Source organism: Eptesicus fuscus, chromosome 15 (assembly GCF_027574615.1).
Source record: "Eptesicus fuscus isolate TK198812 chromosome 15, DD_ASM_mEF_20220401, whole genome shotgun sequence".
Classification (NCBI taxonomy): Eukaryota; Metazoa; Chordata; class Mammalia; order Chiroptera; family Vespertilionidae; genus Eptesicus; species Eptesicus fuscus.
In genome coordinates this window covers 71,055,045-71,125,976 of record NC_072487.1, presented here as the reverse complement: position 1 = coordinate 71,125,976, position 70,932 = coordinate 71,055,045, and the positions used below count along the sequence as shown (strand labels likewise).

At 51.7% G+C, this 70,932-nt stretch overlaps 1 protein-coding gene across 1 annotated transcript; it reads right to left on the bottom strand.

The window, feature by feature from the left end:
- Positions 1-27,399: 27,399 nt before the first annotated feature.
- On the bottom strand, positions 27,400-46,326 carry LHX2 (LIM homeobox 2). Its single transcript, XM_008155272.3, has 5 exons — positions 45,678-46,326; positions 43,991-44,193; positions 42,714-43,117; positions 36,969-37,174; positions 27,400-27,721 (listed from the first exon to the last, which is right to left on the bottom strand). Exons 1-5 carry the CDS (start codon positions 45,795-45,797, stop codon positions 27,434-27,436), a joined length of 1,221 nt encoding a protein of 406 aa, XP_008153494.1. The 5' UTR covers positions 45,798-46,326; the 3' UTR covers positions 27,400-27,433.
- Between the last annotated feature and the right edge of the window lie 24,606 nt (positions 46,327-70,932).

The following is a 70,932-nucleotide window of genomic DNA, read 5'->3' as shown; positions in this document are numbered from 1 at the left end:
GCAAGGGGCCGGGGGTGCAGGGCAGCCGCCAGCGCTATGGCTCACTGGGGGTCCCCTTGTGCTGGGACAGAGGCCTAAATTGTTTCTGATCCTCCAATAGCCTTGTGACCTGAGTCCGGGAGAAGTTATCTTTGCTGACCTGCATTTAGCCGATGTACTGGGCTAATGGCTGCCCTCCAGTCCCTGATAAAAATATACAGATGCTGGCCACCAAGGCTGATGGCTCAAGCTTCTAGAACATTCTCCACCTTGCCCAACCTCTGCTCCCACTGGCTGAGCTGTGAGCTACCGGCATCAGGAGAGTTTGTTCCCAAAAAGGTTTGGCCAACTTGTAAGTATTTATTGTTGTAATTATAGAATTTAGCTAAATAAGACAAAAATAATAAAATCTGACTGCAAAAAAAAAAAAAAGGAAAGTAATGCTTTGAGAAAAACTCAGTCTAATGCTTTGGAAATATGCAATAAAAATGAATTGCTAAAAATAAATCTGTTGATTTGGTTTTGGGAGAGATCCGGGGTGGGAGGGGATAATAACAACGTAGAATTCCAAGTTCAAATGGCTTCACAAGTGTCCTTGCATTCCATTTAAAAAGAAAAAACAGAACTGGAAATCTTTAGCAATGTTCTGTGGGTGCCAGCAAAGCAGAGCCGAGCTCCAGCCAGAGCACAGGAACTCGCAGCAGCAGCTTTGGCCCACACCGACTGTTTCACATTAGAACAAAATGGCTAAGGTATTTATGAATCCCTCTTTTTTTTAAATCCAAATTTTCTGTGCATTTTACTTATTTACTTATTTATTTATTTATTTATTTATTTTTAGTTGTTGTTGTTAATCCTCACCAGAGGATATTTTTCCATTGACTCTTTCTTTTAGAGAGTGTAGACAGGAGGGGAGAGACTGAGAGAAACATTGACATGAGAAAGACACGATTGGTTGCCTCCTGCATGCGCCCCTGGCCAGGGCCGAGGGTGAAGCCTGCAACCAAGGCATGTGCCCTTGACTGGAATTGAACCTGGGACCCTTCAGTCCCCAGGCTGATGCTCCATCCACCGAGCCAAACAGGCTAGGGCTATGAATTCTTTTTAAATGGTTGCCTTTCTTGGCCAAACTTTTAATTACCAGATCAGCTACTTGGACCAAATGAGAGGTTTCTAACTGAATTGTTATGCCCGTGTTACAGATGAGGAGAGAAAGGCTGGGAGAGAAGTGCCTTGTTCAAGGTTACACAGTGAGAAGTCCTGGGGCTGGAAACCAGGCACGAGTGTCCCCTGAGCCAGGATCTTTCCACCCCCACGGTCTCTGGTGGGTGGGTGTATAGAGCGTGAGCTGGAGACTGAGTGTGCGAGTGTGGACGTGAGAATGAGTGTGTGGGGGAGGAGGAGAGTGTGTGGTGATGGAGAGTGTCTGTCCGTGTTGGCATGAGAGTGTGAGTCAGAGCTGTGTGTGTGTGTGTGTGTGTGTGTGTGTACGTGCGTGCGTGCACATGTTTCTGACATGGGCTCAGTGCCAGCCTGGCCAGCCTCCTAAAGTTTCCTCTAATAACTGTGCTCAGAAGCCAGTCCCAGTCTCATCAGCGTGGACTCCATGGGGACGTCTGCTCCACATAGAAACAGGTCTAAATAACCCTGTGGGAGGAGCCACGGATCTGGGCTCCGAGGAGGAGGCTTGTCCATAAACAATCAGGACACAGCCCAGAAATGGCCCCACTTCATCTGCCCTCCTGGCCCAAGAGGGCAGAAGGTGGTGAGCCCTGCAGATTCCTACACCCTCAGGAGGGGCCCAGCCACATCGGCAATCTCAAGACTTGCCCCCTGCTCAGCCCCGAAGAGGCCGCTCAATGGGCCCACCAGATCACCTCCACCCTTCCAGGTGGCGGCTTCATCCCTTCCCAGGGGACAGTGGGCTTGGGTTTTGTATGGGATGCCCGTGGGCTCAAACAAACCCCAACATGGTGCCCCTACACTCTGTTATTTTTCCTCAGAGCATGCGTATCCCGGGGAAATTGGGATGGAGCAAGGGAAAGCCAGGCAGTGGGGTGAAAAACACCTCTGCTTACTCAGAGGCCTGGGCAACTTGGGCACTTGTCCTCTGCCAGGCTCAGTCTCCTCACCTGTTCAATGGGAGTGGTGGCAGCTACCTTATGAAGGGCAGGAAGGACTGACACTGGGGACAACCTAAGTCCAAACTCTCCACAGCTGTCTGAGCTTGGGCAAGCGACTTACACCCCTGTGCTCTAGTTTTTCTGTCTGATGGGTAGTTGGGAGGGTGAAGTGAATTCATGCTTAAGAATAAGGACACATGATACATGGAGTTATATCTGTTTGCTGTCATCAGTATCATCATCATCACTACGTTTAACCTTGCAGCGTTTGGGTGAGCATGAGATGAATGTATCCTGTACAGTGTGCTCGGGAGCCCAAGGCATCTTGGCTGCCCCTCCCAGCCTGGGGAGAAGGAGGGCGAAGACACCAATGGTGGACTTGGAATCCAGTCCCCTCCCCCCACCACCAGTTACTGTGCCAACCTCTTCTGCACTTCCTGGGGCACAGACGTCCTCCCCAGGTGCTCAGTATTGGGCACTGTGAGCGCATTTCCCGCCTCCTACTCCTTTAGTCTAATAGCAGACCTCAGAGGGATCTTCTTCCCATTTTCCAGGTGAGGTAACAGGAAGAGTCCAGGATGTTTTACTGCCACCCAGGGGTTGGGATTCCAGAACATTCTAGTCAGAAAGACCTTGAGGGCTCATCCACATCCGGGTTGGTTTCCTCCTCCAGGTAGCGAGGGCTGACTGGTCCCTGAGGTCTGCTTTACAAGGAATTTGAGGCTCTATGGGACTCAGAAAATGTGCTGATTGATTAGTGATGTCTTGCCTGGACACAAGAGTGTGATGTGGCGCCGTGTGCCATTGGTCAACCTGCTCTCATTCATGCCCCTCACTTGGTGGATGGCTTAGAGATGGGAGTCTCTTGCCCATGGTCTCAAAGGAGACAGTGAGCAGTGGAGACAGACCCTGCCCAGCCCAAGCTTTGCCCCTGCCCGGCCCTGGGTCATGCTGCTTTCTTGGGGAGACATTTACTTCTGCCATCTGTGGCCCTGGCTTCTAGGAATCAAATCATTCAAAGTGGACTGAGTCTGTGGGAGACAGTCCCTGCCCCTGCCTCTGACAGGTCCGGAAGAGCCTCACACCCCCATGGCCTCCCACTCTGGAGGTGTTTGTTACCCAGAAAATGCAACAGCTACCCTAGGGGTGAGGCAGGAAGAATGCAGGTCTCTGATACTCCATCAAGCTGTACTTGTCCCCCAAGGCCACTGGGTATAGGCCCAACAAGGCTGCTCCCAGCATGCCAGAGGGCATCATGAGAGTTTGTACAGCAGAAGATGTTGGCAAGGTGGCCAGAGCAAGGAGGAGCATGGGAAACACACACCCATTAAGCAAGATTTGAAATTTACATATGTACACAGATACTTACATACGGTCACAGATACACATTCAATAACAACAGAGAACCCAGGGGCTAAAACAGCACAAATACCCACACATCCCTACCACCCCGAGTTGACAAATGTAGACGATTTGTCATTTTTGCTTTAGACATTTTTAATAAAAGAAACAGATGTTGAAGATTTTTAAACGGAAGTCCTTTTTACACCACTGCCAGTTCCATGTCCCTTCCTTACACAGAAGCAGCTACCATCAGGAATTTGGTATGTATTCTCCTGGTCCGTTTTTAAAATTCATAAGCAATACACAATATTGTTGAATGTGTTTTAAAATGTTGCATAAACGGTGTCATATTATACTTAATAATTTTCAACCTACTTTATATATTGGTTTCAGAGGTTTGCCACAAACTAAGTGGCTCAAAACAACTAGAATTTATTCTCTCACCATTTTGGAAGCTAGAAGTCTGATCTCAAGGTGTTGGTAGGGCCATTCTCCCTCTGAGATTCTGGGTAGAATTCCTTCTGGCCTCTCTGACATCCAGTGTGTAAACTAATATTATATTTAGACTATCATAAAGAATAACAAAAGCATTTATTTGAGCAAAAGGAGCTGCCGCCCAGGGGACACAGGTTCAGGTAGCAACCTAAATTGTGCTCCACTGAGACAAAAGGAGCAATTGTGCTCCTTTTAAAGAGAAAGTTCCAAATTTTATGTAAATGGGGTTTATAAATTGTGCTGTTCTGATTAGTCCAAATTGTGCAGCTGTGATGTTTAATATAGATGCAAATGAGGATACAATTTGTGTAGTCTGATTGGACGGGGCAGGTCTCAGTCCATTGGTTGAAAGATGAAACCAGGGCTTCCCTGCAGTGGTTGACCCAGGCAGCGTAAACAAGCAGGGCATAGCTGGGGAGGCACAGAGTTCAACTGCGGGTCTTCCTGGTACACAGAGTGTACGAAGAACCCCTGCCAGCAAATGGCCACTAGACTTCCATTACTCATAAAATTCAGGCCCTCGGTTGACCATGGGGCATTCATCTCAACAGATAAGTGCCTTCTCAGGGTTCATATCAAACAAATCTTCCTTGTTGGGGTCCACAAGTGGTGGCTGTCAATCCTTGGCTTGCAGTTGCATCATTCCACTGTCTGCTTTTTAAAAAATATATATTTTATTGATTTTTTACAGAGAGGAAGGGAGATGGATAGAGAATTAAAAACATCGATCAGCTGCTTCCTGCACACTCCCTACTGGGTATGTGCCCGTAACCAAGGTAGGTATATGCCCTTGACAGGAATTGAACCTGGGACCCTTCAGTCTGCAGGCCGATGTTCTATCCACTGAGCCAAACTGGTTAGGGCTCCACTGTCTGCTTTTGTCACCATGTGGCATGTTCCCTCTGTGCCTCAGTCTTCACGTTGTGTTCTCCTCTGTGTGTGTGTCTGTGTTCAATTTCTTCTTATAAGGACACCAGTCATATCGAATTAGGGCCCATCCTAATGACTTCACCTTAACTTGATTACATCTACAAAGACCTTATTGCCGAATTAAGCCACATTCGTACCAGGGATTAGGAGTGCAACATATCTCTTGAGGGGACACAATTCAACCTATAACACTTAAAATCAAAATTATACTTTTTTATATTTACCCAATGTGGATATGTGTAACTCAAGGCCATTTAGTTTACAGGATGTTATACTACTATATAATTAGGTATAACATTGATTTAGTTAATTACTCTACTGATAGATATGTAAGTGATTTCCAAGTTTAACATCCATGATGTTTCCTTGACTACTGTGCAAGGATTTCTCTAGGGTCCATTCTTAGGAACAGAACTACTGGTCACTTGCTATGCATATTTCCAACTTTTGTAGATATTGCCAAATTACAGTATCTGAGAGCTCACTTTTTCCAATGTCCTTGCCAACATTAATAGTGTCAAATCTTCTAACTTTTGCCAATCAGATGGGTGTGAAATGTTTAATTTGCATTTCTTTGATATGTAGTATGGCTAAGCATCTTTTCTTTTTTAAAAATATATTTTTATTGATATCAGAGAGGAAGGAAGAGAGAGAGATAGAAACTTCAATGATGAGAGAGAATCATTGATTGGCTGCTTCCTTCATGCCCCACACTGGGGATTGAGCTCCCAACCCGGGCAAGTGCCCTGACGGGGAATTGAACTGTGACCTCCTGGTTCATAGGTCAACGCCCAGCCACTGAGCAACACTGGCCAGGCAGCATCTTTTTTTATACTTATTCACCATTCCAGTTTCCTTTTTTTGTAAATTCTTCATATCTTCTCCTTATTTTTCCATTGGATAGTTTGTCTTTTTCTCATTGATTTATGGGAGTTCTTTATATGTGTCTGTTATGAATTCTGAAAATGTCTTCCCATTGACTCTTGCTCACATTTTAACTTTGCGAATGCTTTTTATTGCACAAAAGTATTTAATTTGGTTGAGCTTAACCTTAACATTTTTCTTTAGCTTTGTAGCTTGCTTAAGAACTCCTTCTCTGTCCCGAGCCATAAAGAAATTCTCCCACTTTTCTTCAACAAACTTTTAAGATAAGATTGTTTTTCACAATTAAGTCATTAATTCATCTCAAGTTTATTTTTGTGTTGGTGTGAGATAGGTCTAATTTTATGTTCTTCATACATAAAGCTTCTCCAAACTCCAATTCTGACTAGTCTATTCTTTCCCAGATTTGTAATGCCTTTTGCTCATACACCAAGATCCTATCTAACTTGAGTCTACTTCTGGGCTCTCTTTTCTGTCCCAATTGATTTATTTGTCCATCCCTGTGTTAATAACCAGGATGTATTCATTATCAAAGCTTTGTAATAAATCAGGATATTTGTTTGAGTAAGACTCCTTCCTCAGTGTATTTCAGAATTGTCTTAGCTATCCTGACACTTCTACCTTTCTGTGTGAATTTTAGAATCAGATGAACAGGTTTAATGAGAAATTCCATTGGAATTTTAATTGAGATTGCATTGATTTTATGAATTAACTGTGGATCTCCTATGTTGGTCTTGCATCCAGCAGCTTCCATTTCCTCACATTCTGGTTCCAGCCGGAAGGATGGGGAGCGTTGGACTTGGTGAGTTCCAGGGCCCCAAGGCAGGGCAAAGTGTAGGCTAGGTGTTTAGAGCGTGGACTTTGCTGTCTGACAGGCGAACCTGGGTTTAAATCCTGGATGTGCCACTTACTAGCTGAGTTAGTCTTATTCTCTCTGAACTAATAATCACACGCATATTTGGGGTTATTTCCAGGAGTTAGGGAGATAAAATGCATCAAAGTGCCTAGCATAGAGAAAGTGTTTAATTGATGCTGGTTCTTGTAATATTACTAACTGGCTTCTCCTGCATAACAAGGGAGACAATTACCACAGTAAAATAAAATCAATTTCTGCCTCATTTCATCCTGGAGCTACTCGGAGTTGCCAATGTTCAAGCAGCGTGATCCCAAATTAATAGCCGCATTCAGTGACTGCCCTAGCGACTGTTGACTTGGAGCTCACATCTAAAATCCATTTGTTTCCTCTGTGCCGTTTTTATACACATACACATGGCCTCCCAATCAGCAAGCAAGTGGCCTGTCACTGACCATTGATTTGAGACGCTTTGGAGGACACCAAAGCTCTCTGACCCTGCCCCACGTCCCCACACCTTGAACCATTCCAAGTAATGTGGTGGACATCGAGTGCTGTAGACTGAATGCGTCTCCCCAAAGTTCATATGTTGAAGCCTAGAACCCAGTGTGATGGTGTTTGGAGGTGGGGCCTTTGGGAGGTGATTAGGTCATGAGGTGGAGCCCTCATGAATTGGATTAGTGCCCTTATAAAGGAGACCCTGGAGAGTTCCCTCATCCCTTCTGCCATGTGAGGACACACCCTCAAGATAGTCATCTATGAATCAGAGCTGGGGCCCTCACCAGACCCTGGATCTGCCGCCAGCACCTCAGTCTTGAACTTCTAGCCTCTGTGAGAAATAACTTTTTGTTGTTTATTAGCTAATTTTATTATAGCAGCCTGAATGGACTAAGACACCATCCTAAATATACCTTCCAAACAATTCATGCGGTTACGTCCTTATTATGTGGAAACAGGCAAATGGGCAGACATACAATAGTTATCAGTTGAACTGATGTTAGTAGTAGTATCACTGCAACTTCTAATACAGTCTAATTGGCCGTTTACTCGGGGCGTGAGTCCAACATCTAGCAGATGAACTGGACAGTGAGTGTGGTTGCTAAAGGAAGAGAAGGATCTGGGTGTGAGTCAGGGCTTCCTAAACACTGTCAAAGGAGAGCCAGAAAGTGCACTCAGAAAGGACTCTGAAAGGTCACGTGATGTTTCAAGCTGTGGCTAACGCTCTCGTGTGTTTGGTTCATAGAAGCCATCCTTGGCCAAAGCCCCACCGCCTGGGACTTATACCCACCCCACCCCGCTCCACTCCATCCCACCGCCCGCCAGGGCTGTGAGAGTTGCCGTATAGGCCCTCAGTAAATATTGCTGATGGCCCACTGTGCGTCAGGCACTGAGAGAAGCACTTTGTAGACCTGATCTCAGTTAATTCTCCCAACAAACCACAAAGGGAGTGAATATCCCCCCAGAGGACCTGTAGCTCAGGAAGGGGCAGGGCCAGGATGGGAACCCGGAGCTGTTCTGAGGTCTTTAGTTTAGTCCCCCCACCCCAGCCCCCAAATGAGTGACGACGCCTGTGGACTGGTAAGTGTTACTCGGGGCTGAGCGGGCATCTTCAGCTGGCCCTGTGGCCCTGTGAGCAGTAACACCACACGGCTGAGTCAGTTACCTATTTCCACCAGACCGAGGAGTATTTGATTAGGCTGGTAGGTGCTTCTGCTTAGCTTCCGGGTACAGGGGCAAGTCCTGAGCTCTTCTGGGGGTGATCTGACTGCCCAGCATTTCCCTAGGTCAGTGGTCGGCAAACCGCGGCTCACGAGCCACATGCGGCTCTTTGGCCCCTTGAGTGTGGCTCTTGCACAAAATACCACGTGCGGGCGCGCACGTACAGTGCGATTGAAACTTCGTGGCCCATGCGCAGAAGTCGGTTTTCGGCCTGGGCGAGTCTATTTTGAAGAAGTGGCGTTAGAACACTCCAGGGGCCAAAGAGCCGCATGTGGCTCGCGAGCCGCGGTTTGCCGACCACTGCCCTAGGAGAACAACTCCCCAAACTCTAAGCAGCAGCTGCTCGGACTTCATGGCAATAGCTGAGGCTGGCGCACCTCACCCCTCCTCCCTGCCCCTTTCCTGTTCACAGGGAGCGTGAGGCACAGCTGGGGCCAGGCTGGGGCTGAGAGGAGGCTTCCGGGGCCTCTATGGCAGAGTTCACCTCGGCAGAAGCTTTAGGGCTCAGGGGCCTTCCCCACCCCTTAAAACCTACCAGAGTCAGCATTGCCAGACAGCAGCCTTGGGGATGTGAGGGGGTCCGAGGAAAGGAGCTTAAAGAAGAGGCTGCCAGGCAGATGCCCAAAGATCCCAAAGCCTCAGAAGCCGCTCAGTCCACCATTCCCCAGCCCATTGCACAGATGGGAAGAGTGAGGCCCAAATCAGCCTCTTTACAGAACGCCCCTTGGAGACAGCATCTTGGCAGACCCGGTCCCTGGAAGGCGGACTGAGTGGGCCCAGGCACCACTCATACCCTCCCTGTCCCACCCCAGCCTGTGCTTAACCTTCCCCTCTGGAATCCAAGCCACACACCCCGAAAGGTGGAAGTGGGGTCCTAGAGAGCTCTGGCTTCACCTCCCATACGACACTCTCTACATACTCCTTTTGAAGTGATAACAAAGCACTATTCATTTTTTCAAATTTCTTTTATAACAAAAGTAGTATTTGCTTTGCTAAATATACACCTACCCTATGATCCAGCAATTTCACTCTTGGGTGTTTACTCAAGACACACGTGCATGTGGCCACCAAAAGGCCTGACACACTTGTTCACAGCAGCCTTGCTCATAATGGCCCCAAACTGGGAACAATCCAAATGCCATCGGCAGGAGACTGGATAAGGGAGCCATGGTGTGTTTCTACAATGGGGTGCTGCACAGCAATAAGAAAGAAATGAACCACCGGTGTGCGCAACCACATGAATGATATTTTTATTATCTCACCTTTATTGTGTTGAGCCAAGGAGACCAGACACAAAGGAGTACTGAATGTATTATGCCAGAAGTTCAAGAACAGGCAAAACTATTCAAGACAGTAGAAGACAGGATAATGGTTACCTATGGGGGGAGATATAGACCGGGAAGGGGCAACATGGAACTTCCTGGGAAATGTCTACACATTGATCTGGGTGTGGTTACATGGGTATACATACACAGTTTTTTTTAAATGACCAAACCATACACCTATATACACACTTTACTGTATGTATGTTATGCCACATTCAAAAAAATTTTTAAAAGTGGATATATAAGCTAAAAAACAAACAAAAAAGTACATGGTCACTGTTAGGAGTTGACAAGTGCAAAGGTTTTTAAAGAAATTCCAGCTCTTCCTGCCCCCAACCTCAACCACTTCTCTCCCTTCATCCCTATGTGCCCATCCCCAGCTGCAACCTAGAGAACTAATGCAATTACTAAATGCCTGTAGGAATTTAGTACATGACAAAAGTGGCATCGCTAATCAATAGCAAAAAGATGGATTAGTCAGTAAATAGTGTTGGAATAGCTCAATAGCCATCCAGAGAAACAGCCGAACCCCTACCTCACACCCTACACCAAAGTAAATTCTAGAATAGATAAAACATGAGAGTAATTTCAAAAGCATTCTTAGAGTAAGGAAGGCCTTTTAAAATATAAAAACGTTTTAGTGAGTCCATAAATTAAAAGACTGACAAATTTGGCCACATAAAATTATTTTTAATTATTCATGAAAAGTACTATAAACAAAGTCAAAAGACACATGTATTATAAACATATCATATGTTATTGACAAAGGGCTGATATCCTTGCTATTTTAAGAGCTCCTACTATCAGAAAGAAAAAAAAAAAAAACCAACCTAATTAAAGACAGGCAAAGGATATAAACAAACAGTTCCCAGGAAAGGAAATGTAAATGATTCTTAGTCATATGAAAACACGGTCAACCTCCCTTGCAGCAGGAGAAATGAAATTACAGCTACGAGATATCATTTTATCTCTAACAGATTGACAAAGATCAAAAAGTTTGATAACATGCTGTGTTGGCAAGGGTGTGGGAAACAAGCGCTCCTATTCACTGCAAGTGGGAGGGCAAATTGGTACAACCTCCCTGAAGAGCAATTTGGCAATATCTAAGTAAATTAAAAATCCACATGCCCTTTAACCCAGCAATCCCATTCCAGGCATTTACCACACAAACATACTCGCATGTGTGCAAATTAATGTACGGATGCAGCTATTTATTGCAGTTCTGCTTATAATAATAATAAATTGGAAATAGCCTAATTTCCTGTCAGCAGAGGATTAGTGAAATACATCAGGGAATGCCATTCACTGTTTTATAAGAATAAAGCAGTTTTATAATGCAATGTGGAAAAATGTCTGTGATACATAGTTAAGGGGCGAGTGGGGGCAGCAAAGTGCAGAACAGCATGGACAATGCAGTCCCATTTGTGTAAAAAATATTTTGTGGACATGTTTTCATAGGCATAGGATATCTCTGCAAAGATATACAAGAGACAAACAGCAGAGACCTGCCTTTAAGTAAGGAATCCTATCTAATAAAAAGGTAATATGCAAATTGACTGCCACTCCAACACACAAGATGGCTACCCCCATGTGGTCAAAGATGGCCACTCCCATGTGGACACAAGATGGTCACCACAAGAGGGCCTGCAGAGGAGGGCAGTTGGGAGGGACCAGACCTGCAAGGGAGGGAAGTTGGGGTGGGGGGAGGGGGACCAAGCCAACAGTGGAGGGCAGTTAGGGGTGACCAGGCCTGCAGGGGAGGGAAGTTGGGGGGGACCAGGCCTGCAGGGGAGGGCAGTTAGGGGTGACCAGGCCTGCAGGGGAGGGAAGTTGGGGGGGACCAGGCCTGCAGGGGGGGGGCAGTTAGGGGGGACCAGGCCTGCAGGGGAGGGAAGTTGGGGGGGACCAGGCCAGCAGGGGAGGACAGTTGGGGGGGACCCAGGACTGCAGGGGAGGGCAGTTGGGGGCAACCAAGCCAGCAGGAGGGCAGTTAGGGGTGACCAGGCTGGCAGGGGAGGGCAGTTGGGGGGGGACTAGGCCGGCAGGGGAGTGCAGTTAGGGGGGACCAGGTCTGCAGGGGAGGACAGTTAGGGGTGACTGGGCCATCAGGTGAGGGCAGTTAGGGGCAATTGGGCCGGCAGGGGAGCATTTAGGCATCGATCAGGCTGGCAGGGAGTGGTTAGGGGGTGATCAGGCTGGCAGGCAGAAGCAGTTAGGAGCAATCATGCAGGAAGGCAGGTGAGATCCTGGTGGGATCGGGCCTAAACAGACAGTCAGACATCCCTCGAGGGGTCCCAGATTGGAGAAGGTGTAGGCTTGGCTGAGGGACACCCCCCCTCATACATGAATTTTGTACATCGGGTCTCTAGTCTATATATATAAAAGGCTAATATGCAGTGTCCCCTCAGGAGTTCAACTGGGAGACTGGGAATTCAATCGCTCACTATGATGTGCACTGACCACCAGGGGGCAGTGTGGAATGAAGGAAGGCCCCAATCGGCCCTGATCGCCAGCCAGGTCTAGGGACCCTACCCATGCACGAATTTCATGCACCGGGCCTCTAGTTACAATATACTAGGTGTACTAGTTAATAATGCAGATTTTTTTTTCAATAGATGGAGTTACACATATGTTGATATATATGCGATTTGATATGTATGCTATTTTGTTGCATTGACAGCAAGCTTCAAAACTTCATATGTCAAATTTGCTGAAGTTGTTAACATCATAGATATTTTTTATGCTTAAAAGTGTTAAATTTCATGCCAAAAAAAGAGCATTTGTGGGAAGTTTTAATTCATTACTTTATTTTGAAGAAAAGTGCTGAAAGTTATCGCATACTTCGGGAAGCTTATGGTGAACATGCTCCATCTCAAGATACTTGTGAATGCTGGTTTAAATGCTTTAAAGGTGATGATTTCAAATTGAAAGACAAAGAACGTCCAGGTCAACCAAAAAAGTTTGAAGACCACGGGAGAGGCCACGCACCCCTGGGTCCGGGTGAGGTCACGTGCCCCTGGGTCTGGGTGTGGCCACGTGCCCCTGGGTCCGGGTGAGGCTGGATCCCAGGACCGGGTGAGGCCGAGTGCACCTGGGTCCAGGTGAGGCCACGTGCCCCAGGGCCCGGGTGATGCTGGGTCCCAGGTCCGGGTGAGGGAGGCCGCGCGCCCCTGAGTCCGGGTGAAGCCGCGCCCCTGGGTCCGGGCGAGACCAAACCAGAGGGAGTCGGACCTGCATTACCACCATTTGTCCACCATCCAGAGCTGAAAAGTCAGTGCCGGCATGTACACATAAGGAACTGGTGGACATTGAAATTGGGTCTCAAAAGAACTGTTGGTCCAGAAAGAAACTTACTACAGACTGATTCATTTGCCTGTCAGCATAACTGTTATTGCTCGTCTCACATTCGGTTCTTATAAGTATATTTCTAGTAACACATGATCTCACTCATCTAGGGGAAAAGATGAACAACATAGACTGATGAACAAGAACAGACCCAGAAACAAGGAGGCATCGATCGGACTGTCGGGCCTCAGAGGGAGGGTGGGGGGGGGGGTGGGGGTAGGGGGGAGAGATCATCCAAAGGACTTGTGTGCATGCATACAAGCCTAACCAATGGTTAAGTTCAGCAGGGGGGTGGGGTGGGGGATGGGAATGGGGGGATGAGGACAAATATGTGACACCTTAATCAATCAATCAATCAATAAATAAATAAATAAGTTTGAAGACCAACAATTACAAGCATTATTGGATGAAGATACGTGTTAAACTCAAAAACAACTTGCAGAAAGATTAAATGTTGCTCAGCAAACAATTTCCAATCGTTTACAAGCAATGGGAAAGATCTTAAAGGAAGGAAAATGGGTGCCACATCAACTGAACGAAAGACAAATGGAAAACCGAAAAGTCATCAGTAAAATGTTGCTTCAACGGCACGAAAGAAAGTATTTTTTGCATCTAATTGTGACTGGCGATGAAAAGTGGATTTATTTTGAGAATCCCAAATGCACAAAATCATGGGTTGATCCAGGTCAACCATCAACATCAACTGCAAGGCCAAATCGCTTCAGAAAGAAGACAATGCTCTGCATTTGGTGGGATCAGAAAGGTGTGGTGTGTTATGAGCTTCTAAAACCAGGTGAAACCATTAGTACTGATCATTACCGACAATAAATAATCAATTTGAACCACTCTTTGATCGTGAAATGACCAGAATGTGCCAGAAGACATGGCAAAGTAATTTTGCTTCATGATGACGCACCATCACACACTTCAAAACCAGTTAAAGACACGTTAAAAGATCTTGCCTGGGAAGTATTAACCCACCTGCTGTATTCACCAGATCTTGCTCCTTCAGATTACCACTTGTTCCGATCGATGGCACATGCACTTTTTGAGCAGCACTTCAAAACGTACGAAGAAGTGGAAAATTGGGTCTCTGAATGGTTTGCCTCAAAACAAGAACAGTTCTATTGGGAGGGTATCCACAAATTACCTGAAAGATGGGGGAAATGTGTAGCTAGAGATGGACATTACTTTGAATAAAGCACTTTTTTTTTTTGAATAAAGCACTTTTGATGTTTCTCTTGAAATTATCGTGTTTTCTTTGATTACAAAATCCGCATTATTAACTGGTACACCTAGAAATTCATGTGCAAGTGTTAATCATTCCAAAAACTCCAAATACATTAAACCCCAAAATGTCATTTAAAAGGTAGAGGTTTTCAGCTCCACCGCTTTCTTGGACAAGTTATTTCAGCCATCTAAGCCTAGTTTCCTCATCTGTAGAATGGGAATAATAATATTGCCCATGTCAAAGATGCGTGTGTGTGGAGAGAGAAAGCAAAAGTTGCAAAAGTTTAACGACTGGTGAATCTAGGAGGAGTATATGGGAGTTCACTGTATCATTGCAACTTCCTGTCATTTTTAATTTTCTTCCAAATAAAAAGTTGTGTGGGGTTTTTTAAAATTGCTGATTCCCGGGAGGCGCCCCCGCCCTATTACATCAGAACCTCTGGAGGTGAGGCTGGGGGGCCACGCTTTCCTCCCAAGCACGCTGTACGTGTGCCTGACCACAAAGCTGGGGTTAGGAGCCAGGCGAGCCTGGTAGCTGGGCCACCCCAGCATCTCACCACAGGCGGCTTCCCGCCCTCCATGGGGCGCAGGTAAAGGCCTATGCAGGACGCAGGACAGGGAACTGGGAGTCTGGGATGCAGAAGGGGGGACACGGACAGAGACCAGCTCCCCCTGGGTATTTTTTTGGGGAAAGGAACCGTGCACTTTCCTGCCCTGGGACTGAGGAGAGGACAGGAGTCTGGGATGTCAAGCGCCGCCCCCCGCACCCACCACCAGGCCCCTCTTTGCAGGGCCTGTGCCGGGGCACGCAGGGAACCCTGGCTCTGGCAGAGCCCCCATCAGATAAGGCTGCCTCGTGGGCGCTGGGGGCCTTGGAGCCGGAGCGGGCGAGGAGTTTACGTAAGCCTGTTGTTGATGGAAAAACAAATGCACCAGCAGGCGTTTCCTGGCCTGCTGGAGCCTCAGGCCCCAGACACTGGCTCACCCCAGAGAGGCTTCGTTCTGACAGCTCCCCTGGGCTCCGGTGGAATTCTGGGGGTCCCATGTGTTGGGAAGACCAGCTCTCAGGGGGCCACCCAGAGCTCCATCCCCAAGTCCAGGCCACCCTGCACGTGAGCCCAGCATGCTGGAGGCATTTAATGAATGCTTGTTCCTAACCTCTCCCCTTCAGGCCCTAGCACCAGCCGGGGCCTCCAGGGGAACCGGCTCAGGCCCCATCCCCGCCCCGCCTAGAGTCCAGGAGGGGCCATCCAGGCATCCATCAGCACCAGTCCATCGAGTGCTTGCTGCATGCCTAGCCCTGCTCTGGAAGAGGAGGGAGAGGATGGGGGTCGGGATGGGGATGTCGGGATGGGAACCAGGAAAGTGGGCCTAGGCTAGTAGGAAATCAGGGGTAACGCTCATCTACATGGGAAGCCTCCTCTCTTGCTTCTGAAAGTGAAGAAGAGTGAAGGCAGACCTGCACAGAGCCGCCGGGAGGATGAAATAAGACAACTGAGCACAAATCTTACCCCCACCCCCACCTCATACCCATCTTTGCCTGGAGGGAGGCAGGTGCCTGACGCACAGCAAATACACCCCAAGACCATAATTACAGAAAATGATGCCATTTAATAGTGGGAAGACCTGGAATCAAACGCTGGCTCTGCCACTCCCTTGCTGTGTAACCTTGGGCAAGGCACTGTCTCTCTCTGGGCCTCCAATTTATCAAGGGAGATGCTAATATCAAACACCCATCTTGCCCTGGCTGGTGTGGCTCAGTTGGTTGTAGAGTCGTCCCGTACACCGAGAGGTGGCGGGTCCAATCCCTGGTGGTGGCACATTTGGGAAGCAACCAATCGATGTTTCTCTCTCTCTCTCTCTCTCTCTCTCTCTCTCTCTCTCTCTCTCAATAATAATAATAATAATAATAACAATAAAAATACCCATCTTGCCAAAACCGGTTTGGCTTGGTGGATAGAGCGTCGGTCTGTGGACTGAAGGGTCCCAGGTTCGATTCCGGTCAAGGGCATGTACCTTGGTTGCGGGCACATCCCCAGTAGGGGGTATGCAGGAGGCAGCTGGTCGATGTTTCTCTCTCATCGATGTTTCTAGCTCTCTATCCCTCTCCCTTCCTCTCTGTAAAAAATCAATAAAATATATATTTTTAAAAACCCATCTTAAGGCTCTGATGGGAGCAAACAAGTCTATCATGTGGAAGCACTTCCCGGACCGGAAGGGTTAACCCTGTCAGCGGCAAACTGTCCTGGCCGAGCCACTGGGGGAATGCAGCCTCGGGCACAGGCTTGGCGTCGGGCCTGGTCTCAGGACCCGACCTGGACACCCCCTGTTTTGTGACCGATGGCTAAAGGCTCAACCTCAGTTTCTTCACCTGTGGAGTTGGACTCACAATACCTACCTCCTAGGTCTCCATGAGGAGCCAAGATGATGCTGATAGGAGCTAATCCTTGCGGCATACTGATTGCATGTCAGGACAGGGGTTTTAGTGACTTTTCCATAGTAACTCGTATCCATTCATTTCACAGCTGGGGAAATTGAGGCAGAGAGATTCTAAGTAACTCGCCACAGTCACACAGCTGGGAAATAATCCTGGCAGCAGGCTGGCACCGGAGAACAAGGGCCTAACCACCTGGCATTGCTGCCTCCCCAGAACCGGTACAAAGAGCTTAGCGATGGCGCACAGTCGGGCCTCAGCCGACGGTAGCCGTTCTTACGATTTTATTAATATGTTGTGTTGATATCTCACGATCTTAATTACCCATCAATCCCTTCTCAGAGCAGGGCAAGCTGGAGCGCTTTGGGCCTGGGTGGGTGCCAGCTGAGAGCTGGCGCCAGGAGCCCCAAGTGTGGGCAAAGCTTTGTTTCCGCGTCACACCCAAGGAGAGTCAGCCGTGGGGTGGGGGGCAGGTGGGTCCAGCTCTGGGCCGGGCCCTCAGGTGAGCAGGTACCACGGGCAGCCCTTGCCCAGCCTGGCGCTGGACACCCACCTGGCTCCGGGAGCAGGGCAGGGCCGGGAGGGCGAGGCAGGGGCAGACACTGGGCCTTTGTGCCCTGCTCCCCACGCGGCCCGGCCCAGAAACCCGTCCCCACCCTGGCCCCAGGGTGCGCACTGCCCTCCTGGGAGAGGAAAGAATTCAGGCTGGAGTCGGGAGTCCGGCCAGTGCCCTGGCTCCGCGGCTTTCTGGCCAAGTTCCCCGGGGCCAGTCCCTCCTGGCTCTGCGCCTGGGTTCCTCATCCCCAAGCTGAGGTATGGAGAGCGGGACTCGGGTTCGGGTGGGGGGATTAGAGGAAAGAAAAACAGTGGTGCTGAGGGGGATACAGTCCCTGAGGGAGACGGGACAGGGGCTGGCCTCCCCTCTGTTAGCTGGAAACATGGTTTGGGGTTTTTATCCCCTCTTTGTACAGGCCCAGATCACTCTTTAAGCCCTAACACACACCCCAACCTGCAGCACACAAGCAGACACCACCTTGAACACCTGTGCACACCTGAACACTCACCCTGTGTGAACACACAGACGTACACACACCCCTGACCACAGACACACACACCTGATCACACACACACACACACACCTCAACAAATACATATAGGCGCCCCACATTAACACCCACACCAACATGACCGCACACACAGATACACGAAGACCAGAACACACCCCCTGACCTGCACCCACCACACCTCAGTGCACAGCCTCCCACCCCCATCACACACCACACAGACAGGCTCCAATTCTCGTGGAGGCCATGGGAGGGCAGCGTGAGCCCCTGGGGAGCCCAGGATGGGTGCCTGGACCTGCACCCACTCATCCCCTCCCATACCCAGGCAGCCCCTCAAGCTTGAGCCCTCATGAGCCCTGCCCAGTGGCCTGCAGAAGTGAGCCTGAAGGAAAGGAGGCATTTGGGGGGACCTACTGTGTGCCAATCCCTATGTTGCGTGTTTCCGTGCTGTCGCAGCCACTCACTCAGCCTAACGCAGTACCCGGCACACATTAGGAACTGGGAATTGTTACTCCCATTTTGAAGCTTGGAAAACGTCCAGAGCCCCGAATAGACTCCACTCTGAGGGCCCTCGCGGAATTTCATCAGCCCAGACTTCAGACGGGTGAGGAGGGCGGGCTGCGAAGTCCTGGCAGTGCCGAGGTGCACCGCCAGGGGGCGCGCTCCGCTCGGCCCCTGCGGGGGCTCCGTCGCCCCACACCCTCCAGTCCCCGCGGCCCCAGCCGGCTCCCCCGGAGAGCTTCGCTTTAGGTCCGGCAGGGCGCCCCCACAGGATGTCTGGGCTCCTCACCCCGCCGGATCCCACCTCGGCTCCAGCTCCGGTTTCCGCCCCCTCCCCAGTCCCCAGGGACCTCCTCTGACAGCTCCAGGCCCGCAGCCACCCCCTCTGCCCGGAACAGCCCGAAGGCCACCCCCACCGCAGGCTCCTCTGAGGCCATCCCACACTGGAGCCTTCCCCCCCGCCCGCCCCCCTCCCCCCGCGCCTCTTCTGGAGCAAAGACTCCTAAAGGTGCCTGGGTGAGAGACTGACTTGAATAAATCGCACCAGCTCCCAGGAGAGGGGCACTCCTGCGCGCCAGGCTCTCTGCTCACCGCTGCAGGAGTTACAGCTCTCAGTGTTCACAGAACCCTGCGAAGCGGCTGCTACCATTCCCCAGGGCTGCAGATTTAAAGGGCTGGAAGCTCAGAGAAGTTAAGTAATTTGCCCAGGATCCCTGCAGCAGTAAGTGGCAGGACAGGGTCTAGGGCCAGAGCTCTGAGGACTAGACCCTCCACCAGGGTGAATGCCCACCTATTCTCTCCAGGATTGAGGACATGTTGTTAAGTACCCGCCCCCAGGCACTGTGCTGGGTGTGATAAAACGATGAATCCAGACACTGAGTCGTGGAGTTTAAAGGAGCAGGGAAAGGAGTAAAATGGTCCCAAAACGTGCACCTACAGATTCATCATCAATCTGCTCACTTACTAAAGAGGTGTTACTAGGCACCCTGTGCCCAGCACTGTGCTGGCCACACTGACCCAGGTAGGAGCAGGCCAACACCGGTGGCCCTGTTGTGGGTGGAGGTGGGGTGGGGGGGAGTCCCCAGTCCTGTATGATGACAAGGGCAGAAGTTACAGCAGGGTCAGGCAGGGAGAAGGCTAAGCAGGGAAGGCTCCGGAGAGGAGGGGCAATTGAGCAAGAGTTTTTGAGGGGAAGAGGAGGGGTAGGACTCCAGGCAGAGGCCCACCCAGCGTGAAAGGCATTGATGAGTTTGGCGCACCTGGCTGGCTTTAAGCCCAGAGATGGGTGGGTCCCAGGTCCTGCACCAGAGAGGTGGGCAGGGACCAGCTTGTGAGTCAGATACCAGCTTAAGGACCCACTCGCCCAGGAGAGCTGGGGAGCTCTAAGAGGAGAAGCAATGGGTAAATGTTCCAGGTCCTTCTCATGTGTCCCGGAGCCCCCTGCTAGGAGGATGAGCCAGAACTTTCATTTTTTAAAAAAATACATCTTTATTGATTTCAGAGAGGAAGGGAGAAGGAGAGAGAGACAGACAGAAACATCAACGATGAGAGAAAATCACTGATTGGCTGTCTCCTGCATGTCCCCTACTGGGGATCAAGTCAGCAACCTGGGCATGTGCCCCTGACCGGAATCGAACCTGAGACCCTTCAGTCTGCAGGTTGACACTCAATCCACTGAGCCAAACCAGCTGGGGCAGAACTTTCATGTCTTAAAGGCATCAAAAACTCAACAGGCCCCGGTCACGTGGCTCTTGGTTGGAGTGTTGTTCTGTACACCAAAAAGGTTTCAGGTTCTATCCCTGGTCAGGCACATATGGGAGGCAACCAGTCAATGTTAGTCAATGTTTTCCCATCTCTCTCTCTCTCTCTCTCTCTCTCTCTCTCTCTCTCTCTCTCTCTCTCTCCCTCCCTCCCTCTCCCTTCCTCTGTCTCTAAAATCAATAAACATATCCTTGGGTGAAGATTTTAAAAAACAACCAACAACAACAACAAAAACACACACGCAAATCAGCAAGTCCAAACCCCAAATCCCTGATTATCTTCCTCCATCCTCTTCCTGATGACCTTTTCCCCAAGGCAGGGAAGGGCTCCACCACCCATTCAGCTGTGGCTCTCGCCCTTCTCTGCTCTCCTTCCCTACACTAGAGGCCCAGTGCATGAATTCGTGCACAGATGGGGTCCCTCAGCTTGGCAGGCGATTGGGGCCCATTGGGGCCATCTCGCCCAGTCCCGATTAGGGCCCCCCAGGGCCGGCCAGGGGAGGGAACATGGGAGGTTGGCCGGCACAGGAGGTTGGCTATGGGAGCGCCCTGACCACCAGGGGGCAGCTCCTGCATTGAGCGTCTGCCCCCTGGTGGTCAGTGCGCATCATCGTGACTGGTCGTAATGGTCGCTTAGGCTTTTATATATATAGATGGCCAGTCCATCTCCTCTGTCTCCATCCAATCAGATGTCCCATCATCTGGCTGACCTCAAGGGCCTCCTCACATCCACCTCTGTCCCCTCCTGTCCTCACTCCTCATTCCTAGCTTCCCAGTGCTCTTAGAATGAAGACCCAGGCTTGCTGCCTGGAAAGCCCCCGGCCATGTCTCTAGGCCCTCCTCCAACCACCCTGGTTCTTGCTCTGAGAGCTCCAGCCACGCTGGTCATCTTTCAGTGCCTTGGACTTGCTGGGCCTCAGGGCCTTTGCACATGCTGTTATGCCTCCCCCCTCCCCTTCTACTTGCTGAGTTAATTCCCACTCACCTATCTGATCTCTCAGTAAAACCTTTCTCCAGGAAGCCGTCATTTCCCTGGCCTGTGTATATGCTGTCATGGCCCCATTTATGCCTCATCACAGACATCTTAAGTCGTTACTTTGGAGGCTGTTTGATAGTTGTATCCCCACTAGATTCTGAGCCCATGAGGGCAGGGGCCATCTTATTCACTGGTAACTGGCACAGGACCTGGCACTCAATACGTGTCCGTTAGCAGGTGGCCCCAGCTCTGCTGCCTCCTGACTGGGTACCCTGAGGTAAGTCCCTTCCCCTCTCCGAGCTTACACCGCTCATCCCTAATGAAAATGCATGGGTAAGCCTCACCATCCGATTGGGAGTGGGTGGAGGTATAGATGTTATGGGAATGAGTGAATACTGATAACTGTGGGAGCTGGCCAGTGAGTACTTGGAGGTTCATTATACATCTCTGTTTACTTTGTATATGTTTGAAATTGTTCATAACAAGAAGCTTTTTGTAAGACACACCAGCGTGGGCTCCTCCCCAGAGCGTGGCGGGGGAGCCAGGCAGAGTATTTTGGAAAAGCTGCTGGAGTGGTTCTGAAGCACAGCTCTGGCGAGGGGCTCTCTGAGGCTGCTTCCAGCTCCAAGGGCTCGGCAGCGATTCTCTGCTGCCCACGTGGGTGCCGCTCGCTGGTGGAAAAATACCACCGCCTGAGCACCTGCTTCGGCTCTCTCCCTTAACCCCTGCAGCCTCAAACACTTCTGGGCCAGTTCCCTGATCTCCCAACTCAAAAAGCGCCCCCAAACATCATCTCTTGTTACTCGCCTCTTCTGGGCTCCCCCAGCCTCTTGAACCCCCAGTCCCAGCTGCACCCCTGCCTGGTTTGCTCCTTCCCGTAAGACCCCAGGATGGGCCTGAATTGCTGAGGTGCCCCGAGCCACAATGCCTGGCACAGTGGAGGGACTGAAACAGGGCAGCTGAATTGAATTGAATTGCAAATGAAACTATCGCCGTGGCCTCCAGGCTTTGTGATCCTGGGCAAATGACTTCTCCTTGGCTTCCTTCTCTGTGAAATGGAATGGCAAGCCATGCTCCCTAGAGCTGTGGGGAGGACGCAATGAGATCATGACTTTAAAGGCCTTGCAAGTGCGTAGGGCTTTTACCACCTGCAGAGCCAGACGCTCCCTCCCCTAACCCCAGGCTTCCCTCCTGCTGGACAGTGGCTGGCTGGTGACACATCTGTCTCCCAGAGAGCCCGGGAGCCAAAGGGAGGGGTTGTTGGCCAAATCATCTCCAGGCCCCAGGCCCCAGCACAGGGCCGAGGAGGGGGGGCGGGGACAGAGAGGGAAAGGTGGTAAGGAAGGTCTGAAGGGCCTGCTGGCCGTCCTCGTGTCCCCAGGGACCGGAGGGTCCAGGCTGGCTCTCTGTGGGGTCTCAGCTGGCAGATGAAGCCTGGAGGGGTCCGCTCCAGCAGGACAACAGGCCACAGAGGCAAACACGTCCTCTCCAGGAAGCTGGTTCTGCCACGTGGGACTCCAACCTGAGCGGAGAGTGGCCTGCAGCCGGGAAAGAACAGGGGTCAGCGGCAGCTCCCCAAAGCCCCCAGGACCAAGTTGCAGTTTTCAAGCTGTTTGTACGCTGAGCCTCACCCACCTGTCCAGGGGCAACCCCCGCTGTTAAACGGCTCTTCTCTCCCGAACACGCTCTGTGCCCTGCCTGTGCCCTGGACGTGTCCTCTGCCCCAATGCTCGCCCTGCTCCCTTCTCGTCCCAGTCACCTTTGGTTCATTGTAGATCCAACCGCAATTATCATCTCCTTGTGACTCCCAACTTCGCGAGACAATTCTTCACATCTCCATGCACCCCCCCCCCTCATATTTAGTCAAACCCCAAATGTACCAGGTACATATTCTCTCAGGGAATCCTAGCAATGCCCCTGCAAGGTGGATCCCATTGGCCCCATTTGACAGATTCAGAGACTGAGGTTCGGAGTGGCTAAGCGCCTTGTCAAAATTCAGAGATGGCTGAGGAAGGTCTCTTCCGTCTGCCCCAGATCTGGGGAACAGGAGACTTGGTCGGGTGGGACAGGACACGGGAAAGTCACATTCAAGACCCCAGTCCCTGCAGACTGCCTAAGGCGAAACCTGGGTGTGGGTCCCAAGAACCAGGAGGTTCCCCATCTCCATAGCATATTGGAGCCCAAAGGGTCTCAGAGATGGCCCTCCGTCCCCTCTGCAGCCAGTGTGCAGGGAGGTGGGGAGCCACGGGTGGCACCTCCTCCCTCACTCCCATCGCCAGTGGACAGAGTGCAGGCAGCCTCCGCCCTTTCCCCACCAAGCGCCTGCCTGCCTTCCGTTGCCCCATCTCTTCCTCAGTCTGGGTCTCTTATTTCTGTCTGTCATTTGGTTTCACCTTCTCCCTCTGAGAGACGCTCTTTACAGCCTCAAAGTGACCATCCCTGTCTCTCTGTCTTGGTCTCTCTCAGCCCTGAGTCTGTCCCAGGGTGTCCCTTTACCTCTGAGTCTTCTCTTCTTAATGTCAATCTGCCTTTCTCTCTGTCTCATCATCTCTCCTCCTGTGTCTTTGACACCATCCCTTAATCTTGGTCCCTAGCCCTGTCTCTGCCTCTTCACTTCGCTGTCGCCGTTCTTGTCTCTGTCTCTGTCTCTGTCTACTGTCTCTCTCTGTCCTCTGTGTCCCTGCCTCTGTGTGTAGCTTTGTCAATGACCCCTGTACGTCTGTCTCCCACTCTTTTTCTGTCTCCCAGCCTCTGCCACAATCTGCCTGCCTCTCTCCCTACCTCCCTGTCGCGGCCACTTTCTGAGTTCCTCCCTCTGTGTGTGTCTCTCAGTCTCTGGCTCTGCAGAGGGCAGTGCCTCCTCCACAGTACCCCCATCCCTGGCCCAACAGCAAGCCCTGCTTCTAAACTGGCTCCTGTGTGGGCGGCGGGAGACCCCCGGGCATCATTCCAGGGCTTGCTCCATCTGGGTGGCAGTGCTGACAGAGGAGATAGGGATCGGACCCGGCTCTGTCCGGGCCTGAGCAGGGGGCACAGCCGGGCTATGCGGGGGCGTCTGGGTGCCTGCAAATGTTTGCATGTGTGCACGTCTGGGTTTCTGTGCAGGTCTCCCTGGGTGGGGTGGTCTGGGTGTCTGTCTGGATGTATTTGTGAGCATCTGGGCCTGTTTACGTCTGTCTGCGAGCATTTGTGTGTGTCTGTGTGTGGGGCTGTCTGGGTGTGAGCACCTCAGCCTGGGGGTCTCCCCCATCACCCATGAATGCCTCCCAGTGTACGTGTGTGTGCGTGTCTGTGGGCTCAGAGATGGGTCCCTGGGAGTACCTGCAGTCGTGGTGTATCTGTGTGTCTGTCCCTCTGCTCACATTCCCTCACACGGTCATCAGTGAGGTACAGATTCCATTACCCTATTTGACAGGTGGAAAAGTTGAGGCTCTTAACCCCATGCTTAGCTGTGTGGCTATGGATGTTTCTGCTTGAGGCTGGAGTCTGGAGGCAAAAAGGCTTGATTCAAATCCTGCCTGACCCCAGGTGAGTTGTCTAATCTGGGACAATTGGATCAAAACCAGGTCCAATCACCCACAGTGCTAGAAGTTAGATTGGGTACTTGGGAGAGATTCTGTGGGAGGGGGGTCCAAGGGAGTCCTGTGGGTGCTATAACGTCTTACATCTTGGTTTGGGTGGGGGGTCACATGGGTGTGTTCATTTGGAAAACTTTATTCAAGCTGTTCACTTCAGATATGTGCCCTTTATGCACATTACACATCAATATCAACGTTTACAAAAAGGTTTATTGAATTCCTACTACTTGCCAGGCATTAAATAGCAATAACAATAGCATTGTGTGTGTGTGTGTGTGTGTGTGTGTGTGTGTGTGTGTGTGTGTAACGTTTTAGAAAGTGAGTCAGTCCAGGCTTTAAGCACTCAGTCCATTCCCATCCTCCTCCCTCCTCCCACCCTGTCCCAACCACGACGGCAGACGAAAGGCAGGAGAGACCCCCGTCCTGGGCTGGGCTGCTCCCTGCCAAACCCTCCTGCCTGTTTCCTCAAGGCAGCTGTGATGTTCCCTCTGGATTTTCACGGGGACATTTTGCTAGGTGGCTGCTGGCATTCAACCAAGCTGGTAACAGAGTACCCTGCAGCAGGGCTCAGGTGCGAAATGAGGAATAGAAGATGCCCAGTGGCCCTGGCCAGTGTTGCTCAGTGGTAGAGCACTGGCCTGCGCCCTGAAGTGTCATTGGTTCGATTTCTAGTCAAGGGCCCCTACCTGGGTTGCAGGTTCCATCCTCGGCCCTAGTCCGGGTGCATGCCAGAAGGTGACCAATCCATGTATCTCTCTCATCTCTCTGTCTCTGTCTCGGTCTCTCTCTCTGCCTTCCACTCTTTCGAAAAATCAATGGAAAAAAAATCCTCGGGTGAGGATTAACAAAAAAATGCTCAGTGGATGGGCACCACACCTGCTTGATGTGTTCAGCAATGATAGGCAGGACCTGGATACACACATTCCTGCTCTCCACCTCCACATTTATCACATCCCCCATCATCCAATAGACTATACTGAGCCCCTAATATATGCCAGATTTCCTGCTGGGCCTTCATCACCTTACTTGGCCCTCATTACAACTCAGGCAAGGGTCATTATCTTCATCTGCCAGCTGGGGAAACTGAGGCCCAGAGTGGTGAAATGACTCTCCTCAACTCATACTGCTCAACAGTAGAGACTACAACCTCATTCTGCCTGCCTCTACGCCTCCCTTCTCTCGGGATATGTATTTTCTCTGGGTTTCTGAGTTTGACTGAAACGTGAGTAAAGGAACCAAATACATTTGCTTTTGCCCTCCTGAGAGATTTTTAAATGTTCTGTCGATCATTAAGAAATCTGGGTTTGTCCAGCCAGTGTGGCTCAGTGGTTGAGCGTTGAACTATGAACCAGGAGGTCAGGGTTCAATTCCCAGTCAGGACACATGCCCAGGTTGCAGGATCAATCCCAAGGAAGAGCGATAGGGGGTGCGGGTGGGAGGGCAGCCAATCAAAGATTCTCTCTCACCATTGATGTTTCTCTCTCTCTCTCTCCCTCTCCTTTCCTCTCTGAAATCAATAAAAATATATTTTTTCAAAAAGAAATAAAACTGGGTTTAAGCTGCCCTGGGGTGACAGTGTTCACTCCTCGGAGGGAAAAGCTTCCCTCATTGCCTGTCACCAGCCCAGAGAAGAGCAGAAAAGGCAGGTGTGACAACCTCTGACCTCTATAGGGCAAGTAACCAGCAGAGGGTGTTTATTTAATGTTAAGGGAGGGAAGGAAGGAAGGAAGGATGAAAGGGAGGGAGGGAGAGAGGGAGGGAGGGAGGGAGGGAGGAATTTTTGTTTACATACCCTTCACTTAGCCCATATCACGCTGTGTTAAGATGATCTCATGTCTGCCTCTGCCTCCACTCTAAAGTCCTTGAGGGCAGGGACTGTACCAACTTCATCTCTGGGTCTCAACAGCCCCATGAATGTTACAAATGAGTGTCTATAAAGTATTATAAATAGCATAAATAGGGAGAAGCTGGAATTTATCTCTAGGCTTCAATAAGACTTTTTTTAAAAAAATATTTTATTGCTTTCAGAGAGGAAGGGAGAGATAGAAATGTCAAGGATGAGAGCGAATCATTGATTGGCTGCCTCCTGCATGCCCCCTATTGGGGATCTAGCCTGCAACCTGGGCATGTGCCCTTGACCGGAATCGAACCTGGGACCCTTCAGTCCGCAGGCTGACACTCTATCCACTGAGCCAAACCGTCTTACAGGGCTCAGTAAGACTCTTAAGTCATGTGAATTTCACACCCCACTAAATAGCAGCGGCACCAACTAGTTTCAATAAGTGGTTTTATTACTGGTTAGATTTTACAAATTCTGATATTCGAACAGACTTCCACCTTAAAATTCTAAAACAACAAAGCGACCGTTTGGAGGGGGTTTGATTTTTTCCTTTTTTTTTTTTTTTTTTTTTCCTTTTTTCTTTTTAGGACTATTCAAAGTAACAAACTTTTTTTTTTTTTTTTTTTTTTTTTTACATTTTTGCTCTGGTCATAAATATACAGAGAGAAAAAGAGGGAGAGAAAAATGAACAGGTCGTCCGAAGTATGGAGATAAAACAGTATTCCTAAGGCACGTGGCAGTCTTTGAAAATACAGAAGCTCTAGCCAACTTAAATTATTTGTTGTTCTTCCTCGCTCAGTCCACAAAACTGTACAATGACACAAATGTTGTGTTGCAGATAGATCTTCCAAGTAATTCCTCAGTCCACACCGCTGCGTTAGCCGGACGCGCAGTTATTGTCTTCCTCTGTTTCCGGGCGAGATCCTAAAATGTGGTTAGTTAGTTGCTCAAAGCCTCTATTTTTAAAATACACTTGGAATTCAACTAAAGATAATTTCTTTTTTAAAGAAATTGTGGGGCCAAGGTGGGGAGGGGGGGGGATGGGGCGCGAGTCATTAGAAAAGGTTGGTAAGAGTCGTTTGTGAGGGGCTGTGAGGCTCGTGGCCCTCCAGGTTGCCAGGCACAGAAGTTAAGACGGACGTCACAGTTGGCAGGGTGGGGCTCGTCAAGTCTGTGAGGGTGGTGGGCGTGCTGGAGGGGCTGAGCGAGGCGTTGGAGAGCTCCGAGGCTGGCCCTGACGGCGTCCCCGTCTGCAGCGCCGCCTCGGTGGACTTGTCCACGCCCGTGTTTTCCTGCCGTAAGAGGTTGCGCCTGAACTTGGCCCTGGCGTTCTGAAACCAGACCTGTGTGGGGCGAGAGGGAAGGGCTGGTTAGGGGCAGGCGGCCAGGCAGGAGAGAAGAGCAGGGCACTCCCCGGACGGCCTAACTCAGAGACCCTAATCACCCATCGGTGTTTTGTGGAGGGGAGAATAAAGAGTCGGGCTGGTCACAGTCTGTTCTTAATAAAATAAAAATGTCCTTTTCTCTCATTGGCTATTGCTGGGTTTTCCTTTCTGTGAGAAGGTTCCAGAGCTGAGCCACTCTCTCCACTATGGTAGCCACTAGCCACATATGGCTACTGAGCATGTGACATCAGACTAGCCCAAAGGTGGCTAGTCTGTAGGTGAAAATATACAAACTGTTAAAGATTTAATGTGAAAAAAGTAAACTATCTCGATGATAATTTTTATAATGGTTACACGTTGAAATGATAATATTTTGGATCTGCTGGGCTCAACAAAACATATCCTTAAAGTTAATTTTACCAGTTTTTTTTTAATGTGGCTACTAGAAATTTTTAAATGTGAAATTACATAGGTGGTCATGTTGTATTTCTTTTAGACAGTGCTGTTCTGGAAGATTCGTTCAAATCAAATCTTGACGGTTTCTCACAATGGTTGAGAGATTCGTGTGGTTTTTGTGTTTGTTTTTTCAGCAGTCACCTTTAAGCACACAATAGATCCCACGAGTTCCTGTTGGCACAATTTTTAACATGTTTCAGGATCACTAAGTCTGGGAAATACGAGAATGGTGTAAAGATCACAGGAATCAATCAACAAAGAATTACTAAGCGGAAGAAAAGGACACTCATCTACTCCCCACCACCACTGGCTGGAGAAGCCGCCGATTCCCTGGACCCCGGGTTTCAGGGCTCAGGGCAGGGCGGGCAGAGGGGAACAGCTGCCGAGAGCAGGGCAAGGCGAGGGAGGCTGTGACCCGCAGATTCCCATTCCCAACCCGCCTCATCCCAGGCCCATTCATGAGGGAGGCGGGGTGGGCTGCACAGTTGGAACCGAGCTTGGTATGAAAAGAGTACCAAAGGGACAGAATACGGGCTTACTTTCACTTTTTCCTGAGTGGCAGACACATGCCCCCATCCACACACACACCTTTGTACAGGAGCCTGTACACAGTCATGAAGACCAGCACAGAAATTCATCTACACAGCCCCCCCGCCCCCCGGCTTCGCCGCTCACCCCAAATATGCCCACCCGTCTAACTGCACAGAGATCTGGCTGTAACCAGGGTTCCTCAAAGGCCTAGGAAATCTAGGCCATTGTGGGGGTGGGGATAGGCTTGGGGGGCTGTGTCTCCAAAGAAAGAAGCCCAAAAGGCAGGGCCCCCTCGCTTCCCTTTGCGTGAGGAAATCGCCCGCCAGAAGCCTCCCCATAAAACACAGGGCCTTGGAAGGGGATTCTGTAGATTCTCGGGTGTCCAGTTGCGAATTTCCAGATGTGCCTGCATCTGCCTGTCTTCCCAGTGTCTCAGATGGGTGGGAAGGGCGGACGCCTGGCCCCACCCTCCCCTGGGGACCACCCCAGCTTCAGGAGCCTGTGGCTTCACACCCGCCTTTTTGGTGGCCTAATACAATTTGGGCTCAATTAAAAGCACAGCCGCCGGAATCCTGGAGTAAGGAGGGAGACGCGGGCCCTGTGAAGTCAGGAAACAAAGCTCTCCCCCCAGCACACTGGGTCTTCCCAGGAAGAAAGCACATTTTCCCTGGCCTTTCGCCCAGAACGAGCCCATCACCTCTTGGAGGCTTGCACACACGTCCAGTGCTTCTAAAACACCTCCACATGCTCTCCTAGAGGCGGGGAGGTCCCTCCCTGCCCGGCCTCCAGAAATCTGCAGGGTGAGACTCCGCTTCTGGCTGGTCTGGGGAATGGCTGATGGAGAAAGCCCCAGAGGCCCTCAGAGAGAGGAGGTGACTTCCCCAGTCTTGTAGCAGGCAGATGAGGAAGGCTGGAGTCTTGGTGCCAACTTTTGCCACTGTCCTGGCCAGTGTGTCTGTCTGTCCAAGCAGCAGCCAGAACGAGGAGCCCTGGGGTGGCAAGTGGCTCAGGGGTCCAGGGCTCCAAGCCCCCGGGAAGGGCTGGGGCTGTGTAGCTGTGGGCTGTTTCTCTGCTGTTGCCCCTAACAGTGGTTGTAAACAATGACACCCTCCTCCACAGTGCCTTCTCCGCCAGCCGAACTGGATCTGAGGCACTGGGAATCCACTGGGTGATAATCAACAACTCAGCTGAAAGGGAGCTGCTGTGGGGATTGTGTTGGGTTTGCTTTCCACCTTAAGCGGAGCTTCACCAGAATTCTTTCCCAAATATTTCAAAAAGTCCCCTCCTGGGTGACTGCTGGGACAGGGACCATGTCTGAGTCATCTTCACGTCATGGCACAGGGACTGGCAAAGCTTAAGAATCAGTAATATGCATTGGTTAATAGTAATAACAACACATTTATGGACCTCTTACTATGTGCCAGGCATCACGCCTCCAACATGCACAGTCACAGGTGATCTCCATGATAAGCCAGGTAGGGAACACTACTATCATTATTCTCCATTTTATAGATTGAAAGCCAGTGAGGCTCAAAGAGGTGAAGTCACTTGCCCAAGGTCACACAGAGGCCAACCTGAGATTGGAATCCAGGAATCCAGAACTCTCTGCCATAAAAAAATCCATGCTTTCCTTACCTCCTCTTCCTGAGTGAGCCAGCAAGCGAGCGAATGAATGAATGAATGAATGAATGAAGAAAGCAACTGTGGTGCAGTGGAAAGAGAGCTGGATGTAGCTTCTAGTTCTGGTTCTGCTACTGACCAGCTAAGTGACTGACCTTGGGTGAGTCCCTTACCTTTGGCCAACTCAGTTTCCCCACCTGAACAACAAGAGGGTTAGATCGCTACGGGCCCTTGGGTTCTAACAGGCTGGGGTTCCAGGGCAGCTGCAGCAAGGAAAGAGATGATCTGCTCTACCACCTATTTCCTGAAACCGACAGCCCTCTCTCCTCATTTGTGGGCAATGCCTAGCCTGGTGCACAGGGCATCCCCAGTAAGTCCTGAGCGGATGCGGAAGCCCACCCTGCTCTGTGCCCCTCCTCAGGCACCAACTGTCCCTGCAGGCTGTGTTTTGCCTCACAAATCCCTTTCCCCAGCACTCTTTCCTCAGTGAGACAGGAGGGCCAGTCAGAAACCTACTTTGCCCCCAAGAATTCCCTCCTGGGTCTCTGAGAAAACCAGAAAAAAGGTAAAAGCTTCACACCCAAACATGGCCACTGTGGCATTTTTTTTTTTAATAGCATCAAACTAATGGCTGCATCCCAAGTGTCCCACCAGCTGGGGCAAGTGGAAGTCATGACACAGCCACTCCACCCAGTCGAAGAGGAAATGTCTTATGACAAACGTTATGTGAGGGGAAAAAGAATTAAAAAATTATGTATCAAAACTTCATAACAAAAATAATATTGATGAACATTAGTCACTTACTAAGTGTCAGGCATTGTCTAAGCGAAGTTCTAAGCATTTTGCACATATTTACTCATAATAATAATGCCTTTTAAAGTAGGTACTAATATTGTTGCCAGATGAGGAAACTGAGGCAGAGCCCAACCAAAGAGGTGGAGCTGAGATGTGAATTGGGGCAGGCTGGGCTCATGCCTTTAGCCACTACTTCACCTGTAAACTGCAAACCTGATTACCGATTTTCCATGCTCTTATATGGGTAATTTTCTCCTATTTTTCTAATCTATCCATATGGTGGTTCTATTATTTTATAAAATTTTTTAAAGGCTTTAAGGAAAGAAAAATAATAAGCAGTAGGCTGGATATCATGAACCCTTGGTTCCAGCCAGGACTACAACGTCTTTGCCGTGGGGTCTTGGATGAGTCACTCTACCTCTCTGAGCTTTGCTCTCCTCTCTTCTAAAATGAGAGTTTCAAGCCAAGTTACTGATGAAACTCCATCCAGCTTGTTCAACCCTCTGTGACTAGAATGGACTCTCCCCACAGCCCTGTGCAAAAGACAGGCAAAACAATGCTTCCTCTCCTCATTGTACAGGTGGGGAAGCTGAGGCCGAAGAAATGAACTGACTGGCCCTAGTTTAAACCTCACCTCCTTTACCCAGTCAGTTCCCTGCATTACACGCTCTCATTGCAGCCCTGTGTTTTTCCTTCCAAGAACTTCTTCTATTTCATTTCAGTCAAGAGTTAAACAAGGGTTCTGTGGCCACATAAATCTGGAAAATGTTAGGTTAGACCAAGTTGAATCTCTCCAAGATTTCTCAGTGCCTGTACTAATGCTAATGTGCTCTGATCTCCAACACAGAGACACAGTTAACCTTTAGTATTTTCCAAACTTATTTGGTCCCCAAAATCATTTAAAAATATTTTTATTATTAGATATACCACATGTAGAGAAAAATATAGAGATTAATCTTACCGCCATTTTAATGATGTCTATACCTTGTTGCACCCGTCTGCCCTCTGCAGTGTGTGCTCACTCTCTGGGTCACCGCTGACTCCGGGTGCCTCCCGCCTACCCAGAACATGGCAGGAGGCCAGTGTATTTGTTGAATAAGCAAGTGAACAGAGGAGAGCTAGCGTTCTCACCTCGAGTTCTCACACAGATTAATGATGACTAACTCCTCATCCCAAGGATGTTTTTAAACGGTCGTGGTGAATATGTATTTTCTTTCAAAGGCACACCTAAGGAGACCTTCACCCATCCAAATCAACCAGCTCACCATCCCCAAGCTCAGGGCATCTTACCATTCAGCCTGTGTGGCCCTCCCTCAGAGAGGTATCAATGTGCTGAGGAATGGTCTCCAAGCATTTGCAAAGCTTAATTTCTTAATGGACCTCTGTCCAAGGGGCCATTCTGTCTCCCAATCACCTTGCCCACTGATGGAAAGTCAGAATTATTGTGGTCATGCTGCTAAAGATCACAAACTTGAGCACTTTTTAGGCACTTATGGCTTCCTTTTTATGCACAGGATTCCTGCTTTCTTACCAAGACGTGGTGTCTCCGACCCCCTCCTTCCCTCTCCCTCATCTAGCCTGCTGCTGCATTCTGCAGCTGGAGCCAGGTGTAGGGATCACAGTCCTTGCACTGTGCTACACTGGAAAGAGCTATGGAGTCAGACCCTGGCTTCATCACTTACTAGCTGTGAGGCCTAGCCTCTCTGAACTTCATTTCCTCATCTTCAAAATGAAGATAAATATTTTTTTTAAATGTACGCAGAAGAGGTTGGTAGACTGAAACCTGATATGCCAATGTATATGAAATTAGGTGCAGAGTCCCTAATATACATCCTATAAATTACACTTTATCTCATTTACTCCTTGTAACCACCTATTGAAGTACTATTATTACTCCATTTTATAGCTGAGGCCTCTGAGGCCAGAGAGGTTAAGTCACTTGCTCAGAATCACTCAGAGTAAATGGAGAGCTGAGTCTAGACCTCACACCAGGCAACTCCAAATTTCTGCAGAGATAGTGCATCCCAGGACTACCATGTTGGTGATGCTTATGCATTACAGATGCAATAACAGGCTGGAAACACACACACACACACACACACACACACACACACACACACACACACATCGCTCACCATTGGGAACACAGCTTCAACCTCAACCTGTCCCTGCCATGCACTCTCTGAAGGGTTGAGGTGAACCACAACCTGCAGGGGGCACCCAAGACCTAGTACCATCCAGCTGGTGTAGTCAAGTGATGAGGAACCATTTCACAGGCATCTACTTTGTACCAGCAGGCACCATGCTGGAGCCTTCCCACCCACTGCCTCAATCCTCAGGTGCCAACTATTATCACCTCCATTTCACAGATAAGGCTCAGGGAGGAGAAGTTCAAGCACCCACATAATACTGCTGGTAAGTCAGAAAGGATTTGAACCAAAGCCACACCACCAGCTGCCTCATCCGCAGTCAGGCCACCTGGGCGAGAGTTCCACCCTGCCAATACCTGGCTCCTGCAACCTCACTTCTTCTCGCTAGGCCTTAAGCTTCTCATCTATAAAATGGGCAGGAAAACATTAAGGTAAGATAGATGAGTGGCTGGAAAGATAATGCTTTGCAAACGACTGCATTAATCGTGAACAGTTGTGCTGTTAGAGGATTTGGGGCAAGTGGAAATCATTTGGGCCTCAATGTTCTCATCTGAACAGTGGGGGAGGAGGGATCATGATCCTGACAGTAAGGATTCAATAGGCAAGTGTATTTCACAGGCCTTTCAGCGTTCCTGACAGACAATAGAGCACATAAACATGTATTGATTAGTAGACACACAATACCTATTAGCGTTTTTTCCCCTCAGCTAGTTCTGAGTCCCCATGGTAGAGGTGGCATGCAGATGTGAGGGGGGCCCTGGCTCAGGATTTGAGGGGAAGGGGGTGGGGTTAGGGCAAGCATTCACCAGGTCCCTCAGGCGAACCATTCCTCTCACATAGGATAGGGGGTGCCTCCCCTGGTCTCCCACAGGACAACCCCCACAACTAACCACATTTTGATAAACTGACTGTGGGTCTGTCTCTACACCTCATGGGTGATTTTCTTCAGGAGCAGGACTGTGGTTCATTCGCCTCTGTATCCCCAGGGCCTGGTGCTAAGAGACATTCGGTCAGATGAAAGAATGAGAGAGAACCATGCTGAAAATCCAATTTGCTCCTAAACCACATAACCAAGCCTCCTGCCTCACCGAGGCCAGCACACACTGGTTCCTGCTGGTTGCAGACTCAGACTCAGCAATGGGCACTGACTCTGTTTCATATCATCCGGGTCACAGAGGCATGTGCTGTAAGGGTGCCCATTTTACAGATGAGAAAGCTACGGCTCAGAGAGGGTAACTGATTTGTCCAAGACACACAGCCAGTGAGTGGAGGAGCGGAACCAAAGCCAGGTCTTCCTGAACCCAGCTCTGCCTGATTCCAAGTCCCTGCTCCTTTCCCAGCCTGCTCCCAGGGGTTGACTCACAAAACAGCCATCTAAAGAGGGGGAGGAACAAAGTACCCTACTAACCAGAGAAAAGGCAGAGGAGCCTCAGTCCAAATTCGTCCAGGCCGAGAAAACGGGAAGAGGCGCCAAGGAAGGTCCCTTGATCTAACCCCAAGAAGGTCAAGCCCAAGGGAAACAGAAGGGAGGGGTCCGGGTCTCGGACGGGGGCAGCAACATCCTGCCCGTCTTAAGCCCTGGCCAGAGAGACCCTCAGGCAAAAAACGGACCCAAACGGAAAGGGCAAGGCCTGCCAGGAAAGCGCAGGGGTGGGGGTGGCAGCAGGCGGGCCCAGAGAGGCGCATCAGCACCCCATTGGCCAGCCGTCACCTCCCTCCCTACGTCGCCCAGCCGCAGAGACAAAGTTGCCCCAGACTCCCGGCTCGCCCGAGAACTGCAGATCCTCACCCACGACCCAGTCTCATCCCCAAATTGCCGCCATCACCCCCAAAAGGCTTTAGTTTTCCTTCTTCCCTCCTGACAAATTCGAAGGAAAACTTAGGGCGGCTGCGCAGCCCTCCTTGTCCATCACCACCACCCTCATTCCCTCGGTGTGTCGCCTCCCCCTGCCTCGCCCCTCAATCCCTGACGACCTGGGGTTAGAGGACGGATCAGATTGGCCTGGACTCTAATCCCAGCACCGCCCACCCCCTCCCCGCCGTGGGAGACAGGATCACTTCATCTGTCAATTTTCATATCCCAAAGTGTGCACTGCTCTCTTTACAACCACACGTTCTGAGGAATACATCGGTTAGACTTGCTATAAAGGGCCTTATGCTGCCGAAACCGGTTTGGCTCAGTGGATAGAGCGTCAGTCTGTGGACTGAAGGGTCCCAGGTTCGATTCCGGTCAAGGGCATGTACATTGGTTGCGGGCACATCCCCGGTGGGGGGGGGGGGGTGCGGGAGGCAGCTGGTCGATGTCTCTCTCTCATCGATGTTTCTAGCTCTCTATCCCTCTCCCTTCCTCTCTGTAAAAAATCAATAAAATATATTTTAAAAAATTTTTAATAAAGGGCCTTATGCTCCCACCTTATTGTGTGAGTGGGGACACTGAAGTCCAGTGACCAGAACAATCCTTCATACTGTTAATATCAGTCAGTTGATTAACCCAGTTAATGTTCTTCTCAGCCACTATCCACTGGGCAGTTAAGGGTCAGCCCCTGTGGTAGACATCATCTCAATAGCTCTTCCAATCAGCCTGCCGTGTAGATCATTTTTTGTGTGGGTTTCACATACGAGGAAACTGAGGTCCAGGGGAATTCAGTGACTTGCCCAGTAAGTAAAAGGAGGAGCTGAAGGGTTCAGAAGTGGTGTCACCACTCTGAGTCACACAGGAGCCTGAACTTCCAAACTGGAGTTTTTAACATCTTTGGGATGATGGACAGACAGACCCTTGGAAAGTCTGGTGAAGGCTCTGGATCCTCTCTATCAAGAAAGCACCCTCATATTATAGAATTGTACACCTGAAACCTATATAATTAGCCAATGTCACCCCAATAAACTCAATAAAAAAGAAAAGAAAGCACCCTCCTAGGCAAGTGCCATTCCGCGGAGTTTCAGAGTTTGCCCCTGGACTTCCTCCAGCTCCCCGTGGGCAGACCCAGGAGAGGCCCCCTGGCCTGCCCAGGGCATCTGCCCACATCCACCTTCCTCACCAAGCCTTGCTTCTGGGAGAGTCTTAGAAACAACAAAGAGACAGAAGAAAAATCTAGAGAGACACCGAAAGAGAGAAACTAGAGAGAGAGAGAGAGGAGCAAGAAGCAGAAGGAATTAACGGCTAATAGCAGTTGCCTTGGATGGGCCTCCTGGGATGGGGGTGGGGGAGAGTTCTAGATTTATCTGAAATGTTTGAACCCTCTACAATATAAACATATATGAGTGTCACTTGAGTAATAAATAGCAAATATGAATTGTTTACAAGAAAGAAAAGAGACTGAGTGTGGAGACAAAGAGGACCGAGGAGGGATACACACACACACACACACACACACACACACACAAAAAACACACACACAAAAAAAAAAACAGAAAAAATTGAGAGACAAACATTGAAGGAGAGAGATGTCAAGTTAGAAAAAAAAAAGAGTGAAATACGAATAGAGACCAACTGAAGAGATGGAGAAAGAGAACGGAGGAAGGTAAACAAAACACGAAAGGCAGACTTAGGGAGCAGGTTCTCCCAAGGCCCATGGCCCGCTGCGTGGTTCTGCCCCAGGTCTCGGCAGCGGCAGCGGCAGATGCCCCCACCCCCACCCCAGTCCCCAGCTGACCTGGAGGACCCGCTTGGTGAGGCCAGTCTTTTGGGCGAGCTGCTTCAAGTCCTTGGCGTCGGGGTTGTGGTTAATGGCAAAGTAAGACTTCATGGTCCGAAGCTGGTGGTGCTTGAAGGAGGTGCGCATGCGCTTTGTCTTCTGGCTGCTTGGGTAGGGCTGGTCCCGGTCCAGGTGCTCTGCGTCGTTCTCGTTGCAGCTTAGCGCTACGGAGGGCACGCAGAGGCGGCAGGTGAACCTCCTGACTCGCTCCTCCCACACCCGCCCCACCCGACACCAAATGTTTCCAGCCTCGGGACCACACTGAGACAGAGATCTTACCCCCATTTCATAGATTTATAGGGGAATGTGAGGCCGGGCAGAGTGGCCTGCCCACGGTCACTCAGCTAGGAAATGCTGATTCAAAACCAGCTCTAGGAGAATCCAGACCCCATTTGGAGCCACTGTGTTACAGTAGTAATAATAATAATAATAATATGAATAATAACCGCTACTATTATAACCTGTTGATGACGTATTCAACTCCAGAACTCCAGAGGATGTAAGGGCTTCCTAGGCACATTCCATTGAATCCTCAAAACCCTATGAGCCAGGCAGTCTTTTCGCCTTTTTTACTGACATTAAAACTGAGGTTCAGAAGGGAAAGTCACTTGACGAAGACCCAGCATCAAAGGGACTCTGGGGCCCAGGGTCTTCTTGTCCCCCCTGCACTTCCTAAGGGGGGATTATCCCCGGTCTCCCCAACAGTGTCTGGGGCAGGTGTCTGGAAGTTGCTAACTGACATCTCTCCACCTGCTTTCATTGGGCCCTTATCAAAAGTGCTGTGCGGACTCCTGGGCTGCGGGCACTGGGCTGGAGGTCAGCTATTGTATTTTATAGTTTAAGCCTCACCGCTGCCCCGTGAGGCAGTTGTTGCCAGTTTTACAAGTGGGGTAATGAGGCAGGGAAGGTACGTGATCTTCGGAAATCTCACGGAGTGGCAGAGTTCTCACGGGAAAGGGAAGGAAGCTGGGGGAAGAAATTAACATGTAGTGGACACCTAGGGGGTATGCCGTTGGCTTTATGAACATCACAGACCTTCACTACTGCTCCATGGGTGGCTGTTGCTATTCACCCCATTTTACAGATGAGAAAACGAATGCTAAGGGAAATGACGCCATGTGTACCACTGGTCACGGCTGAGCCCAGATCCACCACTGTAGTCCTCGCCTTTTCTTTCCACTACAGCACAAAGGCAGGCAAAGATGAAGCATGACTCTTTGGGGAGCCCTTCCCCATCCAGAAGGGGCCCAGCTGGGGCCTGGCTCCCAATGCCTGGAAGGCACTGGGGGTAAGGGACCGGGTGGAAACCTCAAGCCTCAGGAAGTTGCTTGGCAACCTGGCGGCCGATTGAGACACGCAGGATCCTCTCCAAGATCCCCTCATCACATCCGGAGTTATTACACACATAAGGTCTTACTTTGGGGGAAGCTTCACAGAATAATTCCGTCCCCTGAAAGTGGACAACTGGGAATGTATCTTGTGCCCCATCACATGCCCACAATTAGAGCTACCGGATTTAACAAACATTGTGCCCAGTTAAATTTGAATTTCAGATAAACAATGAACAATTTTTTTAGGATCAGTCTGTCTCCAATATTGCGTGGGACCTAGCTATACTAAAAATCCAAATACTGCGTGACATACACTTACACTAAAAAAGTATTTGTTGTTTACTTAAAATTCAAACATTACATGGGATACACTTAGACTAAAAATTTATTTGTTGTTTACCCCAAATTCAAATTTAACCGGGCGTCCTTGCATTTTATCTGACGACACTAGACACTACCTCAGAAGTACTCCGGGAGAGTAGCCTCTTGCAGAGAGAATTGGCAAAATTCAGGTCTTGTTCCTAACCTTAGGGGTCCCTTCCCAAGGCACCCAGGCACCCAGATCCCCCATCCGGACTGTACTCCCACTAACAGTGCCCAGAGTGAAGAACACGAGTCCCAGGATTTAAAGGGGATCAGAAAATGACTCCAAACGGGATCCATGGAAACTGCCCTGCCCCCTCTGGGGGACAGCGACCCTCTTCTTGCCCCCAGTCCCCAGCTCCTGGGGGTGGGGGGAGGGCAGGCCTTCCCACAGGGGATCTCTGGGCCTGTCCCTCCGCCCAGCTCCTGCCTGGGCCTCGCTGCTGTTAATGAGTTCCGTGGGGACCCTGGCGCCCCATGCACCCAAGGGACGTGGCCCGAGAGTGGCCTACATCAGGGTGTGGGGGGGGGGGGGGGGAGGGAAAAAGGGCAGAGAAAGGAGAGAAAGAGATAAGGGTAGAAAGACTGAGAGGATGAAGAGAGAGAAAGGAGAGGGGGTAGGAAGGGAAAGATGGACAAGGCCAGGAAAGAAAGAGGAGAGAGAGCGAGGAAAGCAGTGGCGACGTGGAGAACCAGAGAGAGACAGCTACAAAGACAGGAGGAAATTAGGAGAGACACAGAGAGAGCCTGAGGGGACAGTGAGGCCCAGAAATGGGGGGAGGGGGGCCGGAGAGGCGTGGTGGAGGGTCCGGGCGACTGAACTGAAGCCTGGGTCCAAGGAGACCAGGGAGGCCTGTTCTGAAGCTGGTACTGGCTGGGAGTGCGAAAGGGGAAAAGGAGGGAAGGGGAAAGGGAGCCGCCGAGGTAGGGAGGCCGAGGCCGGCCAGCAGCTGGGGCGCAGGTCTGTGCTGGGGAAGCAAGGCCGCGGGGGAAGCGGCAGCTAAGCCCAGATTTGGCGGGTGCCCCAGACCCCCTCGCGCCCGCCCCCCGTGCCCGGGGCAAGTCCAGATTCCCCAGGATCGGGTGGGGAGGAGCAAGGGGCCGCGGGGAGGGGAGGACCTGGCTTTCTCTCTTCTTTTTTATTTTTTTTTTTCCTCTCAATTAGGCCGATTCAATGGAGCTAAAGAGCTCGTAAAATCATGAATAATTTACTCGTGATCTGTTATTAACCCATCGGGTTTCGAGCTCTTGTCGCTGGGACTGAACCTGTAATCAAATCTGACTTCGCCTCATTTTACTAAAGACGAGATTGTAGGTTCAATTGTCTAAATAATGGATTGGAATCAAATCAGTAATTACGCCGCCAGGCGCGCGCGCGCGCGTACACACACACACACACACACACACACACACACACAGAGCCCGGCTGGGGCGGCCCGGCGTCCGGCAGGTCCACGCGGGACCCCGCGGCCGTGGAGCTCCGAGCCCGGCGCCCAGCGCGCGGCCCGGGCCCCTCGCCGGCGGCGGCCACCTTGCCCGTTCCACCCGCCCGCTCGCCGCCCCGCGCGCGGTTGGGGGAGGTTTCAGTTCCACCTCCGGGACCGGGGCTGCGCTCTCTGGACCGGAGGGACAGCCCGAGGAGGGCCGCCGTGGCCACCGCCCCGGAAGGACTTTCCGACCTGCGGCCCCGCGGCTGCAGCGGCCCTTCCCTCGGCGGCGGGACCCGCGCACCGACGGCGCCCCCTCCCACTCGGCCGCCGCTCACCGCGCTTTAACTCGGTGCTGCGGCTCCGCCACCTCGCTGTCCCCCCACCCCAGAGCCGCGGGCTTTGCAGGGGGGGGGCGGTCTGGCTGGGCGCCGGACACTCGCACCAACAAGCTCACGTCCTCACGGTCGGAAACACTCAGACACCGACACTTGCCCCGCACACACACCGCCCGCAGTTGCACCTCCGCTGTGCCCCTTTCCCGGTGCTCCCCCTCCCCCACTACTGCCATTTGCCGCCTGCCTGTGCCCGGGAGGGAGGGAGGAAGACCACAGCCAAACCTGGCCAGGCCTGGCGGGGCGGCGCGGCCCTGGAGGCGCCCTCTTTCCCAACCTGGTCCCGGGAGCCCCGAAGAAGCGGGCCGCACGGCCACTAGAGATGCGCCCGCGCGCGCGCGCCAGCCCGGGAAGCCCCGGCCGAGCTAGGCCAGGGACGTGCACATGGGGAGAGCGGAGAGGGAAACAGAGGAACGGGGAGACACACGCTGAGAGAGAGAGAGAAAGGAGGACCGAGAGAGACTGAAGGAAAAAGAGAGAGAGGAGCCAAGGAGAGAAAGAAATGGCAGGGGTGGGGGATGTCTTGTAGAGGTGCCAGCTCTCCTAAAACTCGTCTCCAGCCACCTCTCTCCTGCTCGCTGGGGCGGCCTCACCAGGGAAGGTGGCTGAACAGCAAAAAGCACACGCACAAAAAAACCTCTGAACTTCTCCCTTTCAAATCCAAAGCCCGTTCTGAACCTGCGTGCTGTGGGGAAAACGCAGTGCCTCTCCCTGCCCTCCGAGCGCCCTGTGGCCCGGCGTCTGCAGAGGCCGACCTCACTAGCTAAATAGGCGCGGCTTTGTTTGGGGGACCTGGTCCGGACTCGGGTTCGTCTGTTTTCAGGGTGGTTGGAGATGAGGGATGGGAGTTTTGGAGAGCGGTTATTTCTGGTGGGGCCTTCAACAAATCTATCATCCAGCGGCGGGCCATGGCGGTCCCTTCGCCATCTGCCAGGCGAGGGGCTGCACTTTCCTCCAGCTCGGCACGGAGGCACACACGCCCCGGGATCTTCCAGCAACCAATTTCGTTGGAGCGAACAGGGGAACCCCGCCCGCCCCTTCTTTTCCTCCCCAGCCAGCTCAAGACGTGTAAAGATCGAAATAACCCTGGCTCCTTCCCCCACCGATGCCCTCTACGCAGGGTCCTCGGCTTGTTTTGCTTTGTTTTGTTTCCACTGGTGCGACAGACTAAGGGGAAAAGGAGGAGGAAAACAAAATCTCCGAATCCGATTCTGTCGCAAACGAAAGAAAGAAAATAATTGCAAGTAAAACTCTATCTAGTTCGGAAGCCCGGGGAGTCGTAAACCCTCCCCGGCCCCGTGCAGACTTCGGGCAGATGTTGGCGGTTCCATTTGCTGGGCCCCAGAACCTCCCTCCGCGGCTGTCCTGACCGGGGAAGGGTGCGCGAGGGGGCTGAGCCTCTCCCGCTCGGCGCGGGGTTCAAAGACGCCGGAAATGCGAAACAAGCCCTCACCCTACCCCCGAAGCACCGCCAGGCCTACTCGGGTCTCCTCCCCAGGCGCCGGCTCCAGAGGGTCCAGGCTCTTAACCCAGCGCCCCGCTGGCGCCCGGAACTCAGAGGAAGGAGACCAGGGAAAACCGAGACCTGGCTGAGCAGAAGGCTCCGGCGGATTACAGTGACCCGCCCTGGCTCCCAGGGCTCCGGGGCCCAGGTTCCCGGGCCTGCCGCCCTCGGGACCTTTTTACAGGACAGGCTGCAGGGCAATCGGATCTCCGTTCCCCAGACCCCTGCCAGTCTTTTCTCTTGGGTCCCTGGCTGCGCTGCCTGGTTCATTCAACGCCCCAGCTCCCGCCCTCAGCCGCGCAAACCCAGAGCCGGTTTGGCGTGGGCTCCACCTTGCTTTCTCTACCACTGCACTTACTTTCTGCCCAGCAGGGTGAGGGTAAGGCCCAAACCAAAAAGTCGCCTCTAAAAAAATTTCTGTACCCTGGGCAGCAAGACCCTAAAGCGCTCTGTGGCCCTGCTCCAGCCAGGGGCATACGAGGCTAAGATCCCGCCAGCCAGATCGTAGGGTGCTATGGCCTGGGGAGTTAAGGGGCAGCGTGCCCCGAGTGCTGTGTATATATATATATATATATGCGTGTACACCGCACACCGAGATTCATTCGGGCGGAGGGGAGCGATGGACGCCACGCACTTTACCCCCAACCGGACGGGGACGCACGCTCCGCGCGCCTGGCACTCACCGGCGTTGTAGGCCGCCAGATCCGCCCCGGGGCCTGGGCTCTTGCGCTTTCTCGGCCGCCCCTTCTGCACGGTGCCCACGCCGTTGTAGTAGGGAAGACCCAGCGGGTTGGCCCCGGCGGCACCCAGCCCCGCGCTCTTGGCCGCAGCGGCCGCAGCTGCCGCAGCCGCCACGTCAGCGTGGTTGAAGTGCGCGGGGTACTCGCCCTGCAGCAGCGCCTCGAAGTGCAAGCGGCAGTAGACCAGGCTGTCCTTCATGCCGAAGTGGTCACCCGTGGTCAGCATCTTGTTGCACGTGGTGCACGTGAAGCAGTTGAGGTGATAAACCAAGTCCCGAGCCCGCATCACCATCTCCGAGGCCGAGATGCCCAGGTGGCAGCGGGCGCAGCGCTGCACTGAGAACCGCCTGTAGGGACCATCAGGGGAGGGGCTGTGGGGACACACGGTTGGGTACCCCCATATTCCTCCTCCAGGTGCCGCTGCTGCCAATGGGGAAAATCCCCTCCTCAAGATGGGCAAGCCTGGGTCTTACCTTGGAGGATGGGGGAAGAGGGAATACATTGTGGCCTGCGTCTGATGCTACCCTGGAACACAGTGCCCCTTAGTCACTTTCAAGCCTACAAAGGCTTCTACTTAACCCAGAGCCCGAGCAAGCACTACGAAACCCCTTGCTTGGGAGTCGGGGGAGAGATCCCCCACTTACCCTTCCTCCAACTCTAACCCTGCCCTCCACACCAGCGCCTGGGAGTCCTACAGACCTTTGTAATTTGCAAAATAACGCAGAGACGGGGAGAGAAAGAGGAGAGGAATATATATAAACAGACTCTAACCCTAAACCCAGAGAGGAAAGACAAGAAACCTGGTACCTGTTAGGGATGATTTTGGTTCTTTAATCCGGGACTCCCAATCTCCCAGAAAGATCCCGAAATGCCCCCATCCAATCCCCCAGCTCTCTCCCCAACTTTGTTCCATGCCAGCCCGGGCCGCCTGGGTTGGGATGGGGAGGGGGTGCTAGTTTCTGTTCCTTCTGGTTGACCCAAGAAAACTTCAAAGGGAGAGGGGTGCAAGGACCCCCGAACCCAAGCTTAATTATGGTCTAAACTCAGAAAGGGCAGCTTCTGCTTTTCTCTGGATCCCTACACTTCACAGACATTTCCAGGAGTGCCCCCCAAATTACTGTGTGTAAAGGCTGTCACCCAATTCTGCGTGCTGGCTTGGAGAAGAGAACCCTCCCTTGGGGCTGGAGGGAAAGGAGACAAGACCGGGGTGGGGGGCTAACCTGTAGTAGTCTTCCTTGCAGTAGATGCTTCCATCCTTGCTGAAGCAGGTGAGCTCTGACTCCAGGTTGAGCTTGCACTCACAGCACTTGAGGCAGCGCATGTGCCACTGTTTGTCCACCGCCAGCAGGTAGTAGCGGTCGGAGATCTTGCCCCCACAGCCGGCACACAGCGCAGCTCGGTCACTGCTGATGGACGGCATGGTCTGCGGAGGGAGGGAGGTGGGAGACCGCAGCACCCGCGTCAGCCTGGGACCCAGCAGCCGCTGCCTGCCGCCGAGGGGAAACCAGCACCCAAAGTTCCCACCGTAACCGGCTAACCCTAAACTCCAAGAACAATGCCAAGGGTGTGCAGTGTGCTTCCTCCACCCCAAAATGCCCATATCCAGAAGGTTCAGAACCCAAGTCCGCCTACACAGCCCAAGCAGGCCACAGGCCTGGTCGCTGGCCTGGGTAGATCTCCCCCCACGTTACCCCTTTTCTGTACCTTCCGCCCTTTTCCCAGAGAGTCTCAGGCTATGTTTGGGGGCTGAGGCAGTGGTGGCTCTCCCAGTCAAGCCCTCCAAAAGCTCCCTCCAAAACTGTTCCTTACAGAAGCCACTTGGCTGGGCCCCCAGGGAAAGGGGTAAGATGACCATTAAAAGTCGCCCTACACACAGACTCCTCTCCAGAGACACAGAGAGTTCCTGGCAGCCAGCCCCAGTGATCCCTGGATCCTTAAGCCAAAGGTTTAGGTTAGGGCAGGCCACAAGTCCCAGGATCCTGAGAGATGATGGGGGGCGGGGGGGGGGGGGTGCAGAGTCACCCTCAAAGTCTCTGAGTGCAGGACAGGCCCAATCCCAAATTGTCGGCTAAGCAAACTGACAGGCTGAGATGGTTTAAGCCGGGGAAGAAGATCTCGCTGGGAAGACAGAGGCACTGGCACAGCTGCTCTTGCTTTCCGTGCAGAGAAACTTCCTGTGTTCCCACCTCCTCTGCCTCTAAAGGTCACTTCTGGGCCCGACTCGGGCAACGTCTGCTCATCTGGCCCCCAGGGAGGACTGAGGCGAGGAACTGACTATTTGGGGCTGGGCTGGCATCGTCAGGTGTGGAGATTCGAATGGACTCGGCTCCTGCAGAGCCAGGCCCGGGAGCCTGAACTAGGAGCCCTGGCCTGGCCAAGTCCAATGGATCAGAAAGCCCAGGTCAAGATCAACAGAACGCGGTGGCCCAGAAGACTTCACTCCCTGAAATTGCGCTCGGGAGGAAGCCGGATTGCCAAGAAGCGGGATCGGCCCAAGCCGGCTGGAGCCCCGGTGTTGCCGGTTGCTTCGCCCTTCTCGGTGGCGCCAGCAGCCGGGGCCAAGTGGTGGAGGAGAGCTCGGGGCTGGTGACCGGAGGGCCCCGCCAAGTGAGAAGAGAGCCATCTCGGGCCGCGGGTAGGACTTCGCTCTTACTTGGGGAGAACTGCTCTCTTCCACCCTCTGGGTCTAAAATTTCGGTCTCAACCTTTCTCCCTCTCCTCCCCAGCAGCCTGGTTTCCCCCGAGCGGGGAGCTACAGGCCTTGTATCCTGTCCGCGGATCCCCAGCGCCCAGTCCCGTGCGGCACGAAGGAAGCTCCCCAAAGTGCCCCCAAACTTAGGGGAGCAGAGGCGCAGACTCACAAGGCCCCGTCCCAGCTTTCGGCCCGATCCGCAGCCGCGCGCCTACCGTCTCCGTGTCGCCGCGGTCGATGGCGGAGCTGATGGCGGGAGCCTCGCTCTTGGCCCTGCGGTCCATCTCGTCGATGACCCCGTGCACCTCGGGGCCCGACAAACTGTGGAACAGCATCGCGGCGGGACCGGCGGGGCCGGGGGCGCGGCTCCTCCGCGGGAGGGCTTGCCCCCCGCCTCAGCTGCCCGGCGCTCCCGGCGCTAACGGGCCCGGTGCATCGCCACCGCGGCCCCGGCCCCGCCCGAGCTCGGCTGCGCCCCCAGGCCGGGAGCCCGAGGGCCAGGACGCCTCCCGCCGAGGTGCAGGGGCAGCTACATCGCGGGGCGCCTGGGCGGCGGCGCCAAAGCCGGGGTCACAAGGGCAAGGGGCTGAGGGGAAGGAGGAGGGAGACGGGGCAGAGGTCGGCGCCCGCCGCGGGCGCTTTCACGCCGCGGGCATTGCCGACCAGGCTCCGGCGCCCCCGGCGCAAAGCAGGAGCGCAAAGTCTGCCCGAGGCGGCGACGGCTGCGGTCGGGGCTCACCGGGAGCAGCTAGGTGCCCGCGGCGACCCAGCTGCCAGGACCTCTCCACTCCCTGGGGTGCGTCCCCAGCCCAAGGCGACCCGCTTAGACGCTGGGTGGGCGACTAAAGTAGGGGTTTCTCCGAAGCCAGCGAGCCGAGCCGAGCTACCCGGAGAATTGAAGAGGAGGAGGAAGAGGAGGAGGAGGAGGTGGAGGAGAAGGAGGGTGGGGGGAAGGAGGAGGTAGAGGAGGAGGAGAAAAAGGAGGAGGAGCAGAGTGGGAGGAGGAGTCGCCGGCCACAGGCCCAGCCGCGCGCAAAGCTCTCCAAGAGCGCGCCGAGCCCAGCCCCGGCTCTGCAGTCCGCGCCAGCCAAGCGTCCGCGCCTTTTCTACAGCCGCGCCTGACATCACGTCCTGCCGCCGCGCCATTGGCCGCCCCGCACCCCGGGCTGTGGCAGCGCGTGCTCCGGGAAGGCGGGAGACCCGAGAGGGAGGGGAGAAGCAGCAGGAGGAAAACAGCCACGAGATGGTGGGAGCTGGTGGGCGAGGCTGGAGGGGAGGAGTGGGAGGGCGGGCGGAGGTAGAGCGGGGGCAGCGGGGGGGGGGGGGGGGGGGGGGGAGTGCTGTTGGAGTTTTTAAGCTACGAACAGTTTCCTGTGATTTCTTCGGGAAGGAAAATTAAACCCTCTCTCCCTGCCGTCTCTATCCTGAGAAGGCACATCTAGAGGATGCTTGAAGAGGTCTCACTCCCGTCTTCCCTCTGAGCGGAGCCGCCGCCTGGGGCACCGGCTGGAGAGGCCCGGGAAGGCAGGCCTGGGGTAGAGCTCCCTGAGCCTTGGGCTGCTTCCCGCCCAGCTCGGCCTGAGGGCCAGCCTCCGCGCCGCGGCGGACTGCCGGAGGCTGCGCAGGCCTCCAGAGGACCCAGCAGAACAGAGAGGCGAGAGACCCCGGGAGCTGCGACTCCCCGGGGAGGAGGGCCAACCAGCATATCCTCACTCCTAGTGAACCAGGGCCGATTTCCTTTCGCTCTTCCCACTCTCTCTCCCCAGACTTTAGGAACTAAGAAAGGCGTGGGTTTGAATCCAAGTTCTGCAATGTATGCACAAACTTAACCTTAGACAGATGACTTGACTTCCCTTAGCTGGTCTGATCTTTCCCATGGGAGACATCCCCTTCACATGGGTGTGGTGAACAAAAGAGATCATGGATGTAAAAATGCCTGGAACATAGCAGGCACTAAGCAAATTCTTTCATTGTTCCCCTTCCCCCTCTCCATCTCCTATTAAAAACTTTCCCACTCTGAGATATGTTAGGCATCAACAAGGTTCTTAAAGACCACAGACCCATTCTCTAGCTACTGGGTGCATCATGCCATAGACTCAGCTGTTAACCTGCGCCCATCCAACTGCTTGGCTGCACGCACCACTTCTCCAAAGACGAACAACCGTTCCTTCCGGGGAAGGGTAATCCCAACTGCTCCTCTCACCAGCCCCCAGACTTCAGGCTCAACATAGAAATCCTTGGGGACTCAAGGGCCATGCCCAGGTGTGTGGTGAAGTTGGATTTAGAAAGTAAAAAGTGACTGCAGAGAAAAACCGAATGAACAGGTCAATTACAGAGTCCCACCTCCTGGGTCTGCTTTGGAGGTGGGTCAGTCTGAAGTGACCTGCTTGCCAGGAGGAGGAAAGGGGCTAGTGGGGACCCATGCAGTTTATCTTACATAAGGGCACAAAGTAGAGGCAGCACAAAATCACACTTTCCACATATCATACATAACTTTTAGACAGAAGTAGATGTGTGCTTGTAATGCCTAAGCACATGCACTCATGTTCACGTGTGCAAATTTACATGTTCATCTTCATGGGCAAAAACAAGGCCAGCAGGAAGGTGAGGCTAGGGTCTACACGTGCACACCAAGCAGAAGTGTCCCCTGCCAAGCAGAGGCAGGCATCTGTACAGTGGTCATAGTACAATTGCACGTTACAGTACGATTGCACGCTCAGGTGACTCTACCTGAATCCCTGTGTGCACTTTCTAGGAGGCCATGTTTTGCATATTTGCAAAAACTCTTGAAGTTACAAGCACCGATGCCCCCACGTGAGGGCAGGACCCTAAACGCCAAAACAGCACGTGTGCGTGCGTGTTCACACAGACTTGTACTTTGGCTCCTGCACACGGCCTGCACCTGGGCACGCGGACTCCTACGCAGGCATGCTTTACTGAGGCATCTGGGGCACTTTCTTTCAAAGAAAGTTGGGAATGAACCTCTAATGTGGGAGTCACCAGGGTTCATCTGGAGGTCGCCCAAGGGGTAGGAAAAAATGGTAACAACGCTGGAGCGTTTGTCCTTGGTGAGCCCTGGCTGGATGGATGCAATATGTTTTCTGAGACCTCAAGGGGCTGCCTCAGGAGCTGGGGTGTGTATGTGGGGGGACGGATCAGGGTAGTGGGGGGGGCGGTAGAGGAGGGGGACTCGGTAACTTGCCGAGGACTTCCCAAGAAACCTGGAAACACACACTGCGGCTCTTCAGTCCCCCCCACCCTCACCCCTCCACCCCTGACGGACGGACGTGTAAGTACAGGGTTTTGTCGCCACCTCTCTGACCAGCAGCCCACACCCAGCGCTGACGGACTGCAGATTCCCTGGCAGTCACGATTCCCACCCGGTGCACCCGCCCGTTCATCTCTGGGTGCCAGGCTGGGGCGCGCTCTGGTCGGCAAGAGGCTCGAACGCATCTCCCGCCGCGGGGCGGGATCGGAGTGCCCGGTCCAGGGTTCCGAGGCCGGTAACTTGGCTAATCTCCCCCCGGCAGCGGGGGTACGTGGCACAATCACCAAACCCTGTCCGCGGAGACTCAACAAGGAGAGGAACAGGCTGTAAGCACACGTCCTGACACGTGAGTGACATTTACACGGTGCGAGGAGCCGCAGCCGTCGGGACGGCGGCCGTGGGGGGGGAGGGGGGGGAGCAGGCACCAGCAGGTAAGCGGATCCTTGCGAGGTGCCGGAAACAGCCGCCCCTCGACGCTCCTCCCCCCATCCCCCCCGACGTGGGGAAAAGGACCCCCAAGTCGCTCGAACCTGCCTTTTGTGGGAGGTGACAGGTGAACAGAATTCAGGTCTGGCTCCCCTGGCCGCTGCCCACCTCCCCACCATCTGCTTCCTCGCAGACGAGCAGACCCGGCGCATAATGAGGCAGCAGCCTCCAGCCGGCCACCGTGACTAACTCAGAACAAAAGCGCTCCCTCCACGCCTCTTCCAACAAAGGGGCCACCAGTCCCGGCGCTCCCCGAAGGCTGCGGGGCTCCCGGCTGCCGGCTGCGGGGCTGCCGCGCACCAACTTCCCGGGGCTCCCGGGGCTGCCGGCGCCACCGAGCCGGGGCCGCCGAGGGAGGAAGCACATGCTGCCCAGAGAAAGTGAGGCCAAGCCGGGAGGGGGAGGCGGGGGCGGGGGCCGGGGCCGCGGCTGGAGGGTGATTGATCAGCGCGCTGTTCCGGGAGCTCCGTCCCGTTATTAGAGGCGGCCAGAGCAGGGCCACGCAATAACCTCCGAATCGCCAACTAATTGACGCTGCAGGCAACTACTTCATTGTGCGCGCCGGTTTTATGTCTTCATAGCCGGTGATTGACAAGGTGTAATTAGTCATCTCACTCGGTGATAAACATGGGCATCCTCCTCCCGCGGCATCAGGCCGTGTGTACCAGCAGAGGAAGCGATAGTTGACGCTGATATACCATTAAATCAAAATGAAGACGTTCAGAAGTGTGTGTTTGCTGTGACGCTCTGATGGTTTATTTCTCAAATACGGCACCAACAGATTTACTTGATTTGCAAGTTAACTACAACATTAACTGGTTTTATTTATTTTGCCTCTTCTTTCCTCTTCCTAGGCAGGGATGTTGCTCTTGGAGAATGTGAAGACAGTTTGCTTCTTGACAAGCGAGCGAGCGGGCGCCCAGATTTTTTCCAGCCTCTCCGGAGTCTCCCCAGAGGGAAAGGCAGGCAGAAACGCCGCCAGATTTGGGAGCCACCAGGGAAGGATTCCGCACGGCGAGAGCCGCCCTCCTGGGCCCAGACCTGCTTGCCTTTGGGCACTGGCGCTAGAAGGACCCGAAACTCTGAGCGTGGTGCTGGGGACTGGGGTCGGGGAAGCCTCTTGGATGTGAACCGCAAAGAAGAAAGGCAAAAACAATGTCTCTTCTCTGCCTTGAAGCAGAAAGGACTGTTCCTTAGGCTGCTGGCTGCAGTCACAGGCCAGTTGCCTGCCTCAGTTCTCTGAGTGCAATGCCTCCTGTCCTCCCTCCAGGTTGCACCATTCAGCAAATTATACTCCTTGCTCATGAAGTGGGGCTTGCTTAGGGAAGTGTGTGTGTGTGTGTGTGTGTGTGTGTGTGTGTGTGTCCCTCCACAGGGAGGCTGCTACTAGAGGTGCTGGTTACCTGGACCGGTTCAATTTTTTAAAGGGAGGGGCCATTGATGGTTGGACTCCCTGGCGTTGCTATGGTCTGTTTCGACTCTAATTCTAGTCAGAGAATGGCAGGGACTGAACAAAGCCACCAACATCTGGAAGTCCACTTTCAGGGTATCACACGTGCCCCCAAGGCCCCTCTCCAGTGGGGTACCCTCCCTGCACCTTTCGTTTCTCTCTAACCTCTGTCTCTTGTTCCTATGGCAGAGGAGTGGTGATTCCTTGCCACTGTGCAGGAATGTACTCCAAGAAAAGACGGGGTGACGTTGAGTCACAGGGGCGGCAGAAAAGCCCTATATCGTCAACAAGGACCCCCCCTCCCAGACCTATAGGTTTTGTTCAGCAAAGGGAGGGGTGTTTTAGATTGATGTGAGAGGCTGTCAGTCAGCAGCAAGTCAGCTCGGGCATGGCTATCTCTTTATGAAATCAGCTCATTGCCTTGGTCAATCTGCTGGTCACCACTCAGGACAGTGGGGCCTTAGTTGTTTCAAAAGAGAATACCATATCCCATACATAAGTGGCTTGGCCCCTCTCAGGCAGAGAGGAGCCCAGTGCCTCCTCCTCTTCTCCCTGCAGCGATCTGAACAATTCTGAAACTGCCTCCCTGGGCGTCAGTTGAGCAGGTTGGGGAACTAACCAGGGCCCTCTCTCTAGGGCCCTGTTAAATGCACTGAACTTAAAATGAAACACGAAGTGTGAATTTCAGGTTTGAACATGATGCATCGGGAAATGTGGAGGTTGGCAGCCCTTTCCTCCCCCCCCCCCCGCCCCCCGCCTTTCGGTAGCAGGTATTAATATTGTATTAAATGTTATGAGAAAGTAAGGGCTGCGGAGAGGAATGTGCTCAGATGCAATTTTGTCAAGGTTTTTATCTGTGATTATGATTCCAGATGTAGAAACTCCCGGAGGAGGGAAATGAGGGGCTGCCGGCGTGTGACATGTGTTTTAAGGTGTTTGGCAGTGTTTCTCAAAGTGGTGACAAAATGTTCAATTTTATTACAGGGAATTGGTAAAAGAAATATGAATTCCAGGTCAGAGATTGTTCACCTCAGCAAAAGGATTTACCATTATTGATTAGGGTGGGGAAAGTTTGTATCTGGGTCTTGCTTAAATCACATTGTCAACAATATAAATCTGTCAGATCAGATTATTCTTAAAAGAAGAATTGTGACAAAATACACAATAGCTAATTGCATCTCCCCACCTACTAATTTCCATGCAAAGATATACAGTGCCCTGGAAGCCAAAAGAAAAAGTAAATATTGCAAAAATATGTCAATTTTTTTTCAGCTGGTATAACTACAGCCATTCCTTAAGGGTAATTTCTTTTTAAACTAACCCAGAAACTACCCAGTCCTACAAGAGCCATTTTGCTAATCTGCTTGTCTTTTAGGTTGAAGCACAAATAATAGCAATACATTTTCTCCCATAGAGAACCACATTTTACTGAAGGGAGAATCAGGAATGTATTGTATGGAAAAAGTGGGGATGGGGAGGAAGCAGCTGAACTCTGGTTGAGTTGACAATTGTCGTATCTCCATGCACTGGAGACCGGAAACATGTCCTACCACAGTTCCTGGTTCAGAGGCATCCCTGCCATCCCTCTCTGACAGCAGGACACCCCTAAACTCTCTATTTCTAAGCAAAGGTTTCTCATAAACTTTTTATGAGCTTTACATACACTAATTGACATGAGTGCCCAGCCAGCGCTGGCTAGACTGGACGTAGGTTTGGTAAACATTTCCACAGAACAAAAAGAAGGGTTTTTGGCTAAAGACGCTGGACTTGGCTCCTCCCTGGGTTCCCAATCAGAGGACAGAGGCTCTAGACACTCACTGGAGACATTGCTGTACAGAGGACCCTATTCCTAGCACACCCATTTCATCTCTCAGCCCTGTTCGGGAAGCTCACACGTAGTTAGCCCCAAACCTTCCTTAATGTGGGCTAAAGAAGGTCGATTTGGGGCTTCCCAGCCACTGGCACTATTTTACAATCACAAAGGATACTAGGTTCCTAGCACAAATTGCACCTTCCTTGGAAGTAAGAAGGTTCCTCCCCTGTGAGGTAATGTAGGACGGGGAATAGTGAGATTGCAGGGGAGGGACTATGAGTGGTCACCATCTCTCACCCCTCGTTTCCAGCAGGAGGTTTCCAGCCCAACTTTCCACTGGCCCGATTAGCAAACCTCCACTGCTATTGGGGAAGGCGGCATTGTCTCCTTCGATGAGGAACAGTCATTTCCCACATATGCTTCAGCTGAAGCCCAGTCCCTGGCCCCTCCCCCATTTTATTCTTCCATTAATTAAAACAACTAATGTCCCATCAATTATCTTTGCATGAATGAAAATCATTATGGGCCCTTGCAGGTATATGGGAAATTCTGTTTGCTTAAGTCTTCACACTTTGATTTTCTATAGACTCATTTTCTCGGGCATAAAGAAATCCAAACAAAACAAAAACAAAATCTCCTGACACTCTGCGATAAAGCAGAGACCAGTGGTAATGAGCTTGTATGATCTCTTGCAGGAAGAAATATTCAGATAGCCTCATTTTAGAGCTGAATTGTACTATCTGGTAAAGGATTCTAGACAGTTAAGGCAAACATTGATAGGTCACCAGACCCACGTTTGGAATTTGAGCTTGTGTCGAGTCAGATGAGCTCATCCCAATTTACTTTTAAGCTATGGTGTCAGTGCTTGAAAGTAAAAAAGGCAGGGGACAATCAGCTCTATTTGGATTTTCCCAGCCAGTTGGCCATTTCAGCTTGTATCTCTATTTCTGGGGGCTGCCATAATTAGAGCGATCTATTTTGCATTTACTTCTCTTTGCAAGCACTACATTATTCACTCTTTCCTGTGCTTATTAAACAGTGCCACCTGCACCAAATTCAACAAAGCTCTTCCATCAGTCAGCCCAGCTAAGGATCCCAGACCATATATTATCATTAATTGAAGCTCAATTGAATAGTTGACGATAGAGGCATGAGTAAAAGCAACACATTTTCTAGGACCTGTTCATAAAAATGTTTTAAGAAAAAAACAAACAAACAAAAACTCCAACCATTTATTCCTCCAATTGTCATCTTTTACAAAGTCATTTCATGCTCTCTGTACAGTAATTCAAGCAGCAATTAGCAGGTCTTTTAATTAATGAACTATTCCCTGTATATCACCAAGGTGCCTCCAGCACAAATGTCCTCCTTCATAAGGTACTAGTAAATGCAGTCAATATTTTGTCACCCTAAGCCTTCGAAGCTGACCACCTTGATAATCCTAACGCTATAAAAATGATCTGAAGAACTAAAGACAAGTCTGGGAAGCAGAGGACAATTTTCAGGAAACTAACCAAGGATAGTCTGAATCCAGAGAGAGGGAGTGGCAGAAGGAAGGAAATCAGAGACAGGGAGGGGAGAGGCAGAAAATGAATGTAGATAGAAATTAATGGTTAAAGAAAGGCAAAGTTTCTAGCAAAGATGGAACCATCTCTGAGATCCAGTTGTTGTTATAACAAACTCCATCTACATGCTGATGATTTATACATTTTTAAGAGCCTCAAACCTCACTGTGTCTTGTTCTTTAATAAGCTTCCTGCTTTGTTCAAAATACTGCTTATCTTTGCCATTGTCAACAGCTCTGCATCTGGGAGAGATTAATTAAGTGATAGGTCAGAGACAATGAGGTGAAAGGGCATGTCCATCCAATCAGGTCTGATTCATCCATTTCTACATCGTGGATCAACTTTTTTTGAGGGATGCCAATTTCAGTTTCATTTCCAGGGGGGGACTTATCAATGGGAATGCCTGACCTCCTCCATTGAAGGACTCTTAGACAGAAAAGACTTTTTGCAGATTAAAAAATCTAAAATCTACACTTTCTGTCTTTTTTGAGATGTGAAACAAAAACATAACTATAAATCGTCTGTATGCTTACATTTCTCCTATCTGGATGAAGGCTGATTTTCCTGAACAGGATCTTTCTAAAGAATAGCTAATTAGGTGATTACAAATGAGATTGCCATGCAACACAATAAAAAAAATTAAAAGTTCGCTTTCTCTCCTCCCCCTTCCCAACTGTTTCTCATTGCTTCTTCCTTTCAAAGTCCACTTTAAATTTCCAGAAGGAAAAAAAAAAATGAGAGAAAGAGACAAGGAAGAGTGTAGGAGAAGAGAGATAAGGGTGGGGGAAGAATGAAAGAGAAATAGAGAGGTTTTGTAGGTGTCAAGTGAATTTCTCCACACCAATTAGAGGTTATCTTTAAATCTCTATCCCCCAGCCTCTACACACCTTTCTAAATAGATCTTTAGATTAGTGAGAAATTAGTTAATTGGGAAAGGCCATGTGGCCAGTTCACCCTCTTTCTAACCAGAAGGGTTTTAAGGACCTTAGACCCCACTCCCAGAAATGACACCCTCCCCGGCTCTTCAGCAGCACGATAGTCTGGGTCAAAATTATGGTTTTCAGTGTGTGTGTGTGAGAGAGAGACAGAGACAGAGAAACAGAGAGCAAACGCCCAGCCTGTGAATAACACACGTAAGTGAACTGTTTCTGGCAGACCTCAAACAAAATATTTGGCATATTTTTACTCTATTCTTGAAAACCCCCACAAATGAAGTTCACATTTTCCAAGATTCTTGGGGGGTGGGGTGGGAGAATAAACAATGGTTTGGGTATTTTGTAATTGACCAGACATATCCCCTTCTCCAAAGAAATGTAGAATGCCAGTTTCTTAACTATCCAATTCTTTAAATCACCTGGGATCTATCTATATTTATAAAACAGCAGAATACTTAACCGCCTGATCAATAGCCATTGACTGTCAGTGCACCTCACACCCTAACTTGCACAGCTTGATCATGTATATTTGATCATGAAAAAATTAAAAGCATCTTGAAGCAGTCTATCAAGCTTCCTACAAAATAGCCTTTTTCTGTGATCTTGAAAAGAGTGTGAATTTTTCTGTCCCCTGTAGTCATCTATCTGTCCATCTATCTACACACACACACACACACACACACACACACACACACACACACACCACTCCCTTCCTGGAGGATTTATTGCTCATATATTTGATGAAGAACAAGGTAATTAACTGCGAGGCTGTACATCTGGTCGGTACTTCATATTCATTGCAATAATAAAACACTTTTTTCCCATTTTAGCAGAAGAAAGGCTAGTCCTGCCCACAGATTCAGAGGACCCCAGAGTCTCTGTCTGCAAAGCCTCCTTGTTATAAATCCTGCCTCCCTCTTAAGTGATGGCACGCACAATTGCACCAAGGGGTACTAAGTTTATCTGTGCAAAAGCATTGGAAAAGCTTGTGCATTCTCAGAGCTTCAGCATCAGCTAGTGGGGGGTTGAAATAGACATAGCTGGTTCCTCCGTCCCCAGTCTGCGTGGCAGCAAACAGGGACAAGAGTCCAAAGGACTTGTCCTGTGAAAGGCCACAGGTAGTGAGGTGTATGTTGAGACCTCGTGGCTGGTGCCCTGAGCACGTGCCACTAAGCTCCGGTACCCCCAAAAGGACCCGGTCCTGCAGACTTTTCTGATATTTTGGGGTCAAAAGTCTGGCTCTAGGTTTCTCCATAAGGTATGCCAGATCTGTCCAAACTGCTCCAAGGTCCGGCCAGAGGAATAATACCAGCTGGCAAGCCTGCTCCAAGCCCCCAAGACAATCTTTTGAACCCCAACCCCAGAGACCTCCCCGAGTCAGCAAAAACAAATTACCTGCAGAACCTCCCATTTCGGGAGTCCCCTGCTCTGTATTCCGAACCTGTGCCCAGGACAAATTTCTCGGGGGGGGGGGGGGCCCTTCCTTCTAAATGCAGCAGCATCTGGGCTGAGGCACCCTCCTTTATATCGGGGGAGGGAGACTTCATATGATAATACGTGTAATATGATATGGAATGACAGAAAGCATGACAGTTGCCCATAATACGGAGAAGTCAGTCAAAGGACAGAGGGGACATTTGGATAATTACCATCCATTGGCTAGTCAATCACGCGAACAGAGAGAAACTGCACAAAACCCACAATGGAGTTGGGAAACAAAAGAGACCCGAGCCAGACTCGGGATTAACCGGTCTAAAGCGATCTAAATGCTTTTGTATCTGAAGAACTGAGGCTGCCGGGTTGCCCCCCACCCCTCCTTCCCAATCCCAGGGAACTAATTGCGGGGATCAGAGTTAAAGCTCTCTCCCTCCTTTCCCCTTTCTCTTTGTAGACTGCTCACCACGCAGGAAAAAAAAAAATGATTTCTCTCTCTGTGTTCATTAAACTATTTTAAAGTTAAAGGGGTGGGGGAGGGAGGCCCCGGAGCTGGGATTCTCCGGCCTCTGAAGAGGCTTGGCCGGTCTAGGTTGGCCTCAATTCTTTGTTTCGGGGTAGAGTCTTCCCTCCTTGCCCCTGGGAACAAATGCCCCGTCCACCTGGGCAGCTGCCCTTTGCCTGGAGGCGGACGTGAATGGCCGGTACCCTGCTTTCGGTGAAGAACCCCCATGGCTGGCCCCTGCACCGGAAAAAAGCACACCCCCATAGTTGAAAACTCAAATTGCATTTGTCTACACGCTCAGAATTAAGTGCAGTAAAGGGGTGACAGAGCGGGAAAGCGAGAGAGAAGATGGTTGTAAATTGTGAGGAGGGAGAATTGGCTACATTGGGGGGTGAGACGGAGGAAGAAAATCCTTCTAAACCGGGGCGGGGAGGAATGTGCTTAATTGGGGGAAGGAAGAAGACTCCTGGCGGGGAGAGGGCGGCGGAGGAGGCACAGGCGAACGGTCCCACGCGCTCTCCGAGCCCCAGATGGAGGAGAGGGAGGCGGATTCAGAGGAGGAACGGCGCGCACTGCGATCTCTGTGCCCGAGCGCTACATGCCCTGTAGTCCCGGGACGGGACGGTGCCCGCCTCGCCCAGTGCCCACCAGGTCCTCCCTAGAGGACTGGGACTGTCAGAGCCCGCCCGGCCCGCGGGGCTCTCGCGTGTCCCCGGCTCGGTGGGAGCCGCAGCCCCAGGTCTGGGTCCCAGGGTGCCCCCTGCCCCTGGGCGCGCCCCCCGCGCAGCCCCCTGGCCCCTCCGAGCGAGACCAGGGGCCTCCTTACCTTTCCGCGTCCTCCGAAGCGGGTGTGGCCGGCTCTGCGGGCGGCCCCGGGCCAGGGCCGGGGGGCGGGGGACGGGGGTGCCGGGCTCGGGGGGAGCGGCAGGGTGAGGGCTGGGGGGGTTGGCACGGTGCCCAGAGGGGGCGACGGGGCCGTGGGCAGCCCCAGGGCCCGAGGGCAGGTCCGGCCGAGCCGGAGGAGGTGTGCGATGTGGGGAGCCGGGTAGGGTCGCCGGGTCCCGGGCCGGGGGGCGGGGGGCTCCCTCCTCGAGCCGGCGGGGCGCTCCAGCCTACCGAGCCGGCCGGGAGCCGGGCCAGGCGCCGGGAGAGAGGCCCCGCGCCCGGAAGCAGAGACGGGGCGTGCGGATCAGAGGGGCTGTTGGGTCGCCTGGGCTGGCAAGTCAATCAGGGCCGCCGGGCCGGGGGCTGCCGCCCTCGCTGCGGCGCTCCCGCTCCCGGGCCGGCCCCGCGCTCCGGCTGACGGCCGCCCCGGGTCCGCGCGGGCCGCGCGTCGCAGGCTGGGCTGCGGTCATTAGGCTGCGGGCGCGTGTGGCCGGGGCGGGGGCGGCGCGGCGCCCGGAGGAGGCGGCCGCATCCCTCGGCCTCCCCCGCCCGCCGCCGTCCCGCGCCCGCTCCACGCGCTTCCCCCACCGCCCGCCCCTCTGTCGCTGTCACTACTCTGGCCCTCGGTCTGTGGTCCGTCCGTCTCTGCCTGCCTCCCTCTGTCACTCTCCATCTCCCAGTCTCGGTAGCGCCTCTCTCTCTTTCTCTCCCTCTCCCCTCACCCCTCTCCTCCTCCTCTCCCTCCTCCTCCTCCCTCCCTTCCTCCCTTCCTCCCTCTCTCTCATCTCCTCTCTCCGTCTCTCCCTGTGTCCACAGCTCCTTTGCTCTCTCTCTTTGGACCCGTGGCGCCCACTCTTACCCCTCGTCGCTCTCACCATGTTCTCCCTTTCCCTCTTCTTTCTTTCTACCTCCCTGCACTCTCCACCCCTTTCTCAGGAGTCCTTGCTGTCTCTTCCTCTCTCCCTCCTTGCGACAGCAGCCCCAGAATCCAACCTAAGCCATTTCTCTGCCCTGAGACCTCTGACGAGTCACACTCCCTCCCTTATTTCTAAGAATAATCAATTGCCGGTTCCAGGTAGTGGGTTGGGAGGGGTGCTGGGCGGAGGGGGCCGGAGGTGCGAAATGACTCAGGTTCCCCCTCTTGGTGGCCATGCTCACTCCAATGCAGCCGTCCTGTGGCAGCTGCTTTGCTACCAGGGCTCACAGGTGCCCTGTGTGCCTCATAAAACCACTGTCACCAGCCTCTGGGGCCAGGACAAGTGCCAAAAGGCCAGGTCAGCAAGGAAGGTCAAGGGCCGTTTCTTCTGGGGTCCCTAGAGTTTCTCCTGAAAAACATCTGTGGTGAACCCCACCCCTTCCCCAGGGCAGATCCCTGGCCTGGGTCTGACACCTCAGGCCCCATCACCTGCTGTTTCTTCCCTCACTGACAGCAATCAGAGGGGCCATTGCTCTCGCCTGTCCTTAGACACAAGCAGGAGAAAGCCTAGTCTTCTGAGCTTTCTCCTCTCTCTCTCTCTCTCTCTCTCTCTCTCTCTCTCTCTCTCACACACACACACACACACACACACACACACACACTGTGATTGGCTTAAAAGCTTCAAAGATGCTTCCTGGGTGCAGTGCGGCTTCAGAATCAGACAGATGTGGGTTCAAGACCATTGCTTGCCTTGGGCAAGTCGTACAGCTCAAAGCTTCAGTTTCCTCATTTGCAAAATGAGAAGAGTAACCACCTTCCTTTACAGATTGTGGTTCAGTTCAACCATGCCATGGATGAAGAGCCCATGCCTAGGAGGTTATTCATTCTGTCCAGATTTTACTCCACAAGTACTTATGCATTTGTTGGCCATGCTTTTTAATCCTCCCCTGAGGACATTTTTAAAAATTGATTTAGAGAGAGAGACATTGACGCTCCAGAGAAACATAATCCGTTGCCTTCTACTTGTGTCCTGACCAGGGATCGAACCTGAAACCTGGGTATGTGTCCTGACTGGGAATCAAGCCCTCGATCCTTTGGTGCATAGGATGATGCTCCAACCAACTGAGCCCCACTGGCCAGGCCTGTTGTCCATGCTTTTTGCTGGGCTCTGAGGATACAGCAATTCACAGGGCAGGTGTGGTCTATGCCTTCAAGCAATTTGCAGTCTAGCTGGGGAGACAGTCTGTGAACAGCTATTCCACAACTGTTACATGACAGTTGTGCAAGTACCATTGAGCAGAGAGTGCAGTGAGACCAAATATCCAGAAAAACTGACCTGGACTGGGGCTCAGGGAGGGCTTTCTCAAGGTGAGACCTAGAGTCAGGTGTGGGGTCAGGGTTGCAGTTGCCAGGAATTGGGAAGAGGCTGCTAATGGGAGAGGATTCCTGGCAGAGTGAGGAGCATGTGCCAGTAGAGCTGAGCAGAAGGAATGAGGGGAATGAGGCTGAGAGGTGGGAGGAGCCAGGCATGAGGGGGGCGGAGCCATAGCCTCAGCAGGTGGGAACCACATGAGTCCTGCTTTCTCCATTTCTGAACTGGAAGGAGGAAGCCACATTCGGTTCCCATTCATATCCTTCTGTCCTTCTTGGGAGCTGTCATCTCTTGTCCCCTCTTCTGCTCTGACCCAACACTGTTCACCCCACAGTGGCATTGCCTGTTTAGCAACTTCGCCCCACCTGAGTGTGGCCTCCCTCACGGCACACCCCGGGCTCAGTTCTCTCTATGCCCTTACAGGCAGCCCACAGGGATGTCCTCAGCTGGCATCTGTTGTTCGATTGAACACTAAGTAGCCATTGGGTCAGCTGTGTGCCAGACTCTGTGCTGGCATTGCCCCTGCCTTCGCAAATCACTGGTTTTATGGAGAAGACACTTCTGAACACACAGAACCGTGATGACACAGTACCATGGGGACGTGGGGCATAGAACTGGAAGCTCTTTGAGGGCAGGCCTATCCTGGGTTTGCTCACCTGAGGCAGTCTTCAGGGTGTAGTACAGCGCCTGATACAAGGTGGGCACTTGATAACATGTGTTGAGAGGTTGAAGAAGAAAAGTGAGGTTCAAATGTAGAAAGATGAAGGATAGTAGGAGTTAAAGTGAGTCCAAGGAAAGGATGAAGAGACTTGCCTATGAAGGTCTAGTTAGTTGCAATACAGACAGGAGGAGACAAGAGGGTCTGTAGAGAGGAAGAGAGCTAATGATTATTGAGCTCTGCCTTTCAGCCAGGCAGGTTCTGGGCACTTCTGTGCAGGGATCTTGGCCAACCTTCACAGGATCCCTGCCTTGTGGGCACCCCTGTCCTCCCTTTTTTGAATAAGCGCTGGAGTCCAGAGAGGTTAAATCACTGGCCTGAGATCACACAGCTAGTAAAAGCCTTCACCTAGAATTGAACCCAGGCCTGCCTGCTCCTCTTCACTAAAAGAAGGAAGCAAAAGAGGAGGAGAAGGCAGAGGAAGGAGATGACCTAGAACAAAGGAGGAGCGGTGGCAAAGGAGTGAGCTCCATGAGTAATTTTTCAGCTTAGAAACGATTCCCATTTCCCAGCTCTGCAGCGGCTGGCTGGCGGATCTGAGGCGAGGCCCGCCCTCTGACTCGCAGGAGCCTGCCAGGGGCCCCAGCGCCTGCTTCAAAGCCGGCCTCTTCAGTACAGGCGCTTTTAAACTTCACACGGGAAACTTTCCAGGGCTGACTTTTTGCACTTTGTTTCCAAATCAAGAGATGGGAAGTCCCTCTAAGCCCAGTGGGGAGGAGATCTCAATGAGGGGCTTGCCCTGAGGTTCCAGGCTTGTTATGGGGCTCCCACCTCCCAGGGCAACCACTGGGGGTGGGGAACCTGTCTCCTGTCCTCAATGGGTTCCCAGGGAGAATTCAGGGTGTGGGCTTGCCAGCTGGTCCCCCCTGGGGGGACACTCTTCCTGTGTCCTCCCAAATCTGCTTTCTACCTGGGTTCCCAGTGGCATTTGCTGACAAGGGGTGACCATCTCACAAGGGTCATAATGTGCTTCTTGCCCTTCTCTGCATAGCAGCCTCAAAACCAAACCATCCTGTCTGTCATGTTCTGATCACCACGGTGAGAGGCGGCAAGGGTCTCCCTAACCCTCAGCTCCCTCTGATTTTTGGAATTCCGATTTGGATTTTGGATGTACATCAAGAGGCTGGCTCCATGCATTTTAATTAAGCTGTCTTTTTTCATTTATTACTAATACACTCCTCTTAACTATGATTTATTTGTTAAACAAAGCACCATAAACCGTCACTTATTCATCTTAATTTCAACAAAATTAAAGTAGTCGCTGTTAGATTGCACCTAATTGCACTTGCAATGAAAAGAACGGAGATGTTAATCAAAATAAATTGAAGATAAACAATAAAATCATTACATCTTTGCGGCGGTAAGTGTAACTAATCAGTTTTGACTCGAAGAGACGGAACAGGAATAATGAATGTGTCACTGAAGGCGTGCTCATTAAGGGAAGCCATCGTGGCCTGGGTCCTCAGGGTGCAGACAGCCACACTGCCCATGTGGCCCTGAGGGTTCCTGTCCCCTGGGCTGGGCAGAGGGCCCCTGAGGAGGAAGGAGAGCAGAGAGGAGGCTCTTATAATGGGATAGAGTCTTGGGTATGGGTTCTGAGGCTGCTACAGAGGGGTTCTTTCACTCTCATGGGAAAGTGAGAGGTCTCAGGCCCATTTCTGGATATCCTAAGTAACCAAAGATGGGGGAGAGAGAGAGAGAGGCCCGGAGAGAAACAGATAGACAGATACCCAGAGGACACAGACTGCCAGACACACGCCAAGGGACACAGGAGAGGAGTCCAGCAGAATGAGACAAAGAGAAAGAGAGACAGGCAGACAGAACGAGACCAAGGTGAGAGACCAGGGGATAGAGCTTCAGAGCAAGGCCAGGGGTGGACAGTCAGACAGGATGGACGGAGTAAAGAGCTGTGAGGATAGACGACTTGAACCCAGCAATGGAGGAGGGATGGGACAAGCTGAGTGAGGAGGAATCAGAACCAGGTGGGTCTGCAGAAGTGGAAGCTTGTTGGTCTTAATGAAATAGTCTCTCCTGGGAAGACAAGACATGCACATTCAAATTCTGAGCCACAAAGTGGTCCTCGGGAGTCTGTCCAGGTAAGTGACTATCAGAGTGGGACCCCTGGACTGGGCTCTGGGAATACGGAGAGAGGGAGGGTACTGCGGGGTGCGGGACGGGGTAGAGGGCCACCTGAGGGTCTTTTGGGCTCATCCTCTAATCATAGGGGTTTCATGGGACTAAAGGGTCCAGATTGGAGTTCCTTCTCTGTGCCACAACAGCCCTTAGGTTGCTGGCCTGGACACTAGATAGAGCCAGAGAGATGCCAGCCTGGCTGCTGGCTGAGGCTGCCCAACAAAACCCCCTTTCCAGGCTGGGAAGATCCAGAGTGTGGGCAACTTTGGGAAAGTGGAAAAATCTGAGGATGTAGCCATCTGGGTAAGATTGGACAATCAAGAGAGACAACCTGAAAGATATACAGAGTGAGGCAAAAGTAGGTTTACAGCTGGTCATATGGAAAATACAATAATTGATAAATAATAATGCAAGAATAACGCTTGTGTTTCATGTGCTCACAACTGTGTTTGCCCCACCCTGTGTTTTTTGAGTACCTGCCATGTACCTAGCCCTAGGCTGGGCCTGAGAAATGCAGAGGTAAACCAGATATAACCTATCTCAATTTCCCTATCTTTAAAGTAGAGTTAATAGGACCTACTATTCATGCGTTTATTATGGGGATTAAATGAGTTAATATTTGCAAAGAGCTTAGAGTGGTGGTTGGCCCTTGGAAATGGCTTTATGTGTTTGTTAAATAAAAATAAAATGAATCCCTGCCCTTGTGGAGTGCAGAGATCAACAGAGGAGACCGACTCATTAGCAGTCAAGTTCAGTCCAAAGGGGTAAAGGCCATTATACATGCACTTCAGGATGCTTTGGGAGTCCATCCAAACTGGAGACAGAGCCTCCAGGTGAGCAGTCTGGAGGAATAGTGGGAATTAGTCAGATGCAGGCAGGGGGAAAGGGGAAAATATTCTGGGTAAAGGGAACCATGTAAATAAAAGCACGTGGGCAAGAAATGGCAGGACATGTGTAGGGATGTCAAGCAAAGTGGGATTAAGGTGAGGCTGGAGACCAGGGACTCTGATCTTGATGGTTCTTGGTAGGAACCGTTAAAGGGCATCTATGTGAACACTTACTGATTATTTTGGCGGGGGGGTGAGGGCTGCTCATCATGCATTTGCCATAATTGAGGTGGGATTTTTCTTTTGAGATTGTATCTTCCCTCTTTTCCCCCCTTTCTTCCCTCTCAGTCCACGTGGTAGATACAACTTCTCCATGACTCCAAGGGAAGGAGCATGTGACCTAGACCTAAGCCAATCAGCACATTCCATTCCTGTGGCCATAGTGATTGGCTGAGAAATGGGTAATCTGGCCTGATGGGAGCCAATCCAGGGCTTTGGCTTGAGGACCTGGGAGAAGTCTTTGAACCTTTCTGCTGGTGTCTAAGCTGACAGGATATAGGGGCCAGGGCTGCTGTCACCATCTCACTGCTCTGCAGAGCTTGAAACCAACGCCAACAGAGCAGAAGGCAGCATGACAGAACAAAAGGAGTTCCCGTGACATCGTTTGAGCCTCAAATCCAGCTGAGGTAAAGCTAGCCCTAGCCCCTGGCCTTTTTGGTTTCATGAGCCAATAAGTTCCTTTTCACATAAGCCAGTATAGGTTGCATTTTTTGTCACTTGGAACAGAAAGTTCTGGTGGATAGGCTTCAAACAGAAATGCAACACTGGGGTGTATCTCAGTAACATCTCTCTGGCAGTCACAGTGTAGCAGGGGGATGGCAGTGAGTGGGCTTGGAGGCAAGGAGGCTGGAGGGAAGCTGGTGTGATCCTCACACAGAGGGCTTATGATGAGCAGGCAGAGCTAAGGTCTTTGGACCCCCCCTGCCCCCCCCCCCCCGAGTACACGAGTTTCTTAGTGCTGCCGTAACAAGTTAACACGCACTGGGTGGCTTCAAACAACAGAAATGTATTCTCTCACATTCTGGAGGCTAGAAGTCTGAAGTCAACGTGTCGGCAGGGCCAGGTTCCCTCCCTCTGAAGGCCATAGGGGAGAATTCTTCCTTGCCTCTTCTGGCTTCAGCTGGCTCCAGGCATTCCTGGGTTTGTGGCTGCCTAATTTCCATCTCTGCTTCCATCTTCCCATGGCCTCCTCCTCCTATGTGTGTCTTCTCCTCCTCTGTCTACATAAGGACACTTGTCATTGGATTTAGAGCCAAGTCTCTGACTCTTGGGAAACTTGTCCACTCCCAGGCCAAGGACAGAGGGAGGAAGAGGTTCGCACCATCACCATCCCCCAGGCCCTGTGCCTAGCTCAATGCCTGGCACACAGCATGTGCTTAGTGGGGATTGCCTAAAACAGAAAGAGCCCTTTCCATCTCCAGTTCACTGTGGCACCCATTTCACTTCTCAGAGCCTCAGTTTCGCCATCTGTAAAGCGGGTCAAGGTGACCAACACACAATGTGACAGAACTGTGTGGACACTGAAGCCCTGTTCAGATGCAGGGGTTTAAAGGAAGATAGGAAACCAATCTCCATATTGCTGTCTCCTGTACATGCCCTTTTAGTAAATGTTAGTGGCAGAAAACAGGACCAATTTCCTCATAAAAGTTCTTCTATTCAATTAAAGAAAGATAAATTAAATGGTAAGAACTGACACTTTTCCCTTGCACTACAATGAGGCCTACCAATGATATTCCATAAACATGGGCTTCTATTCCCACCTTCGACTCATAATAAGGAAAAGGAATTTAAATGGAGCTAGACTCATGGGGAAGAGAGGGGTTTGGCTTGGCCAGCCTGGAATCTCCTCCCAAGGGTCCTCAGCTGGGACCCTGAGGATTCGGCTCAGAAAGCACCTCAATGTCCCAGCTCCCCTCTGTCTCAAAGCTCCCTCAGTCTCATGCTGACCAGGCCATGACAGCTCTGTTGACTGACCACTTGCTCTGTGCCAGGCAGAAGGCTCAGGGATGTTCATGCATTAGCTCAATTTCCCTGTTAACAGAGTCTATTACTACCCCCTTTTATAGGTGAGAAAACTGGGTCTCAGAGGGAAGAAGTGGCTTTCTCAAAGTCACACAGCCAGCAGCTGCCTGAGCCAGGTCTTAAGATCTGTCTGATTCCAAAGCCGATGCTTGTAACCCGGACGCTAACCTGCTTGGGTGCAGACTCCGGAGGGCCAGTGGGGTTGGGAAGACAAGGGTGCCCTAGGCTGGGGTCCCCTGGGCGGGCAGCAGGAAGAGGTAGCCCTCCCAGATGGTGGTGCTCCAAGCAGCAGTGCTTCCGCTTCAGCTAGGGAGCTTCATGAAACAGGCGGTGGTCCCTAAATTCTTCTTGGGACTGGGCGCCAGAGGAGGGACCTGCCCCACAAGGGGATGGCTGCAGCCATGTGGCAGTGGAGGGCCAGGAAAACACAACTACCCCCACCTCAGGAGAGGTCAGTGTAGCCCAGAGGAGCCTTGGACTGGGCACCAAAGCCTGGTGAGCAGAGTCTGTATCAACCCTGTTCTGGGCAAGGGAGGAGGGGTGGTGAAGAAGCCCATATCTGGTCCTGGTGTTCCTGTTTAAGCTGGGGAAATGAAGGCCTTAAAACACTCTAGATAGAAATTAAACATAGAATTGCCATATGGCCCAGCAATTTCACTCTTAGGGATACAGCCAAAAGAATGGAAAGCAGCGTCCTGGCTGGTGTGGCTCAGTTGGTGGAGCATCTTCCAGTCAGGGCACATGCCCATGTTGTGGGTTCAATTTCTGGTCCAGGTCTGTGTGGGAGGCAACCAATCAATGTTGTTCTTTCACATCAATGTTTCTCTCTCTTCTCTCTCTCTCTCTCTCTCTCCCCTCTCCCTTTCTCTCTGTCTCAAACCAATGAAAACATATATATCTTTAAAAGAATCAAAGGCAGAGACCCAAACAGATGTCTGTACACCCGTGCTCATAGCAGCATTATTTGCAATAGCCAAAATGTAGAAACAACCCAAGTGTCCATAGATGGGTGAGTAGATAAACAAAATGTGGTAGATACATAGAGCGGAATATTATTCAGCCTGAAAAAGAAAAGAAATTCTGACATATGTTACAACACGGATGAACCTTGAGGGCATTATGCTAAGTGAATTAAGCCAGTTACAAAAGGACAAATACTATATGATTCCACTTATATGAAGTCCCTGGAATGGGCAAGTTCCTAGAGACAGAAAAGAGAATGGTGGTTGCCAGGGGCTGCGAGGAGGGAGAATGGGGAGTTAGTGTTTAATGAGTAGAGTTTCAGTCTGAGAAGATGACGAAGTGGTGAGGGAGGGGGGTGATGTTTGCACAGCAATGAAAGTGTACTTAACGCCACTGAATTGTACACTTAAAAATGGTTAAAAAGGTAAATTTTATGTTACACATATTTTACCACAATAAAAAAAAACCCAAAGCTGACAATCCCCCTACTTCTAATAAAAGCTCTTCCTATCCTAAAAGTCAAAGACAAAAAAACAACAACAATAACATGCTACATAATGTTCACTGAGGGCTCACCGTGTACCAGGCACCCTGCTGACTGCATTCCATTTATCATCTATTTGGTCCTTGGCAACAATCACAGTGGCAATTATCCCCCCATTTTCCACATGAGGAAACCGAGCATCAGAGAGCCTCATCCCAGGCCTCACAGCCAAGAAGTAACTTGAACCTATGCCCTTAACCGCTATTCTCAGACGGGGAAAGAGACTTGTCCAGGAGCACACAGCCAGAAATGGCAGCTCCTGCTCGGCGAGCTCTCCCTGGTGCAGAGGCAGAGTGAGACGTGGGGAAAAACAGAAGGCTGGGGCCTGCTTGACCACTGGGCAGAGGGAGAGCACTCCAGAGGCTGGCGGAGAGGGTCCCCAGGAGGCCAGGGGGGAGCCCATCCCTATGAAGGACCCCTTTCACCCTGGAAAGACCCCAGGACAGCTTCTCCAGCTCTACTGCCTGATGGGAGTCGCAAAGAACCAGAGCATGCTTAATGAATGCTTTATTCATTCTGAGCTGGCCCTCTTGGGCCACACAAGCTCCTTTCTCCAGGAGGAAATAAAGAGGCAAGCATTTCTTAGGCACCTGCACGGGGATTTGTTTCTATTTCACACAGAATAACCTTTGGCTCAGAGGTAAAGTGACTTGCCCAGGCCCACACAGCAGGTCAGCCCCAAGGTCCTGGCTTCTGGTCCAGGACCCAGCAGATACCTCACTCCACTGTGGAGCTGTCTGAGAGCTGGGGCTGCCTCCCTCCCAGCCTTTGGGTCCAACTTCTCTGGATTTCTAACAGAGGAACATTCAAGCAGGGTTGTGGGTGCAGGAAATCCTGTCATATTGAATCCCCAGAAATCCTCTTCCCTGCCCCGAAGGGCACTAGATTGCTAAGTCATTAAAAAGTCATGAAGGTGACTTCTTGGAAAAGCCCTCCACGAGGAGACCCCTGCCTCCTGCTCCCCATCCCAGAGACTCACCCACCCCCTAATGTTGAGCTAATAACCACTATCATTCTCAGGTCTCAGCTTGAGCATCACTTCTGGGAAGTCTTTCCCATCCTACCCAGCTCACAGCTCACTACCTGCACCCTCCACTACACACGCACATGCACACACTCACTCTTACACACTCACACATTTATAGTCACTCTCACACTCATGCATACTCATGCTCTCCACACACACACACACACACACACACACACACACCCTTATCTGGTGTTCCTGGCTATACCTCCAGTGCCTAAAACACCACCTGGCACAGAGCAGGCCCTCAGTACATTTAGATAGATTGAATAAGTACATAAAAAGGATACATTCGGATTCAGTTAACAATCTTGGATTTGCCACTTGGCAACTGGAGAGGCCTTGGGCAAGACTCTTCAGCTCTCCAGGACTCAGTTTCCTCGGGGTTAAAATTTGTATTGAAAAAAGAACTTTCCTCACCAAGTATATGGAGTCATGAGAGAGTAAAGTGCTTGGCTATGACCCAAGTCATGGCAGGGCCTTAGTGAATGTTAGGTACCACTCTGACTGGAAGAATGTACCCTCCCCATAGCCCTCAAACCTCCCCCATTGAGAACCATACTATCTGCAGAGATTAATATCTGCTTAGGATATCCGTGAGCTCCTGAACTAGAAGTTTGAGGCAGATAAGCACCTTGACCTTCAAGGGCTTTATGGTCCAGTGGAGGAGAAAGGCCCTAAATAGCCAATGACAGCGAGCATGAGAGGGCTGTGTGATAGAGGCGGTTCCGGTGGGAGCCCCAAGGGTGGCTTCCCAGGCAAGGTGAGGCCAAAGGAAAGGCAAAAAGTAAGAGGTTCCCATGCAGAGATTTAGGTGGAGGGAAGTCCTGCAGGCAGAGGGGAAATGTGAGCAAAGGCCTGGAGGTATTACTGGAAAACGGTGAATCCATCAGGACCAGGTGCCTGATGGAGGCTGAGAGGCTGGGGGAGGGTGGGGCCATCAGTGAAGGGTGTAGGGAGCCTCCATCCTAAGAAAGCTTTGATGTGCAGGCCAAGGGAGGCGTTGGCAAGATTTCAAGCAGATTGGGAGTAAGGATTGGAGGGTGACATCATCAGATTTATCCTCTGAAAGAGAGTGTGAACAGGGCTTAGCCTGGCAGAAGAGATCCCCTAGGAGGCCATCAAATCATGCTCCCCGTAAGTTCATAGAAATAAAAGTCTCTGGGTTTGGGGGTCAGGAAGACCTTGCTTCTTCTCTGGCTCCTCTTCTGGAAGCTGTGTGACAGTGGCTAGCTCCTTCTGAGCCTCCAGTCCTCATCTGTAAGTCAGGGACAAGAAGACTGACTCATGCCTTGGCCGGTGTGGCTCAGTTGGTTGAGTGTCGTACACCGAAAGGTTGCTGGTTCAATTCCAGGTCAGGGCACATGCTCAGGTTGCAGGCTCAATCCCTGATAGAGGATGCGCAAGAGGCAGCTGATGATGTTTCCTTCTCATATCGATGTTTCTCGCTCCCTCTTCCTTCTTCCCTCTATAAAACACAATAAAAACATATTTAAAAATAAATAAAACATATATCTTACTTTCTCTTAAAAAAAAGAGAGAGAGAAGAAAGAAGACTGATTCACAAGGGTGCTGAGAGGATTTTTGAGATTCTGGATGTGCCAGTGCCCTGCACACAGTAGGCATACGACCAAGGCTAGCTCCTTTCTCTTTGGGCCTAAAGAGAAATTTACTCTAATCATCCTCTGTTCTGTGCCCACATTAACCAGACTCATTCCAGAGCACACTGTGCATCTCCAACACCCTTATTAAAGACATCCTCTGAGATGGGTGGGGTGTGCAGACCTGGCCATCTCAGGCAGAGGCAGGTGGGCCTTTGTAGCTGCACCTCAAAGCTGCCCATCCCTGGTTCCAGGGTTTATAGCCCGAGTGACGTAGACCCAAAACCCTGTGTTCAGGAAGACATCCCCGATGCAAACCTTCCATCTACCTGGCTAGTCCACTCCCCAGGACACGGGCGATGAGGGCCTTTGAGGAGATTCAAGGCATCCTGGGTATAGGCTCTGAGAGTCCAAAGAGTTTACAATGTAGCTGGGAAAAGTAACATTCCCTCCCTCTCTCCCTCCCTCCCAGCGCTGTACACACATTACACATCACTCTTATCCCTGATGATGTCACGCTGTGTTAATAATAATCACATCTACCATTTGTTGAACCTTCCCATGTGCCAAGAACCTTGCTAAATTCTTTCCTTGGACTGTTTCGCTTTACAACGTTGTCAGTTGTATACAATTGTCAGTCCCATTTGACAGACAAAGAAACTCAGGCTCACAGAAATTACATCCCCTGCCAAAGTCATCCAGCTGAAAACTGGTGGACTGGGACTTGAATCCAGATTTGTGAGCTCTGGATCCTTCTCTCTCTCTCGCTCTCTTGCTCTCTTGCTCTCTCGCTCTGGATTCTTCTCTCTTTCTCCCCCTCCCTCACCCCATCCCTGTCCCTCTCCATCTCCATCTCTCTGCCCTGAGCACAAGGTCCAGGTCACAAGCAATGTTGTGGGATGAACGAATAACCCAATGGACTGGACAAAGGCTACAGATATGATCA

Excerpts from the sequence above, each read along its gene's own strand:
- LHX2 (XM_008155272.3), bottom strand. The coding sequence starts at position 45,797 with ATGCTGTTCCACAGTTTGTCGGGCCCCGAGGTGCACGGGGTCATCGAC. Across the intron at positions 44,194-45,677 it reads ACCGCGGCGACACGGAGACG|ACCATGCCGTCCATCAGCAG; the intron begins GTAGGCGCGCGG and ends CTCCCTCCGCAG. Across the intron at positions 37,175-42,713 it reads TCTGGCGGCCTACAACGCCG|CGCTAAGCTGCAACGAGAAC; the intron begins GTGAGTGCCAGG and ends TGCCCTCCGTAG.